Genomic DNA, 72089 nt, shown 5'->3' on the forward strand with positions numbered 1-72089 from the left:
GTGGATCAATTCATTGGTATTCATTTCCAGTCCTCTGGCTGTTGTCTCCATCATCATTTGTCTTTGTCTTCCTCTTGCTTTCTTTCCTTCAACCTTTCCCATAATTACCATGCATTCTGACTCCTCTTTCCTAATCACATGTCCAATCAAGTTACATTGCCTTTTCATGATCTCATACATTATTTCTCTTTTTGTGTTTGCTCTGTTCATGACATCCTCATTAGATATTTGTTTCATCCATGATATTCTTTACATCCTCCTCAAAAACCGCATCTCTGCTGCTACAATTCGTTTCCTCATGTTACTAGATATTGTCCAACATTCTGATCCATATAACATAACTGGATAAACGTAACATTTCAGTACTCTGAGGCAGGTTGTCATGCCTAGTTAATTTTGGTCAGTATATTCTTCATTCTCGTAAAGGTGTCTTTTGCCATCCCTATTCTTTTGATGTCCATGTCACACCTGAGATCTGACGTCACCTAGTTTCCTAAGTAGCAAAAGTTCCGTACTTGTTTTATGCCTTCCCCATTTATTCTCAGCCTGCAGATAGGATTCTCCTTCTTTTTGGATATCACCAGACATTCTGTTTTTTGCAATTGATAGTTAGACCTATTTTTGCACTTTCTTCAACAACTATATCAATTAATTTTGTAGTTCTTCCTCCATACTTGCAATTTACACAGTGTTATCTGCATATCTGAAATTATTGATGATTTCACCGCCAACTTTGATTCCCAAGATGTCTCTAAAAAGTGTGTGTGAGCAAGGAGGCCTACAAACCTGACTCTGTTACACCAGTTTTGTCTGGAGGAATGGAACAAAATTCCAGCAGCTTACTGTGAGAAGCTTGTGGAAGGCTACCCAAAATGTTTGACCCAAGTTAAACAATTTAAGGGCAATGCTACCAAATACTAACAAAGTGTATGTCAACTTCTGACCCACTGGGAAAGTGAAGAAAGAAATAAAAGCTGAAATAAATCATTCTCTCCACTATTATTCTGACATTTCACATTCTTAAAATGAAGTAGTAATCCTAACTGACCTAAGACAGGGAATGTTTCCTAGGATTAAATGTCAGGAATTGTGAAAAACTGAGTTTAAATGTATTTGGCTAAGGTGTATGTAAACACCTGACTTCAACCATGCATGCCAGTGACATTAAACCTGATTCTGATTCATCTTTTATTCTGGCATTACATATTACTTCATACTTCTTTGTATAAAATTTGATCTGCATGTTGCCTACTCCTTTCTGACACCCTCTTTTGGCTATTATTTTCCTCTGTACTCTGTTTCACTTTGATTTTGTGCTATCTATCAGTATGGAATTTCCTTCCAGCAAAGGGTAAAACACAAAGAGTTAATGTGATGGGATAAAGATATAGGAGGATTTTTCTCAGAAGTTTAATTCAGGGTTGTTATCAAAGATGATGCTGGAAATACTCAGACAGGCTTTTGAATAGTAACAAAATAGACACAAGAGAAAACGTGTAGGGCCAAGGAAGAAGAATTGGCAACAGAAATGAAAGGATTGTTTTACAAAGGGTCAGTATAGTGTAGGCTACCCATGGTTTACAAATGCCTGATTTATGAACATCTCTACTTTAAAACAAGCTCCCATACCTAAGTTTTCTTCTACAAATGGCAGAGTTAGTTTTCTGTCTCTCTCTATTTTTAAGAATTGTTCATTCTTGTCAGCTGTATGTGGTTTTGATGTCTTTCATTACCATGCTGTGGAAGTATGCTTACCATACTGATTGACCTCTATGTAATTTCTGACTGACAGACAACATTAACTTAAGAAGGGCTAGCTATTAACAAAAACTATATGTAATTAATGTGCCAATAAAGGAGACAAATGACTTCTGGTAAAGGTGGCGCCTACGTACAATGCTCCTGTCGACATCTTCTGGATAGATCATGAAACCATATATTTCACTTCCTTTACGTCCGTTGCATTTTTTTTCATCTTAAATGTGATTCTGGAACTGGTGGAGCCTGTGATTTACAGTTTGGGGACCGTTTGGGTGTTTCAGCACACTGCAGTCTCTGAGAGGCAGAGGCAGCTTGTGTGAACCTGCTTTTTGATTGCTGGATGATCACCCTGCTTCCGGAGAGGAAAAGCCCTGCTGCTGTGCCTGGAGAATGTTACCCAGATCTTCTGCATTTTGGATATGGATTTGGACTATGGACTTCTTTCAGTATTATAGTTGCTTTTCTACAGCAACGTTTCATGTCGAAGTGCTCAGTGGTTGAATTCTAGTAAAGGCTCATGATGTACTGGACTAACTCCATCACTTTTTGTAAGATTTTCCACTCAAAAGCATTGGTGTTCCCATACCAGGTCGTTATGCAGCCAGTGAGCACACACTCCACCACACAGCTATAGAAGAGGAAACATGGCAAAATCACTGTAACACACAGTCCATATATCCAAACTCAGACTAAGATTGATAAGTGATTATAATGTTCCCTCTAAGCTGACGAAGGGTCTCGGCCCGAAACGTCGACTGTACCTCTTCCTAGAGATGATGCCTGGACTGCGGCATTCACCAGCAACTTTGATGTGTGTTGCTTGTTCTTTTCTGTCTTGGTTTTGTGGCTACCCGGAGAAGAAGGATTTCGTAGTTGTATACTTTGATAATAAATGAACCTTTGAACCATTGAAATTACCTCCTTCTGTACTGCAATAATTTTGAGCCTGATTCTGTGTTTCATTCTTGACGGTATATGGGATCTGGGGTTGAGAGGGTAAATAGCTTCAAGTTCCTCGGCATCCATATCACCAAGGACCTCATGTGGTCTGTACACACCAGCTGTGCGGTGAAAAAGGCACAACAGCGCCTCTTTCACCTCAGACAGTTGAGGAAGTTTGGTTTGGACCTCCAAATCCTAAGAACTTTCTACAGGGACACAATTGAGAGCATCCTGACTGGCTGCATCATTGCCTGGTATGGGAACTGTACCTCCCTTAATCACAGGACTCTGCAGAGAGTGGTGCAGACAGCCCAGTGCATCTGTAGTTGTGAACTTCCCATGATTCAGAACACTTGCAAGGACCGGTGTGTAAAAAGGGCCCATAGGATCATTGGGGACCCAAGCCATCCCAACCACAATCTATTCTAGCTGCTACCATCCGGGAAGCAGTACCACAGCATAAAAGCCAGGACCAACAGGCTCCGGGACAGCTTCTTCCACCAGGCCATCAGACTGATGAAATCACGCTGACTTGAGTGTACTCTATATTACATTGACTGTTCTATTTATTATAAATTATTATAAATTACTATGATTGCACATTGCACATTTAGATGGAGACATAATGTAAAGATTTTTACTCTTCATGTATGTGAAGGATGTAAGAAATAAAGTCAATTCAATTAAGTTCAATTCAATATAGTCCATGTTGACCTAGGAAATGAAACAGAAATTAGACATTGGGTTCCTCATGCTTGCTCTGCCATTTAACAAGATCATGTCAAATGTCTTGCTATTTTCTGCACTATCCCATGCCCCTTGATTCCTGTTATGTCCAATTATCTGTCAAATTCCAGGTAAACCAGCTGGCATCTTAGAACCTCTACAATGATATTAGTCTGCAAAATCAAAAATTTTCAAGTTGCCTTTGTATTGATTTCCTCGCTCAGGCCTGTCCCAGCACTTAAATACCTCATATTACTGGCCCTCATCTGTATTTCCAACTTTGGCGCTACCTAATTTAGATGAATACATTTACTGCCTTTCTAGAATGTTGGTTAAAAACTGGAAAATATAGATTCAGCCATTATTGCTGATAGACATAAGCAGGTACAATTCTGGTATGTCAAAGGGAATACTTAAATATGCATCTAATAAGGATTATTAGATTGAATAAAAGGAGCTCCCTGTATTTTCTGGAAAAAAAATATTTAAGCATTACGTTCATCAGAGGCAGCACGGTAGTATAGTGGTTAGCCTAATGCTATTGCAGTGCCAGTGACCTGGGTTCTATTCTGCCGATGTCTGTAAGGAGTTTGTGTTTTCTCCCTGTAACCATGTGGGTTTCCAATGTTCCTTCCATATTCCAAAGACATTTGTGTCAGTAGTTTAATTGGTTTCATGGGTTTAATTAGGCAGTGTAGACTCGTTCTGCCAGAAGGGCCTATGAACATGTTGTATCTTTAAAATAAAAAACAGAATTTTAAACAAATATGCACACTAACAGAGACTTAAAAGGTAAATCTGCTGCTGCTGCATGGTTTATACGTATCCTTCTGTTATTGTTAATGATGGTGAAGAATACAATTTCTTGATTTTGCACTCACAGTCAAACATTACCAAATATATTAACCTTAATTGTTTGGAGATAGAAAGATAATGATATGTTGGGGGAGGTACAATATCACAAAAGTACAAGAAATAGGATTAGAAGTAGTCATATGGCCCAACAAACTGACTCCAGTATTACATAGAACATAGAAGTCTACAGCATATTACAGGTCCTTCACCCCACAAAGTTGTGCCAACCATTCCCCTAGTGCATAGCCCTCTATTCCGATAATTGCAATTGATTTCCTATGTAATGAAGGGTCATTGATCTGATATTTTAACCTTATATACAATATGTTTTCCTCTCTACAGATGCTGCCTATCCAGCTGAGTTTATTCAACGTTTTCTGCTTTTACTTTACCTCAGGTGTTTAGCATCTGCAGCTTTATATCCTTTCAATGTCTTATCCTTTACCTCATCAACGTCAAAGTTCAAGGTAAATTTATTTTCAATGTATGTATATGCTACGATATGCTACCTTGAGACTAATTTTCTTGCAGACATTTACAGGGAAAAAAGAGATACAAAAGAATTTTATGAAAAAGTATGCATAAACAGACAAAGACTGACAAACACCAATATGCAAAAGAAGACAAGCTGTGCAAATAAAAATAATACTGAGAAGATGAGTTGTCACGAGTCCTTGGATGTGAGTCTGCAGGTCCTGACTTTTCCATACAATATGATTTGCATATAGTTCAGTCACATATTAATAATATCTGTGAATATATACAAGAACTTTAACATACATCTTCCTCAGATGTGGAGAATTTCAAAGATTGATCTCATTTGAAGGAAATCTCATTTTAGAACATGTGAAGAGATGAATAAAAAGTGGGAATCTGATTCTCAAAATAATGGTGAAGCTATTTGAACTAATTTTTCATAATATCCAAGCAAAAAAAAGCTACATCCTATTACTGCCTTACCAGAAATATTATCTTCAGATGCATAGGACTTATAAAAATAATTTTATAAAATTACCTGTGGAGCATATTTAATTTAAAATAAAATTATTGTATTTGTCTTTAAATATTCTTAGAACAAACATGATTAGTCCCTCTCAGTTATCCTGATAGGTGTGACTGAAATCTTAATCTTTGAAAAACACCTCCCACTGTGTAAAAAAAGACTTTCCTATTCCCTATACTGTCTTCTTATGACTTTTCAGTCAAATTGCCCAATTAATGCCAGCTGTGTTAGATTCAAGGGCAGTATGTTAATGCTGTGGTTTCACATCCGCTGGGAACTATTGAAGATTACCAGACTCATTTCACTCATGACTCTTAATTGTCACTAAACAAAGAACTTGTTCATCCAATCTACACTTACTGGTTTTAAAGCAAATCCCAGTAGTGAAATAATTATTTTTAAATACACTGTGACCCCAGTACTTCTCAAATAAAGCTGGAAGAATTGAGCATAACTTTTTGGAAAATATTTATTTCTTTCATTTTGGATGCATAAATCCTTTAATTAGTATCTCAGTAATTGAATAGATGCTCTATATGGCCATCTTTCTACAAGCAAATTGAAGGTTACATATTCAATATATTTGGGAGTGGCTGGCTCTGATATTCAGAGGCTTGTAGGGAGAAGCTAATATTTCATGATAAACTCAAAGATGATTCCAGTGTGTCTGTGTGGGATACTTCAAAAGATGCATCTGGTTAACATTTTAACGCAAACAACAGGAATTCTGCAGATGCTGGAAATTCAAGCAACACACATCAAAGTTGCTGGTGAATGCAGCAGGCCAGGCAGCATCTCTAGGAAGAGGTGCAGTCGACGTTTCAGGCCGAGACCCTTCGTCAGGACTAACTGAAGGAAGAGTGAGTAAGGGATTTGAAAGTTGGAGGAGGAGGGGGAGATCCAAAATGATAGGAGAAGACAGGAGGGGGAGGGATGGAGCCAAGAGCTGGACAGGTGATAGTCAAAAGGGGATATGAGAGGATCATGGGACAGGAGGTTCGGGAAGAAAGACAGGGGCGGGGGGACCCAGAGGATGGGCAAGAGGTATATTCAGAGGGACAGAGGGAGAAAAAGGAGAGTGAGGGAAAGAATGTGTGCATAAAAATAAGTAACAGGTGGGGTACGAGGGAGAAGTGGGCCTAGCGGAAGTTAGAGAAGTCGATGTTCATGCCATCAGGTTGGAGGCTACCCAGACAGAATATAAGGTGTTGTTCCTCCAACCTGAGTGTGGCTTCATCTTTACAGTAGAGGAGGCCGTGGATAGACATGTCAGAATGGGAATGGGATGTGGAATTAAAATGTGTGGCCACTGGGAGATCCTGCTTTCTCTGGCGGACAGAGCGTAGATGTTCAGCAAAGCGGTCTCCCAGTCTGCGTCGGGTCTCGGCAATATATAAAAGGCCACACCGGGAGCACCGGACGCAGTATATCACCCCAGTCGACTCACAGATGAAGTGTTGCCTCACCTGGAAGGACTGTTTGGGGCCCTGAATGGTGGTAAGGGAGGAAGTGTAAGGGCATGTGTAGCACTTGTTCCGCTTACACGGATAAGTGCCAGGAGGGAGATCAGTGGGGAGGGATGGGGGGGACGAATGGACAAGGGAGTTGTGTAGGGAGCGATCCCTGCGGAATGCAGAGAGAGGGGGGGAGGGAAAGATGTGCTTAGTGGTGGGATCCCGTTGGAGGTGGCGGAAGTTACGGAGAATAATATGTTGGATCCGGAGGCTGGTGGGGTGGTAGGTGAGGACCAGGGGAAGCTTATCCACTGATGTCTGCTATAAACCTACTGACTCTCACAGCTATCTGGACTATTCCTCTTCTCACCCTGTCTCTTGCAAAAACGCCATCCCCTTCTCGCAATTCCTCCGTCTCCGCCGCATCTGCTCTCAGGATGAGGCTTTTCATTCTAGGACAAGGGCGATGTCTTCATTTTTTAAAGAAAGGGGCTTCCCTTCCTCCACTATCAACTGTGCTCTTAAACGCATCCCCCTCATTTCACGTACATCTGCTCTCACTCCATCCTCCCGCCACCCCACTAGGAATAGGGTTCCCCTGGTCCTCACCTACCACCCCACCAGCCTCCGGGTCCAACATATTATTCTCCGTAACTTCCGCCACCTCCAACGGGATCCCACCACTAAGCACATCTTTCCCTCCCCCCCCTCTCTCTGCATTCCGCAGAGATCGCTCCCTACACAGCTCCCTTGTCCATTCGTTCCTCCCCATCCCTCCCCACTGATCTCCCTCCTGGCACTTATCCGTGTAAGCGGAACAAGTGCTACACATGCCCTTACACTTCCTCCCTTACCACCATTCAGGGCCCCAAACAGTCCTTCCAGGTGAGGCAACACTTCACCTGTGAGTCGACTGGGGTGATATACTGCGTCCGGTGCTCTGGATGTGGCCTTTTATATATTGGCGAGACCCGACGCAGACTGGGAGACCGCTTTGCTGAACATCTATGCTCTGTCCACCAGAGAAAGCTGGATCTCCCAGTGGCCACACATTTTAATTCCACATCCCATTCCCATTCTGACATGTCTATCCACGGCCTCCTGTACTGTAAAGATGAAGCCACACTCAGGTTGGAGGAACAACACCTTATATTCCGTCTGGGTAGCCTCCAACCTGATGGCATGAACATCGACTTCGCTAACTTCTGCTAGGCCCCACCTCCCCCTTGTACCCCATCTGTTACTTATTTTTATGCACACATTCTTTCTCTCACTCTCCTTTTTCTCCCTCTGTCCCTCTGAATATACCTCTTGCCCATCCTCTGGGTCCCCCCCCCCTTGTCTTTCTTCCCGGACCTCCTGTCCCATGATCCTCTCGTATCCCCTTTTGCCTATCACCTGTCCAGCTCTTGGCTCCATCCCTCCCCCTCCTGTCTTCTGCTATCATTTTGGATCTCCCCCTCCCCCTCCAACTTTCAAATCCCTTACTCACTCTTCCTTCAGTTAGTCCTGACGAAGGGTCTTGGCCTGAAACGTCGACCGTTCCTCTTCCTAGAGATGCTGCCTGGCCTGCTGCGTTCACCAGCAACTTTGATGTGTGTTGGTTAACATTTTACTTCATTTTGTCAGTATCAATGATGTAATAATGAGCGTGATGCAGTCCCACAGAGGATTTTGGAGGTTTTCCAAGTTGAAAACAAATTGATGAACTTTGACAACAATTTTAGTTAAGCAAATGCTGTGTCCACCATAATGAAGCTCTCTGGTGTACTGTTGGGAGCCGCGAGAAGCTGAAGAAAAATAAAACTGATAACCAGTGATTTTTTCATGCATTATACAACTGTTCTTTTTCCCTCAAAGAGAAGCACAAGATCAACTTGTTCTTGTCATTTTGTGTTATCTCAGTTGATCTGGTATTCAGTATATGTATACACATTTGATGAGACCATGCATCTCTGGGAAACTACGGAAAGACTCATTCATCCTAGATGGTGTCAAAGTAGGGATTAACATAGTTATTATGCCTAGTAGCATTCTTCAGTCACTTTTGGTCTATATTTGTGAATCTCTGACCGAAAGAGCCTAGAAATAGCAGGAGTAGTATCCTGGGAGGATCAGGAGAAAAAAAAGTCAAACTCATTCATAACTTTGAGATATGGTGATAACAAATGAGCACCTGAATCAGGATTGTGCAACTTGTTTTCTAAAAGCCTTCAAGCCATTTACTGACAGAACATCCTGAGATTCTAGAAGCATGCCTATTCTTCCCAGACACTCTACATTGTGCATGCCACTTCATGCAAATTCCTGCCGATAATTGGTCAGCTCCATGTAATCTAACTTTCGATCTATCAAAGGAAATGATTGCTAGCACTACTGCCCGCTTTGATGCTCATACAGGTGTGTCAAATTAGAAGCATATTACTGATGGTCCTGTGGACGTTATTGCCCATCTGTGCTTCAATCTAAAGCAACCAAGGCTTCACACATCCTGATCTGATGGTGAAAGCTTCTAAAATGCAGAAAGTAGGTTATCAATAAACCATTTATTATTTTTTTTATATGAATGCTGTTGTGATACCTGGTACTTGTTGGGATACTTGCATTTCCATGGAATAGCAATCATATTCTCTTTATGTTGCCTTGGATTCAATGGTGAGTTTCAGGATTATGCCATTAAATGCTGACATAATGTTGAGTGTTCCTCCAACTGGGCACTTATTGTAGTTCCAGCACATGTTCAGCTGAACTTGGCTATGTTCCCAAAAGAAGTCAATGTTTTTGAGCCACCATACAGAGGCTTCTGCATTTTCCTGTTTTTCTTCCCCATTTACGCCAAATCAAATGTGCTGCCCTTGTTAAACTACCCCCCTTTTGGTATTGAAGAAAGTGAGGTGTAAAGCTGTAGAAATAAGGTGGATTTGAAGGGGGAGAAATAAGCTGACTACTTTCATCCAAATGGCATTGAACCTGGCCTGATTTGAATTAAAAATCTATCAAATCTAAAATAGAGAAGTGTTTAATGTCAACTAAAATGATTTGCCTTATTGGCAAAAATCGACAAATCTGAGGTGAAAATGTTTTAGGTTCTAGAATTGTCCAAAAATTAATGACCATAAGAGATGCTGGAAATCTTGAGCAACACACATGCAAAATGCTGGAGGAACTGCTGAAGACAGGCAGCATCTATGGAACAAAATGAACAATTGACGTTTCAAGCTGAGATTTTTCTTCCATTTCAGACATCTTGGGCAACATCTTTTTTCAGTTCCTGTCATCTTGGCCCGAAAAGTGGACTGTTCATTTCCCTCCATAGATGCTGCCTAACTTCCTGAGTTCCTCCATGTGTTTTGCATGTGTTGTCCAAAAAATGTGTGTTTACTACATTTATTTTCCTCTTTCATGGTTTTCTGTAACTATCCTTGGGAGTATACAAAACTTTCAGCTGAGTATACAAAGACGACTTGGTCATTTTTGCTATTTCCTATGGAAGATTATATGTTTTCGGCATCTAATTGTTACATATCTCAAATTACTTCTATGAAACAGGTAATTTTTCCCAAATCACCTGTGGAGAGACCATTTCTTTAATTTCAAATGGAGCTGAAAATATGTACTCATTGTGGTTTTATATTATTATTTGTGTAAGGAAATGGCTGAGGTTGAGTGATGTTCTGCTCTGTTTAAAGAGCTGGCAAAAGCATGAGATGATGAATAGACTTCAATTCTATTTCTCAGGCATTTTTCAGTTTCCACTGATTTTAGAAGTAAAAGATATACCTCAATTTGTTCACCAATTAAACTCCATTCTAACAGTAAATGCCAACCATGCATAATATATATATTCATCCATTTTGCTTTCAGAATGCCACTCCTGTTTTTTTTAAAGTGTACATATAAGCTAATACCACTTGTTCAGGGATGTTAACAGGAAGCAATATGATGGTAGTGTAAAAGCATGGAAGAGTAAAAGAGCAAAAAAAGGAGTGCATTATTGTATGACAGAAAATTAAGATTTAGTCAAATAAATAATTAAGACCAGCCAACAACAGGAATTCTGCAGATGCTGGAAATTCAAGCAACATACATCAAAGTTGCTGGTGAACGCAGCAGGCCAGGCAGCATCTCTAGGAAGAGGTACAGTCGACATATCAGGCCAAGACCCTTCATCAGGACCCTGAAGGGTCTCGGCCTGAAACCTTGACTGTACCTCTTCCTAGAGATGCTGCCTGGCCTGCTGCATTCACCAGTAACTTTGATGTGTGTTGCTTGAATTAATTAAGACCAGCACCAGTTTTCAAGAGTTATTTTTACTGACATTGATTTAGTCAATAAAAAGTGATTTTTATTCATAACCAAAGATGCTAGATTTGATGAAGCACAAAACTCAAAGAAAACACTTCTAAACAGAGAGAAAAAAATAAACTAAAATGCTGTAATATTTGGTCTACCTGTATTATTCTATTTCAGTGGTTAAACTGGCAACTGAGTATTTCCTTCCACAATTTAATCTTGCTAGTCAACTAAATGAATCCATCTGGAGCTTTGTTCCATGCTGCAAATGCTGGGAGGAAGAGATTGCATATTTCCTTGCTGAGCCTGTACGGTGGAGCAGCATGGCTTCTGTAAGCGTGTCAAAAATGTTGGGAATTTGCCTTTGCCAGCAGCTACACTCTTTTTTTCAATCATAGACCAAAGTCAAGATATCTTCCTTCTCCTGTCTCTGTCAAGAGAAAAATAAGGATTTTTTAATGAACATTTTCCTTCAGTACTTAATATGGTGTGTGTGTAGTTCCCCAAATTGCTCCCCATGATGCAACTAGCTGGAATTTAGACACCAAAATCAGTACTCATATTCAATTTGAAATTGCATTCAATTTACTATGTGTTATCACTATTGCAGAAGTCCTGACGAAGGGTCTCGGCCTGAAACGTCGACTGCACCTCTTCCTACAGATGCTGCCTGGCCTGCTGCATTCACCAGCAACTTTGATGTGTGTTGCTTGAATTTCCAGCATCTGCAGAATTCCTGTTGTTTACTATGTGTTATGGAGGCTTTCTGTCAGAAGCTGATGGACAAATGGGGCCTGTAAGTGATGTAATGCTTTTTTTGCCCCCTACCTTACTGCTTACACAACCTGAAGGTAAAAATTGTTACTTGTGAATGTTCTAACTTTTGTTCTTTCAACTCAATTCAATTGTGTATTTAATTAGGATCATGTAATGGCTGCTTCAGAAATGAGTTACTAACATATTTAAATCATCCTTTGTCATTATAGAACCATAGAACACTACAGCACAGAAAACAGGCCACTCGGCCCTTCTAGTCTGTGCTGAAACTTTATTCCAATAGTCCCATTGACCTGCACCCAGTCCATAATGCACCAGACCTCTCCCATCCATGTATCTATCCAATTTATTCTTAAAACTTAAGAGTGAGCCCGCATTTACCACGTCAGGTGGCAGCTCGTTCCACACTCCCACCGCTCTCTGAGTGAAGAAGTTCCCCCTAATGTTCCCCCTGAACCTTTCCCCTTTCACCCTAAAGCCATGTCCTCTCGCATTTATCTCTCCTAATCTAAGTGGAAAGAACCTACTCTCATTTGCTCTGTCTATAACCATATAACATATATAACCATATAACAATTACAGCACGGAAACAGGCCATCTCAGCCCTTCTTGTTTGTGCCAAATGCTTACTCTCACCTAGTCCCACCGACCTGCACTCAGCCCATAACCGTCCATTCCTTTCCTGTCCATATAGCTATCCAATTTTACTTTAAATCACAGTATCGAACCTGCCTCAACCACTTCTGCTGGAAGCTCGTTCCACACAGCTACCACTCTCTGAGTAAAGAAGTTCCCCCTCATGTTACCTCTAAACTTTTGCCCCCCAACTCTCAACTCATGTCCTCTTGTTTGAATCTCCCCTACTCTCAATGGAAAAAGCCTATCCACGTCAACTATATCTATCCCCCTCTGAATTTTAAACACCTCTATCTAGTCCCCCCTCAACCTTCTACGCTCCAAAGAATAAAGACCAAACTTGTTCAACCTGTCTCTGTAACCTAGGTGCTGAAACCCAGGTAACATTCTAGTAAATCTCCTCTGTACTCTCTCTATTTTGTTGACATCTTTCCTATAATTCGGTGACCAGAACTGTACACAATGCTCCAAATTTGCTCTTACAATGCCTTGTACAATTTTAACATTACATCTCAACTCCTATACTCAATGCTCTGATTTATAAAGGCTAGCATACCAAAAGGTTTCTTCACCACCCTATCCACATGAGATTCCACCTTCAGGGAACTATGCACCATTATTCCTAGATCCCTCTGTTCTACTACATTCTTCAATGCCCTACCATTTACCATGTATGTCCTATTTTGATTAGTCCTACCAAAATGTAGCACCTCACACTTATCAGCATTAAACTCCATCTGCCATCTTTCAGCCCACTCTTCTAACTGGCCTAAATCTCTCTGCAAGCTTTGAAAGCCTAATTCATTATCCACAATGCCACCTATCTTATATCATCTGCATACTTACTAATCCAATTTACCACCCCATCATCCGGATCATTAATGTATATGACAAACAACATTGGACCCAGTGCAGATCCCTGAGGCACACCACTAGTCACCAGCCTCCAATCTGACAAACAGTTATCCGCCACTACTCTCTGGCATCTCCCATCCAGCCACTGCTGAATCCATTTTATTACTTCAATATTAATACCTAACGATTGAACCTTCCTAACTATCCTTTCATGTAGAACCTTGTCAAAGGCCTTACTGAAGTCCATCTAGACAACATCCACCACTTTACCCTTGTCAACTTTCCCAGTAACCTCTGCAAAAAATTCAATAAGATTTGTCAAATATGACTTTCCACGCACAAATCCATATTGACTGTTCCTAATCAGACCCTGTCTATCCAGATAATTGTATATACTATCTCTAAGAATAATTTCCATTAATTTACGCACCACTGACGTCAAACTTACAGGCCGATAATTGCTAGGTTTCCTCTTAGAACCCTTTTTAAACAATGGAACAACATGAGCAATATGCCAATCTTCTGGCACCATCCCCAGTTCTAATGACATTTGAAATATTTCTATCAGAGCCCCTGTTATTTCTACGCTAACTTCCCTCAAGGTACTAGGGAATATTCTGTCAGGACCCGGAGACTTACCCACTTTTATATTCCTTAAGAGTGCCAATACTTCCTCTTCTTTAATCATCATAGTTTCCATCACTTCCCTACCTGTTTCCCTTACCTTACACAATTCAATATCCTTCTCCTTAGAGAATACCGAAGAAAAGAAATTGTTCAAAATCTCCCCCATCTCTTTTGGTTCCACACATAGCTGTCCACTCTGATTCTCTAAGGGACCAATTTTATCCCTCACTATCCTTTTGCTATTAATATAACTGTAGAGACCCTTTGGATTTATTTTCACCTTACTTGCCAAAGCAACCTTGTATCTTCTTTTAGTTTTTGTAATATCTTTTTTAAGATTCTTCTTACATTCTTTATATTCCTCGAGTGCCTCATTTACTCCATGCTGCCTATATTTATTGTAGATATCTCTCTTTTTCCGAACCAAGTTTCCAATATCCCTTGAAAACCATGGCTCTCTCAAACTTTTAACCTTTCCTTTCAGCCTAACGGGAACATAAAGGCTCTGTACTCTCAAAATTTCACCCTTAAATGACCTCTACTTCTCTATTACATCCTTCCCATAAAACAAGTTGTCCCAATCTACTCCTTCTAAATCCTTTCACATCTCCTCAAAGTTAGTCTTTCTCCAATCGAAAATCTCAACCCTGGGTCCAGACATATCCTTCTCCATAATTATATTGAAACTAATGGCATTGTGATCACTGGACCCGAAGTGCTCCCCAACACATACCTCCGTCACCTGACCTATCTCATTCCCTAACAGGAGATTCAACACTGCCCCTTCTCTAGTTGGTACGTCTATGTATTGCTGCAAAAAACTACCCTGCACACATTTTACAAACTGCAAACCATCTAGCCCTTTTACAGTATGGGCTTCCCAGTCTATGTGTGGAAAATTAAAATCTCCCACAATCACAACCTTGTGCTTAGTACAAATATCTGCTATCTCTTTACAAATTTGCTCCTCCAATTCTCGCTCCCCATTAGGTGGTCTATAATACACCCCTATAAGTATTACTATAACTTTCCTCTTCCTCAATTCCACCCAAATAGCCTCCCTAGATGAGCCCCTTAATCTATCCTTCCAAAGCACAGCTGTAATATTTTCTCTGACAAGCAATGCAACACCTCCCCCTCTTGTCCCTCTGATTCTATCACACCTGAAGCAGCGAAACCCAGAAATACTTAGTTGCCAATCATACCCCTCCTGCAACCATGTTTCACAAATAGCTACAACATCATACTTACAGGTATCAATCCATGCTCTAAGCTCATCCACCTTTCTTACAATGCTCCTAGCATTAAAATAAATGCATTTAAGAAATTTTCCACCTCTTACTCTGTTTATCACCAACGGTGCAAGCAACTTTACTATCTCCTTTTTCTTCCTTCTCCCCTACATCTGTTCCTACACTCTGTTTCCCCTCCCCCCTTGTATTTGTTTAAATCCACTGGAGCCTCTCTATCAAACCTACCTGCAAGGATATTTGACCCCTGCAGTTCAGATGTAAACCATCCCCCCAGAACAGGTCCCACCTTCCCTGGAAAACTGCCCAATTATCCATAAATCTGAAGCCCTCCCTCCTGCACCATGTTTTCAGCTACGTGTTGATCTGAGCCATCTTATTATTTCTAAACCCACCTGCACGCAGCATTGGTAGCAATCCTAAGATTGCTATCTTGTAAGTCCTGTCCTTTAACTTGGTGCCCAACACCCTAAACTCACCTTTCAGGACCTCCTCACTCTTCCTACCCACGTTATTGGTCCCTACATGGACCACGACATCTGGCTGCTCACCCTCCCTCTTGAGAAGACCAAGAAATCGATCCGAGATATCACGGACCTTGGCACTAGGGAGGCAACACACCTTCTGGGATTCTCGATCTCTTACACAGAACCTCTTATCTGTCCCCCTAACTATCGAATCCCCTATCACTACTGCTCTCCTCTTTTCCCTCCTTCCCTTCTGAGCTGAGGGTCCCATCTCGGTGCCAGAGAACAACCACTGCAACTTGTCCCTGGTAGGTTGTCTCCATCAAAAGTATCCAAAATGATGTACTTATTATTGGTGGGAATGGCCACAGGGGTGCTCTGCTCATTCTGTTTATTCCCCTTCCCTCTCCTGACAGTCACCCAGCTGTCTCCTGACTCTTAGGGGTGACTATCTCCCTGTAATTCCTGTTTATTTCTGCCTCTGCCTCCCAAATGATCCGAAGTTCATCCAGTTCCAGCTCCATTTCCTTAACTCAGTTTGTCAGGAGCTGCAGCTGGATGCACCTTTTACAGGTGTAGTCATCAGGGACAATTGTACTCTCCAGGACTTCCCACATACTGCAAACGGAGCACTCAACTGCCCTAACTGTTGCCTCCATTGCCAACTCTTAAGTTAATTAAATTAATTAAGGGAACATACCCGGCTTTACCTCACTTGGAGTGAAGCTCGTCCTCAGCCTCTGCTCGCCAAAGCCTTCCTACTCTGTCTCCCACTACACCGTTGCCCGCTCCGTTAATCTGCTTGCTCATACCCCTCATAATTTTGTAAACCTCTATCAAATCTCCCCTCATTCTTCTATGCTCCAAGGAATATAGCCCTAACCTGTTCAATCTTTCCCTGTAACTCAATTCCTGAAGAGCCGGCAACATCCTAGTAAATCTTCTCTGCACTCTTTCAATCTTACTGATATCTTTCCTATAGTTAGGTGAGAAGAACTGCACACAATACTCCAAATTTGGCGTCACCAATGTCTTATACAACCTCACCATAACATCCCAACTCCTATACTCAATACTTTGATTTATGAATGCCAGGATGCCAAAAGCCTTCTTTACAACCTTGTCGACCTGTGACGCCACTTTCAGGGAATTATGTATCTGAACTCCCAGATCCCTTTGTTCCTCCGCATCCCTCAGTGCCCTACCATTTACTGTGTATATCCCACCTTGATTTGTCCTTTCAAAATGCAACACCTCACACTTGTCTGCATTGAATTCCATCTGCCATTTTCTGACCCATTTTTCCAGTTGGTCCCGATCCCCCTGCAAGCTTTGAAAGCCTTCCTCACTGTCCACAATGCCTCCAATCTTAGTATCATCAGCAAGCTTGCTGATCCAATTTACCACATTATCATCTAGATCATTGATATAGACAACAAACAACAATGGTCCCAGCGCAGATCCCTGAGGCACACCACTAGTCACAGGCCTCCAGTCTGATAAGCGATCATCCACTACCACTCTCTGTCTTCTCCCACACAGCCAATTTCGAATCCAGTTTACAACCTTTCCATGGATACCTAGTGTCTGAACCTTCTGAACTAACCTCCCATGTGGGACCTTGTCAAAGGCCTTACTAAAGTCCATGTAGACAACATCCACAGCCTTTCCTTCATCTATTTTCTTGGTAACCTCCTTGAAAAACTCTGCAAGATTCATTAAACACGATCTACCATTCACAAAGCCATGCTGACTATCCTTAATCAGCCCTTGGCTGTCCAAATACTTGTATGTCCGATCTCTCGAATACCTTCCAATAATTTACCTACTACTGATGTCAGGCTCACTGGTCTGTAATTACCTGGTTTACTTTTGGAGCCTTTTTTAAACAACAGAACAACATGAGCTACCCTCCAATCCTCCGGCACAGCACCTGTGGCTAAGGACATTTTAAATATTTCTGCCAGGGTCCCTGCAATTTCTACACTAGTTTCTCTCAAGGTCGGAGGAAATATCATGTCAGGCCCGAGGGATTTATCTACCTTTATTCACTGTAAGGCAGCAAGCGCCTCCTCCTCTTTAATCTCTATATGTTCCATGACACTGCTGCTTGTTTCTCTTCCTTCCATATACACTATGCCAGTTTCCCGAGTAAATACTGATGCAGAAAAACTGATTATGATCTCCTCCATCTCGTGAGGCTCCACACATTCTGATCTTCTAGGGGACCAATTTTGTCCCTTACTATCCTTTTCCTCTTAATATATTTGTAGAAACCCTTCAGTGTTACCTTTACATTATCTGCCAAAGCAACCTCATGTCTTTTTTCTGCCTTCCCGATTTCCCTCTTTAGTATTTTCTTACATTTTCTATACTTTTCAAGTACCTCATTTGTTCTTTGTTGCCTATACCTGCTTTACACCTCTCTCTTTTTCTTAACCAGATCGCCAATATCCCTTGAAAACCAAGGTTCCCTATGCCTGTAACTTTGCCTTTAATCCTGGTAGGAACATGCAAACTCTGCACTCTCAAAATTTTTCCTTAGAAGGCCTTCCACTTACTGAACACATCCTTGCCAGAAAACAACTCATCCCAATCCACTCTTCCTAGATCCTTTCTCATTTCCACAAAATTGGCCCTTCTCCAATTTAGAACCTCAACTCGAGGACGAGACGTATCGTTATCTATAATTAACTGGAAACTAATGATATTATGGTCACTGGACCCAAATGTTCGCCTACACATACTTCTGTCACCTGACCTGTCAGGTTCCCTTATAGGAGATCAAGTATTGCATCCTCTCTCATAGGTACCCCTATATATTGATTTCAAAAACTTTCCTGAACACATTTGACAAACTCCAAGCCATCTAGCACTTTCACAGTGTGGGAGTCCCAGTCAATATGTGGAAAGTTCAAATCCCCTACTATTACAACTTTCTGTTTCTTACATCGGTCTGCTATCTCTCTACAGATTTGCTCCTCCAATTCTCCCTGACTACTGGGCAGTCTATAATACAACCCTATTAGTGTGGTCACATCTTTCCCATTCCTCAGCTCCACCCATATGGCCTCTGTGGACAAGCCCTCCGGGCTGTCCTGTCTTCGCATAGCTGTGATATTTTCCCTGACTAGTAATCCCACTCCTCTCCCTTTCATCCATCCCCCTCTATCATGTCTGAAACAATGGAACCCCGGAACATTAAGCTGCCAATCCTGTCCCTCCTGCAACCAAGTTTCACTAATAGCAATAATGCCGTAATCCCACATGCCAATCCACACCCTAAACTCATCTGCTTTACCTACAATACTCCTTGCATTGAAATAGATGCACCTGAGAACACTTCTATCAAATACAAACCTTTGATTTCTGTCTATACATGCAGTCCTCGCATGACCTTTATCCTCCTCCACCTCACTATCTGCTCGAACACTCTGGTTCCCCTCCCCAGCAAATCTAGTTTAAACCCCCCGGAGCAGCACTAGCAAATCTACCTGCAAGGATGTTAGTCCCCCTCCAGTTCAGGTGCAAACCGTCCCTTCGCTCCACCTCCTGCTGCGATGGTCCCACGATCACACTGTCCCAAGTCCCTGTTCCACACTCCTTTTAAAGCACACTCACCTCTGCTCCTCAGCTGCTTTCCAGCACTTAGCGCTGTCCCGCGTTCCTCGCTCATCCTCCTGCTGTGATGGTCCCGTGATCACACTGATCGCCCCTCACGATCCTCCTGTCGCGATGGTCTCACGATCTGATATATATTTTGCTTTGCAGCAAAAAAAAAGTTAGTGTGAAAAGGGTTATCATTTATTAGTGATTAGTAAGTATTAGTTAAGTTCTTTTGCTCAGCTAAAATACTTCTACTACGAAATAAAGATATGTTTCATTTTTCACAAATTAGTTTACTATAACTATCTTGCTTGGCCCGATCTTTAAATTTTACCCATTACTTCCTGAAATATTTTTAATAGAAAAGTGAGCATGATTCCTGTAATTATTCAAATATTTGGCTATTTACTCATTGTAACTCCCTGCACTGATATTAAGCAACTTTATGTTAAAAGGATTTGAAGGAAAATCAACAAGGGAGAGGAGTTCAAATTTTAATTAATTGAGCACAAATTCATTCACAGGTTCTCATGAATGTCGACCTGTGAAAATCAAACTAAACTCACTCATATTTCAATTCGGACATTGAAAGACTGGATAGATTTTGAAGTTGGACTTAGATTTGCCCGTTAGAGATCGCGGTGACTTTTCTGTAATTATCAGGTTTATATATTGACCAATTCTATGCTGCCTGGCCTGCTGCGTTCACCAGCAACTTTGAGGTGTGTTGATACAAGATACCATTTTTGTTTTGTAAAAAATCTTATTAAAGGAAAAAGTGAGGAAAGCCTGAAGATTTTTATAGCAAGTTTCTTCATGCATTCTCTTTTAAAAAGTCCTTTCTTCCTCATGAATCAAACTAGTTCACTTTTATGTCATTCTCAAACAAGAAATAGAATTTTCCAAGGGGAAGCCTTTTGATTAGTAATTTTACAGATAACACAAAAATTGGTATGTTATTGAAAGTAAGAAGGATAGATATAGCCTTCCAAATGATATTGATAAGCAGTCAAATTGGATGAAGCAATGGGAAACAGAATTTAATTCTGATAAGTGCAAGCTGATGCATTTTGGGAGATTTAGTATGTGTACTCACAGTGAATGGTCAGACCCCGGAGATTACTGAGGAATAGAGGCACCTTGGTGTACCTTTCCATAGATTCCTGCTGATCAAATTTGTAGATGACACAACAATAAGACAAACACCAGAGGAGAAGTCAACGCCCTGACACAGTGGTGCCAAGAAAACAACCTCTCCCTCAATGTTGAAAAAATGAAGGAGTTGATTGTGGTTTACAGGAGGAATGGAGATAGGCTAACAACTAGTGACACCAATGGGACTGTAGTTCGAAGGGGTGAGTAGTTTCAAGTTCCTCGGCGTACACATCACAGAGCATTCTACTTGGATTGTACATACTGACTATGTGATGAGAAAAACACAACAGCGCTATTTCACCTCAGACGGCTGAAAAAGTTTGGCATGAGTCCCCAGGTCCTCAGGACTTTTTACAGGGGCACCACTGAGAGCATCCTGGTTGGCTGTGTCATCGCCTGGTACAGAAACTGCTCTACCCTCAATCGCAGGGCACTGCAAAGAGTGGTGCGGACAGCCCAGTACATCTGTGGACATTTACAGCAGCAGGTGTGTAAGAAGGGCCTGGAGGATCAACAGGGACTCCAGCCTCCCCTAAAGCACAAACTATTTCAGCTGCTTCTGTCTGGCAAACAGTACTGCAACATTAAGGCCGGGACCAGCAGGCTCCGGGACAGCATCTTTCACCAGGCCATTAGACTGAGCTGATTGCATGTCTGACTGTACATACATGTGTATAAAGCAATTATGTATACAATCTTAGTGTTTCAGCAATATCCTCTCACATTTCTCTTCCTTATTGCTTGTACATAGTGACAGAGATGCAACATACAGAATTTTACTTCCTCATATTGTGGGATGGATGCAAGAAACAACAATTCTAATCTAATCTAACGGCAGCAGAGCAGGAAAATAAAAAAGGCAAAGAAGATACATGGGATGCTTGCCTTCATCAGGTTCAATATTAAATAAAAATGCTTTATCGTCATGGAACTCATTGCAAAGCTTTGGTTTCAACCACAGTTGGAAAATTGTCTGCAGTTCTGGCACCATGATACAGGAAGCACCTGGTTGTACTGGAGACGCTATTGAAGAACTATACCAGGTTTATGGCTGGATGAAATATTTCAGTGATGTGGAGAGAGTGGATAGCCGGGATTTATTTTCTATGGAGATTCGGAAACTGAGGGGTGACCTGACAGAGCAATGAAAAAGTCATGAAGGAGATAGATAAGGTAGGAAGATTGTAAAGTCAAAAGGCATAGATCTAGGTTAAGAAGTAAGAGATTTGAAGGTGATCTGAAGAAGATACCTTTTTTCACTGAGAGGGAGGTCGGAATTTGGGAAACACAGCTTCGGTAGATATTATGTAAACATTTTTGGAGTATTTGGATGAGCACTTGAACCACCATGTCACAGAAAGCCACCGGCCAACAGTGGGTGCTGTGTTTCACTAATGCAGAGCTAAGTGTCCTAGCAGAAAAGGTAGATACCACAGGAAGATCCTTCACTAGTTTGGAGGAGCAAAGTGACCAGTTAGCTCAGTGACTTGATTAATGATCTAAGTTTCAGTGCCATAAAAATTAAGCCACCTAGGTTCACTTCTTTCTCTGCTTGTTCCAACTTGCACCTACCTTGTGAGGTTGCACGAATCCTTTGGTCCTCAGAGTTTCCATGAAGCCCCACCCATTGCAGATCCAGATAGTCTCTAAAATATCATAAGAATTTTTAAAAATATCTGATACTCAGTAATATTTAAAAGAATAAAACTCATTCTAAGCAATTAAAATACATTTATTTGTTTAAAAAACAGGAAGTAATAACATTAATATTTTATTGAAATATGTAAATAAATCCAAATGTATAGATAAATAACTAACTTTATCTTCTTTCTCACCTTCTAATCTCTTGGCTGGGACACCACTTTCAGATGAATTGTGACCCCAGTCCAATGGAAATATCTTGCACCATTGTGAAATTCATTGATGGAATTCAAAGGCATTTGTCATCCAGCTCTTCTCAGGATTATAATACAGCATTGTAAGTCTGCAATGTATTTAGTTAACCTGGTAGTGTATTTTGGAGCCATTGGCTACAGTTAACTTAGATCTCACACATCCGTGCAAAGTCAGTGCAACAGCAATAATTCCGAAAATATTACATTAGTACATTGAGATATTTAAAATTGGTTTGGTTATTTCACACACTTCTCCATCAACATCTTTGGGCTGGTGAATATTGGAAGCCATTGCATAAACAACCTTGCAACATACTTGCCAACAATCAGAAAATATCCGAGAAGTACAGATTGGAGCAGAAGATAGTAAGGGGCTCATTTCATGCCCAGTACAGAAGAGTATGCTGTCAAACATGCTGATTTACCAGAAAGAACTTTCATTGGTAGATCAAAAATTCAGTCTCTAATTGCGCATCACATCTTCCCATTACTCTACAGTCTTTTCTTCCTTTACTATAATCATTGGAGTACTGTGTCCAGTTCTAGTGGAAACATTGGAAAGGGTACAGAGGAGATTTACCAGGGTGTTGCCTGGTTTAGAGAGTATGCATTATGATCAGAGATTAAAGGAGCTAGGGCTTTACTCATTGGAGAGAAGGAAGATGAGAGGAGACATGATAGAGGTGTAAAAGATGATAAGAGGAATAGATAGAGTGGATAGCCAGCGCCTCTTCCCCAGGACACCACTGCTCAATACAAGAGGACATGGCTTTAAGGTAAGGGGTGGGAAGTTCAAGGGGGATATTAGAGGAAGGTTTTTCACTCAGAGAGTGGTTGGTGCGTGGAATGCACTGCCTGAGTCAGTGGTGGAGGCAGATACACTAGTGAAGTTTAAGAGACTACTAGACAGGTATATGGAGGAATTTAAGGTGGGGAGTTATATGGGAGGCAGGGTTTGAGGGTTGGCACATCATTGTGGGCCGAAGGGCCTGTAATGTGCTGTACTATTCTATGTTCTATGTTCTATGTTCATACCTTTATGCCTTTTTCATTTCAGATATATGAAGGAGAACACTTACACTGATCAAATGCTAACAAGATTTAGAGAAGGAAAAGGCAGAAATATTGCTCTGTGCAAGTAACCTACAGTTCAAGTTTATCGTCATTCAACTGAACACATGTATACAGCAAAAAGAAACAACATTCTCTGGGACCAAAGTGCAAAACACAGTATATATATCACATACAATAATATTACCAGATTATAAAACAAATTCTGTTGATGTACATGTTGACATAAAGTGTATGTATATACAGTATGACACATAGTTAAATATACAGCTGTATAATGCTACAGGCACTGTCATAAATAATGTGTACTGGGTGGTAGCAGCATGATCAGAAGTCTCACAGCCTGGAGGAAGAAGCTGTTACCCAGCCTAATAGACTGTGGTACCGTCTACTTGATGGTAGGAAGTCAGTTAGACTAAGGAGAACATATAACCAGCTTCCAAAAGCGGTTGTATACCAGACCTAACAATGGAGGTTCTGAATCTTGCAGGGACAAATATGGACAAAAGCAGATGAGAATGCTCATGCATGGGTTCAGAGCACTGAAGTTCACTTGTAAACCAGATGGCTTTTAATGGCAATTTGTGGCTTGTATGGTCACCGTTATTAAGATTAATTTCAATTCTAAATGCATTTAATTAATTTAAATTAATTACCCCATCTGCCACGGTGAATACATCTTCAGATCCTGAGGCTGAATTTACTGGTTTGCTCACCTAGTAATGTTAATACCGTGCAACCACGACATACTATAGTCAGCAAAACAAGTCACAAATCAGTGCATGAATAAGTAAAGAAATGGAGATAAAAGCTTCAAATTTTGAACGGGTGTGCTGAACAGTTGAAGTTTGTCTGAAAGTGACTCATAGATTGGCCATAATCTCACTTGATGAAAGTAGATGTAGGACCAAACAAATTGGTCAAATTAATCATAATCCTCAAATGCAGAAGTTACACAAAAGTTCAGTATATATCTGAGAAAATGAACATGCGTTAGAAATTGGAATTAAGCCTCAGCCTACTCTATCATTTAATAAGACTATGGCTAAATTAATTATTACTTCAATCTGTAGTTCCATTGATCTGCAGTAACCTATGACTTCCTGTCTCCTTTTGCATTAAAAACATAAATTCAATTCAAATCAAAGACTGTGTTCCTATCACCCTTTGAACAATAGAGATCCAAAGACTGAAACAACTAAAGCCCTTAAGCTACTTGGTGTTAGATGCAGTTGCTTTGGGACATGTTGCTGACAACATCAAGGTAAATAACTGGAGTGTATTTTGTAAGTGGTACAAGCTGCACTGTAGTTCCAGTAGTGCTGGAAACAATGCTTAGGTTAGTGGATATGGTACCAATTAAGATGTTGCTTTGGCTCAGGTGCTTCCAATTTTGAATTGGTGATGTTGAACTTATCCTGGTAATTTTAAAAGGTGGAGAAACAGGTTTTTTTTTACAGTTGATAGTCATAGGCTACCTAACCACTTTCCCAGTCTTGCAGCCACAGCATTTTTATTGGTTCAGTTGATTTCCTGGCTAGAAGTACTCCCGTGATGCTGGTTTTAAAGATTAGCTTTATTTGTCACATGTATATCCCAATACACAGCACAATCAAATCAGAACGGATTGTACCGGGCAGCCCACAAGTGTTGCCATGCTTACAGTGCCAACATAACAATCCCACAACCCACTAACGCTAACCATACGTCTTTGAAAATTGACAGGAAACTGGACCACACAGTGGAAACTCACACGGTCACGGGGAGAACGTATAAATCCTTAAAGGCAGTGGCAGGAATTGAACTTGGATTGATAATTGCTAAATGCTGCACAACCATTTGACCCTTTGCTGTATGGAGATATTGACATGTTTATTTGAGAAAGGTAATATCGTTGTGGGCAGGGCTGCTACAGGTTTGTGGGAGAGGTTAAGCTAGGCTGGCAGGAGGATGGGGACCAGACAGAACAGCCAGAGGATGGAGCAGTTGGTGTATTGGTAGATGAAATGTGCATAGAGACTGTGAAGAAGGATATGCATCGAATAGGGCACAACTGCGGTCTGTTGGATGAGTTTAAATGTGTATATTTCAATGTGTGAATTACCAGGAACAAGGTGATGAATGTAGAGCATGGATCAATACATGGAACTATGATTTTGTGACCATTATAGAGACTTGACCGCATTAAACCATAAGACAGGAGCAGAATCAGGCCATGCAGCCTGACGAGTCTGCTCTGCCATTCCATGATAGCTGATTTATTATCCCTCAAAATCCCACTTCCTGCCTTCTCCCGTAGCCTTAGTGCCTTGACTAATCAAAAATCTGTCAACCTCTGTTTCAAATATGTCCAATGACTTGGCCTCTAGAGATGTCTGTGGCAATGAATTCAACAGATTCAGCACCGTCTGACTAAAGAAATTCCTCCTCATCTCTGTTCTAAATGGATGGACCTCTATTCTGAGGCTGTGCCCTTGATCCTAGACTCTCCCAACCATAGGAAATATCCGCTCCACGTTCATTCTGTCTAGGCCTTTCAATACTTAATAGGTTTCTCTTTTTTTTTAAATTTTATTTTTATTTGGATAAGGAATTCACAAATATCATGTACTTTTTTCACACATATAACCTTTTCCATTTTTTTATATGTATAAAACTATAATTATTTATACATTCTTAAGTACACATTGAGATGATATAAAAGGAAATTAGACACTTAAATAGATAATTATGTACTGCGGTAATTCTAATCTATTAGGCTAAGTAATGGTATTAGTTGTTAAGAAAAATAGTAATGATAGTTTTCATATAACTCTTCTGGACCATTTCCACTGGTCCAAAATGTTGTATGTAAGCCTATGTAACAACCATTGTAGGTGTTTATATCCTAATTTGTTCATGCTTGCTCCTGCCCGCAGACATAATTATCCAATCCCTATGTACTTAATTACTTAATTTTTTCATTTTTTATCCCTTTCCCAAATATTTCCCTTTACTTGTGTTAATTCTCTATTTTCCAAAAGAAAACAAAAAAAAAGACATTTAGACTAGGAACACACATCAAAGTTGCTGGTGAACGCAGCAGGCCAAGCAGCATCTGTAGGAAGAGGTACAGTCGACGTTTCAGGCCGAGACACTTCATCAGGAAATATGAAAATGATTTGCTTCCTTGGAGCCGCACCTTCTCCAACACGTCACATTTGTATCTTTATATTTTTCCTGATATGGGGTCTTGAAATATCTTATAATGTTTTTCCAACAATGTTCTCTCCAAGTCAAAGAACTGGTCGAGGATCATTGAAAGCTGCAGATTTTCCCCCAAGCCTCCTCTGAAAGTACCAACCCCGCTTCTTTCTCCCATTTCTCTTTAATATACAGTGTATTTACATTTTTAGCATGGGAGAGTGCATTATATAATCGAGAAACTGATTTACTAGGTATTGAATCAATACTTAATAGGTTTCAATGAGACCCGCTCGTTCTTCTGAACTCCAGTGAGTACAAGGCTAGAGCCATCAAACCTTCATCAGATGTTAACCCTTTCATTCCCAGAATCTTTCTCGTGAATCTCTGTATCCTCTTCAATGCCAGCAGGTTGTTCCAGGGTTTACATGTTTCAAAGGACATAAAAGAGGTGGAGGAGTACTATTGCTAATTAGGGATAGTATCACAGCTGCGGAAAGGAGGACATCATGGAGAGATTGTGTACCGTGCCAGTATGTGTGTAAGTCAGAAATAGGAGAATTTGGAGAATTCTACATACACCCCAATATGGATTCTGGAAAGGTATAAAAACAATAGTTGTTGTTATGTGTGACTTCAACTTCCCTAATACTGATTGGCATCTGTTTAATGCAAAAGGTTTAGATGGGGCAGAGTTTATTAGGTGTGTCCAGGAAGAATTCCTACCATAATATGTAGACAGGCTGACTAGAGGAGAGGCCAGACTGGATCTAGCACTACACAATGAACTGGTCAGATTATGGATCTCTTAATGGGTGAGCAGCTCGGAGACGGTAACTACAACTACCTGATCTGTACCATAGCCTTTGACCAGACCATATGGAAAACAATTTAATTGGGAGAGGGCAAACTATGAAGCATTAGGCAAGAATTTTGGAGAGTAACGTGTTAACAGATGTATTCAGGGAAATGCAATTTTTGTTTTAATCTATTGAGATAAAAAAACAGAATAGGCTCTTCCAGCACTTCAAGCACAGGACCAATTTTCAATTTGCCTATTGCCCCAATAGGCCAATGGCAGATGCAACCTCAATGGCTCTTCTCATGTCCTTAGGCCACCTGGACAACAGAAACACCTATGTCAGGATGCTGTTCATCGACTATAGCTCAGCATTTAATACCATCATTCCCACAATCCTGATTGAGAAGTTACAGAACCTGGGCCTCTGTACCTCCCTTTGCAATTGGATCCTTGACTTCCTAACTGGAAGACAACAACCTGTGTGGATTGGTGATAACATCTCCTCCGTGCTGACGATCAAAACTGGTACACCACAGGGGTGTGTCCTTAGCCCACTGCTCTACTCTCTATATACCCATGACTGATACCATCTATAAATTTGCTGATGATACAGCCATTGTTGGTAGAATCTCAGGTGGTGACGAGAGGGCGTACAGGAGTAAGATATGCCAACTAGTGGAGTGGTGTCGCAGCAACAATCTGGCGCTCTGTGTCAGTAAGAAAAAGTGCTGATTGTGGACTTCAGGAAGGGTAAGACGAACGAACACGTACCAACACTCACAGAGGAATCAGAAGTGGAGAGAGTGAGCAGTTTAAAGTTCCTGGGTGTCAAGATCTCTGAGGATCCCACATATTGATACAGTTATAAAGAAGGCAAGACAGCGGCTATACTTTATTACGAGTTTGTAGAGATTTGGTATGTCAACAAATACACTCAAAAACTTCTATAGATGTACTGTGGAGGGAATTCTGACAGCCTGCATCACTGTCTGGAACGAGTGAGCTACTACACAGGATTGAAAGAAGCTGCAGAGGTTTGGTAAATTTAAGTTGGCTCCACCTTGGGTACAGTACTAGCCTACAAAGTATCCAGGACATCTTCAGGGAGTGGTGTCTCAGAAAGACAGCGTTCATTATTAAGGATGTCCAGCACCTAGGGTACGCTTTTTTCTCACTGTTACCATCGGGTAGGAGTTACAGAAGCCCGAAGGCACACACTCAGTGATTCAGCAACAGCATCTTCCCCTCTGCCATCCGATTGTTAAATGGACATTGAACCCTTGGACACTACCTCACTTTTTAATATATAGTTTTTCTGTTTTTTGCACAATTTCTAATCTATTCAATATATGTATACTGTTATCTATTTATTTATTTATTTATTTATTGATTATTATTATTATTTTGTTTTTGCCTTCTGTATTATGTATTGCATTGAACTGCTACTGCTATGTTAAGAAATTTCATGACAAATGCCGGTGATAATAAACCTGATTCTGATTCAAGCCACACTGCCCAGCAGCAATTCCCCAATTTAACCCTAGCCTAATCATGGGGCAACGTACAATGACCAATTAACCTACCAACTGGTGCGCCTTTGGACTGCAGGAGGAAACTGGAGCACATGGAGAAAACCCAAGCGGTCACTGGGGTTTCAATCTCCTTACCTGGAGCAGTGGGAATTGAACCTGGGTCACCTGTACTGTAAAGCATTGGTTGTGTTATCATGCCAATGGTACAGATGCCCAGATTTTGAAGATTTTTTCTTATTATTACTGAGTTGCTTCTAGCCATGACCAATCTCTTAAAGTACTTCATCACATTAAATATGAGTGGCACTGGGTGATAGTCATTGAGGCATCTCATCCTGCTTTGCTTGAGCACTGGTATGATTGTTACCCCTTCCAAGCAGGTGACTATCTCTGACTGCAGCAGTGAGAGGCTGAAGATGTCCTTGACAACTCCCACCAGTTTGTTGCTGACACAGGTTTTCATTGCCCTACCAGGTAGTCCTTCAGAGCCAGTTGCCTTGTGAGGGTTCACCCTTTTGAAAGATGATCTGATGTCAAGTCAAGTCATTTCAAGTACACAAGTGTAGAGGAGAACTAAGTAATTGTTACTCTAGATACAGTGTAGCATATAAAAACACACTAAGGTAAAGAACAGAATAGTAGAAACAACATAAATATAAATGTACTGTACAGAGCTTGAGTATGCATCAATATCTGCATCATAGATTGATGTACAGTACATCAAGTAAGTGTCTATACATAAGGTGACTTTGACAGGAAATGATTAAATAGTGGTCATAGGAGTGTAGAGGGATGCATTAGCGGGTAGAAGTGTTGATTAGCCTTACTGCTTGGAGAAAGTTACTGTTTTTAAGTCTGGTTGTCCTGACATTCTACATGACTTTCTCCCTGATGGAAGAGGGACAATCAGTCCATGAACAGGGTGGATAGAATATTTTTTGATGTTACTGGCCCAGTTCTGGTAGGTAGACTGATGCCGGGTGATGCATTGGGCAGTTTTGATTACCTGTTATAAAGTGTTCCTGAGTGCCACAGTGCAGTGTCCATACCATGCAGTGATCCAGCATGTTACTGTGCACTTGTAAAAGGATGTGAGTATAGTTGTGCGTAATGCAGCTCTCTTCAGCCTCCTCAGAAAGTAGGGGCATTAGTGAGCTTTCTTGATTGTGCGAGATGTGCACCCCCAGGAGTTTGAAACAGCTTGTAGTTTCCACTCCTGTGCCACCAAGGTAAAGAGGGATGGTGAGTAGTGTGAGTTCTTCTGAAATTGATAACCATCTCCTTTGTCTTATTGACATTGAACTAATTTGCTTGGCACCAAGCCTCAAGCTCTTCCACCACTTCCACTACCATTGTGTTATCTTAAGAAACAGAATTTACGAGCATTTGGAGAAGTATAGTCTAATTAGGGATAGTCAGCATGGCTTTATCTGGGGCAGCTTATGCCTCATTGACATGATTGACTTCTTTGAGGATGTGAACTCCAACTGATGAAGGAAGAACAGTGTATAATATCTGTGTAGTGCTTGTCTTATCTCATGTGACTGGTCGTCCCACTCTTTATGAGAAAATCTAATTACATAGTACTACACTAGGTGCTAGTGGGCCATCAGAAGCTCTAGGTATCAGTTGGAGGCAGTGAACGGAAAGCACACACTTCTGGAGTTAAGTATTCTTTATATATAAAAATAGCAATATATGCAAAATATTTACATGAGTAAGAACAATTCAAAATTCTAACATTCTGTTTAGGTTCCAAATCCCAGATGTCAAACAAAAACCAAATTCCTTTTTAGTTAAAATCAGTGAGATTCATTAGAATAACCTTTATTACTTCAATTTCTCTAACTAATTAGATCAAGCATTACTCCCTATTTAAAGATTTACAGACTAACATTTGCTTTTTTATTTATCCCTAGTTAGTTAGGAAACTAATTGAATTCCTATTTTTAAGTATTACGGTTAACTTCAATTTCAGTTTCAGGTCAGTATGTTTACAACTTCAAATTCAATCCCCAAAAAAGTACATATATACAGCTTAACTCCTTTCATGACAATTTTTCCAAAACCACAACTTTTAAACAAATTAAATCTCATTCGATAACTTATCAAAGTCTTTATAAAAATAATCAGTTCTTCCAGAAAATCAAATTCAGAATCTTTAGATGAAAAATAAACTTATACATCTAACCATACTAAATCCTCTACAGTTCCCGCACTGGTTCTTCGATCTTGGGCGGCTCGCCATCTTGCTTCTTGGTTCATTGGTTGAAATAGTGGGTCATCCATGGAAAGCCGATTCACAGAATTTATACAAAGAAACCTGACCTGTATACAACAGGATTACAATCTGAAAGTTCTTATACACATTCTATTTTCTATTTCAAGATAAGTCAATATCACATGATTTTCAAATATTTCTCAGCTACAACACTACTGAACATATTTCACACACAAATTATACACTTGGAACAGTAGAAGTGTTTTAACTCACCAAATCCCTTGGTGTGGTTTAATTTTAACAGAACTAATTTCTGATTACACGGTAGGGATCTTGGGCACTACTCTCTGCCGATATTGTCTCACTATTGCTGGTGCTTGTTACAGCTGTAGCTTCAATAAATCTTTTATTGATATTGTCTCCCTTCAGGCTTTCACCCTGAGGATTTCCAGTAAGTAGGGTAGAGATACTAACTACTAATTCCACTTTTAACCGTTTTTAACTTCAGTTAGTTTCTATAGTTTGCTGCGTTTCTGTTGTTTGTCCACGCCTCATCAGCCATACCTCGTTTTTTGCATATCTTTTTTCAAGTTCTCTGTTTTTCTTTTAAATTCATTAAAACTTGTTTTCATCCCTCCACATGTGGAGCTTTCTAATATTACAGCTTTGGGTTTAATTAACCTGAGTTACAAGTGGATATAGATTTTAGTAAGACATTTGATGTTTCCTCAGGGAAGGCTCATTCAGAAGGTCAGAAGGCATGAGATCCAGGGAAACCTGGATGCATGGATTCAGAATTGGTTTGCCAATAGAAAGCAGAGGGGAGTAGTAGATGAAGCTTGTTCTACCTGCGGGTCAATAATCAGTGTTGTTTTAACAGGGATTTTACTCTTGGATCCCTGTTCTTTGTGCTTTTTATAAATGACTTGGATGAGGAAGTGGCAGAGTGAATCAGTAAATTTGCAGATGATATAAATGTTGCTGGTGTTGTGGAATGTATGGAAGGTTGTCGTGGGTTTCAATGGGACTTTGATAGGATAAAGAGCCTGGCTGAGAAGTGGCAGATGAAGTTCAATCTGGAAAAATGTAAAGTGTATGGGATTAATGGCAGGGTTCTTAGTTATGTGGAGGAACAGAAGGATCGTGGGGTCCACATTCATTTGATATCTCAAAGTTGCTGCAAAAGTTGATAGGATGTTGGCCTTCATTAGTTGGTGGATTGAGTTTAGGACTTGCGAGATAATATCTCAGATCTATATAGCTCAGCTTTGACGTCACTTGGAGTATTGTGTTTTGCTTTGGTTACCTCATTGTAGGATGGACGTGGAAGCTTTAGAGAGGATGCATAGATTTAACAATGTGCGAACTGGATTAGAGAGCATGTCTTATAAGGAGAGATTGAACAAACTAGGGTTTTTCTCTTTGGAGCGAAGGAGGACAAGAGGTCACTTGACAGAGGTGCAGAAGATGATAAGAGGCATTGATGAAGTGGATAGGCCAAAGACGTTTTCCCAATGTTGAACTGGCTAGTTCGATTAAATCGGTAAATCGGGATGTCAAAGGTAAGTTTAAGTAACACCTGTGTAGCACTGGTCTTGCATGTGACTAGTCACCGCACTCGTTTGAGAAAATCAAATTACACTAGGTGTTCATGGGCCATCAGAATGTTCTAGGTATTGGAAAGAGGCAGTGAATAGAAACCACACATTTCTGGAAATAAGGTGTTGGTTATAAGAAAGAAAACAATATGTACAAAATTTTTACATGAGCAAGAACAATTGAAAATTCAAACATTCTGTTTAGTTCCAAATCTTAGATATCAGCAAAAAAAATTCCTGTTTAGTTAGAATCAGTAATATTGATTGGAATATCCTTTGTTAATCTTATTTCTCTAACTAATTAGATCTAGTGTTATTCCCTATTAAAAAGTTTACAGACTAAACTTTCCTTTTTACTTATACCTAGTTAGTTCAAAAATCAAATATAATTCCTATTCTTAAGTGTTATACTTGACATCAGTTTCAGTTTCAGGCAGTATATCTACAAGTTTAAATTCAAATTCAAAAATTATATATACAAATTTTAACTCCTTTCTTGAAAATTTGGCAACATCACAACTTTTAAACGAAGTAAATCTTATTCAGTAACTTATCAAAGTCTTTGCAAAAATAATCAGTTCTTGCAGAAAATCAAATTCCGATTCTTCAAATAAAAATAAACTTATGCACCCAACCGTATTAAATCCTCTGCGTCATTAAACGTTTCATTCCTGCACTGCTTCTTCATCTTGGGTAACTTGCCATCTTGTTTCTTGCTTCATTGGAATGAAGTAGTTTATCATCCACAGAAAGTCAATTCAGAAACTTGTACAAAAACTTGACCAAATCGCTTGGTATGAACTAATCCCAACTACACGGTAGGGATTTTGGACACTAATCTCTACTGATATTGTCCCGTTAAAGCTGCTGCATCTTATAACTGTAACTTTAATAAATCTTTTATCATTTTTTTCTCCCCTCCAGGGGTTTCACCCTAAGGGTTTCAATTTAGTTGGGTACAGGTACTGACTACTAATTCCACTCTCAACAGTTCATGTGTTCAGCTTCTCATCATTGCTGCATTTCTCTCCTTGTCCATCCTGCATCCAGCCCGCTCTGCCCTCGCTTGGCATTTTCTTTTCAAAAATTTTTTTAATACAAATCGGTAAGCCTCGTTTCCATCGCTCTGCAGGTAGAAGTTCTAACATTACAATTTTGGGTTTAATTAACTGGGGTTACATAGGCTTTTTACACAGGGGGGTGGAATGTGCTGCCAGGAGCAGTCAGCATATACATTAGAGACACTTAAGATACATTTCTTAGATAAGCACACGAATGAAAGAAAAGCAGAGTGAGATGTGGGACAGAAGCATCATATTGTTCTTGGAGCAGGCTATAAGGCCAGCACAACACTGTGGGCCGAAGGGCCTGTCTTTGCTGTATTGCTCTATGTTCTATCTTAAAAGCACATTTCTATTATTTTTAAACATGAACCTTTTTTTTTCCCAAAGTTTTCCACAAGAGGAAATATCCTCTCCATATCTATCATGACCTGTCAGGATAAATTCACCTCATACATTTCTAATCTATGGAGGACTCAAGTCCTCCTCACCAAGACAACTTGCACATTCCAGGTGTTAGTCTTGCAAACTCTTCCTTAATTCTTTGTAGCACGTTAATGTTCTCAGTTAAATATGGGAAAGCAATATTGTATACATCAGTCCAAATTTTGCCTCAGCAATAACCTGTGTGACTGAAAAAAAATGAAAATATTCTGCTGATTTGCCTGATCACTTGCTATCTCTGCTGCTAGCTTTTCAGTGAAATGCATTAGGTCACCCAGATTCTTCTGTATCTCAGAGCTCTGGAATCATTCACTTTTAGATAAGAAGGTGCTTCCTTTTCTCCCCCTGACAAAATAGAACATTTCACGTCATTATTTCCTAGTTGCCAGATCTTTGCCCTATCTCAACCTATCTATATCCCCTCTTAGCCTCCTTATGTCCTTTTTGCAGTTTCAAGACTTAGTGAAGATGCCTGGGTGAGAATTGAAAGCTGTAAGGATAAAGGAATACATTTGGTATATGTCATAGACTCTGTAATGCTGATAGTGATTTTAACAAACAACTCCATCAGAATATTAAAAAAAATAAGTTCTGAGGGTAATATTATAATTATGGGTGACTTTAATTTCACAAATATTGAGTGGGAGAACGCAGTGACTAATGGATTACAGTAAGTGAATTCATTGAGTTCCTGAATAATTGTCTTCTGACTCAGTATATTAATGCACAAACAAGAGGGGAGGCCTGTCTAGATTTGATATTCTACAATCAGGATAGAATTTTGAGTATGGAAGTTGTTGAGCCTTTATGAACAAGGGATGAAAACATTATTATTCTCAGAGTTGTTTGGGAGAGTATATCAGTGAAAACCAAAGCTATTAAAAGGTTCAAAGGTATAAAAGGTACAGTGGAAGGATCTGCTTGATGTTGAGTCAGTTGAGGAACAATGGGATTGATTTAAAGAGGTAGTACACGCAGTACAAGAAGTGGTCATACCCAGGGGTGGGAGAAGCAATAAAAAACAATAGATCAACTACATGGATGAATAAAAACTATACATAAAAAATATTGAAGAAAAGATAGCTATATAAGGAATACAGAAAAATATTATAATGATGTTAACCATAGGGCATATGAAAATATGGAATTTATAGCCAAAAGAAAATTTGGATTGCCAAAATGCAGGTTGAGAAGGATATTGCTCATAATGCTAAGATTAATGCATAGAGTTTTTTTCAATACTTTAAAAGAAAAGTCAAGGAAGAAGTTAAGTGTATTAAGAATAATTTTAAAGGTAAAGTCTTGAGGTCCATCAGGCCAGTGCTTATGCCAGTTTCTGTGGTGAGAAGTGACTGAGAGTACGAGACTCCCCCCACCCCCCACCCCCCGGATAAGACGCCAGTCTATCGCGAGGTTAACACCCAGCATTTGCCGGTATCCATTTTCAGCTGGGTGGACTGGAGCAGTGTGTGGTTAAGTGCCTTGCTCAAAGACACAACATGCTGCCTTGGCCGAGACTCGAACCCACGACCTTTAGATTGTGAGCCCAATGTCCTAACCACTTGGCCAAACTCCGCAAATTAGGAATAATATTGGGTGTTAAATTATGCAAAGAAGGACATAGCGGACACTCTTAACTCATATTTTTCTAAAGTATTCATCTGCGAAAATGTTAGCAATAGGACAGTAAGTTTAGAGAGAAATAAGGTTGTAGTTAGTGACATAGACATCTTAGAAAGGGAGATCCTGCTTCAGCTGAAAAGAGTGAAAGTTGATAAATCTCCAGGGCCAAACAACGTATGTCCAAGAGTACTTAAAGAGGCCTGTGATTATATATACAAACCCCTAACACATATTTTTCAAAAGTAATTGAAGACTGGTGAAATCCTTAGGGACCTGAAATGGGTTAACGTTGTCCCAGTATTAGAAAAGGGTGACCACACTGACTCTGGTAACTATAGATAAGTAAGGTTAATGTGTATTGCAAGCAAAATAATGGAAACAATAATAAAGAATGAGTTGACAAAGCAGCTGATAAGAACAGTCATGTTATCAGAAAGCCAACATGGGTTCAGAAAGGGGAAAGTACATTTTACTACTATGCTGGAATTCAATAATGAGGTAACTAAAATTTATGATAACAGTAGTGTGGTTGATATAGTTTATTAGGACTTTCAGAAATATTTTGACAAAGTACCCCATGAGAAGTTAATAATCAAATTACAGGAGGTAGGGATTCAGGATAAGGTGCACAAATGGGTGCAGAATTGGCTCAAAAACAGAAAACAACAAGTTACAGTGAGAGGATCATTTTCACACCTGGAAGATGGTAAAAGTGGGTTTCCACTAGGATTGGTTTTGGGACTGCTGCTGTTTTTAATGTACGTTAATGATTTGCATAAACACATAATAAATAAACTGGTACAGTTTGCTGATGACATAAAATTAGGAGTACAGGCTGATAACATTCAGGCAGCCAGATTAATACAGTTAGATCTAAACAAAATGCAGATGTTAGCAGATAAATGGCAGATGCAATTTAATGTAAGTAAAGGTAAAGCATTACATATAGGAAGTAGTCTCATCACTACCAACATCTAGACAATACACAGAAGCGATTAGGAAGGCTAATAGAATGTTGGGCTATATAATCAGAGGATCACCACTCAGTGAAGTTCAAGTCAAGAGATGTTCTCCTTAAGATGTGAGGCCACACCTTAAATACTGTGTATAATTTTGGCCTCCATCTTGTGTGAGGGATGTGAAGGCAATGGAGAGAGTCTAGAGAAGGGCGACTAGACTCATTTCAGATCTGCAGGGCATGAGCTGTAAAGAAAGATTGAAATAATTAAATCTTTTTAGTCTAAGTAGATGTAGAATGAGAGGATGCATGAGTGAAGTGTTCGAAATCATTAAGGGTATAAGTAACTTGATGCCAGCTGCTACCTCAAAATTAATTCATCATCAAGGACACAGGGGAATAGGTAGAGACTGGTTAAGGGGAGTTTTCAGACTAACATCAGGAAGCATTTCTTTACTCCGCGAGTTGTGGACACATGGAACAAACTCACTGGTTTGCGTACAAACTACAGTTGTGAGCAGCACCTTAGAGACTTTCAAATCTAAACTTGATAGTTACTTCAACACACTATGTAAATAGGAATTTGGCAAGCCTTCTTGGGCCAAATGTCTGTTCTTGTCAAAAACTTCCGAAAGATCAAGTGTTCAAATCTTTCCCCCACCTTTGTATCGTGACAGTGAAACCTTTGATACCTTGATCTACTTAATTTAAATAAATTGTGAAAAGTTGAGGCTCAGTTCTGATCCCGTTCCATTGTGTCCAAAATATCTTCAAGGAGCGGTGCCTCCGAAAGATGGCATCTATTATTAAGGACTCCCATCACCCAGACATGCCTTCTTCTAGTTATTGCTGTCAGGGGGGTGGTATGGGAGCCTGAAGGCATACACTCCACGATTAATATGCATATATATATATATATATATATTCTTACTGTAATTGATTTACTTTTCTTTTCTATATTGTCATGTATTGTATTGTACTGCTGCCTCTAAGTTAACAAATTTCACGTCTTATGCCGGTGATGTTAAACCTGACTCTGATTGTGATACCTGTGGTACAGACTCATTGTATCTTGTGAATGAGTAAATGATCCTTTTAAGTTGCTATCGGTTTCTAGTTAGCAAGCCAATATTCTATCTATACTAACATGCTACCACTTATCTTATGAGCTTTTATTTTCTACAGCAGCACCATATGAAATGTCTTTTGGAAAAGTAAGCATTGTACATCAACCAATTCCCTTTATCCACAGCATAACATATCTTCAAAGAAATCCAGTAAAATACTTGAACATGATTTCACTTTCATAAAACCATGTAGACATTACCAGTTAGCTTGTATTTTTCCAGAATTCTTCCTATAACATTTCCTGTAATAGCTTCTACCATTTTTCCCATGACAGATATTAAGTTAACTCACCTGTAGTTTCTAGATTTCTGTCTTGAGTAAAGAGGTTTGCATTTTGTATTTGCCAATTTAGTGAAACCCTCCTGAATCCAGGGAAATCTGAAAAATTCAAACCAATAATTCAATAGGACATGAGCACTTGTCAGTCTGAGGCTCCATGAAGTTGTTCAGTACCGCTTCGCTGGTGATAGTAATTTTCCTGAGCTGCAGCCTTCCATTCAGTATCCAATTGACAGCTACATTTCTGTGATATTGTTTGCATTCTCTGTTGTTTTTATTCATATTCATTCAAGAGGTGCTGGCTTCACAGACTGAGTCAGCATTTAATAGTCCATCCTATTTTCCCTTGGGGTGGTGGTGTTGAGCTGCCCTGCACTGCTGAAGTCCCTGAAGTGTCAGAATATCAATGAAGACTGATTAAAGTCTCTGTTTAATTAATTTATTAATCTCTTTACATAGAACATTGGATGGTACAGTGCTGGATAGGCCATTAGTGTATGAGCTTGTGCCAATATTGATGACCGGGGGACTGGAAAATCATTAATCTTGACCACTGACATCCAGGCAGAATACACTTCACCTATCTTCTGTAGGCAAGCCAGTTCTCACAAGATCACAAGACAAAAGAGCAGAAGTAGGCCATTCAGCCCATCGAGTCTGCTCCGCAGCTCCCCCATGAGCTAAACTATTCACCCATCTAGTTCCAATTTCCGTTTTTTTCCCCATATCACTTGATACCCTGACTAGTTAGATACCTATCAATCTCCTCCTTAAACACAGCTGTATGTGGCAACAAATTCCACAAATCCACGATGCTTTGATGAAAAAAATTTCTCCTCATCTCTATTTTAACTGGGTATCCTCTAATTCTAAGACTATGGCCTCTTATCCTGGACTCACCCACCAAGGGAAACAACCTTTCCACATCTACTCTGTCCAACCCTTTCAACATTTGAAATGTTTCTATGAGATCATCTCTCATTATTCTATACTCTAATGAATACAGTCCAAGAGCCGACAAACGCTCCTCATATGTTAGCCCCTGCATTCCAGGAATCAACCTCGTAAATCTTCTCTGAACCCTCTCCAATATCAGTACATCCTTTCTAAGATAGGAGGCCCAAAACTGCACACAGTATTCCAAATGAGGTCTCACTAATGCCCCATAGAGCCTCATCAACACCTCCTTACTCTTATACACTATTCCTCTTGAAATGAATGCCAACATAGCATTCGCTTTCCTTACTGCCGATCCAACTTGGTGGTTAACCTTTAGGGTATCCTGCACGAGGACCCCAAGTCCCTTTGCACTTCTGATTTTTGAATTTTCTCCCCATCTAAATAATAATCTGCCCCATTATTTCTTCTTCCAAAACGTACAACCATACATATCTCAACATTGTATCTCATCTGCCATTTCTTTGCCCACTCTCCCAAACTGACTAAGTCTCTCTGCAACCTTTCCATTTCTTCAACATTTCCCGCTCCTCCACCTATCTTGGTGTCATCCGCAAACTTAGCCACAAAACCATTTAATCCATAATTCAAATCATCGATATACATTGTAAAAAGAAGTGGCCCCAACACCGACCCATGCAGAGCACCACTAGTAACCGGCAACCAATCAGATTAGGATCCTTTTATTCCCACCCTTTGCTTTCTGCCTATCAGCCAATGCTCCACCCATTTCAATATCTTTCCTATAATTCCATGGGCTCTTATCTTATTAAGCAGCCTCATATGCGGCACCTTATCGAAGGCCTTTTGAAAATCCAAATACACAACATCCACAGCATCTCCCTTGTCAATCTTATTTGCGATTACCTCAAAAAATTCCAATAGGTTGGTGAGGCAGGATCTTCCCTTAATGAAACCATGCTGGCTTCGGCCTATCTTGTCATGCACCTCGAGGTATTTCATAACCTCGGCCTTGAGAATTGACTCCAATATCTTTCCAACTACCGGCGTCAGACTAATAGGTCTATAATTTTCTTTTTGCTGCCTCCTTCCTGTTTTAAATAGCAGAACTACATTTGAGACCTTCCAGTCCTCCGGAACCATGCCAGAGTCTATTGATTCCTGGAAGATCATTTCCAATGCTTCCACAATCTCCAAAGCTACCTCCCTCAGAACCCTTGAGTGCACCTCATCCGGACCGGGAGACTTATCTATTCTTAGTCCACTTAGCTTCCCAAGCACTTTCTCTCTAGTAATCTTGACTGTACTTAATTCTATTCCATGATACCTCAAGCTATCAGGTATATTGCTCATGTCTTCCACTGTGAAGACTGATGAAAAATACTCATTCAGTTCCTCCGCCATCTCTTTGTTATCCATTATAATTTCTCCAGCGTCATTTTCAATCGGTCCCGTATCTACCCTTGTCACTCTGACTCTTCATATATTTAAAAAAACTCTTAGTATCCTTTTTTATGTTAATCGCCAACTTCCTTTCATAATTCATCTTTTCTTTCCTAATGACTTTCTTAGTTTCCTTCTGTAAGTTTTTAAAAGTCTTCCAGTCCTCATTTTTCCCACTAATTTTTGCTTCCTTGTACGTCATTTCTTTTGCTTTTATTTTTGCCTTAACCTCTCTCGTTAGCCACATTTATGCCATTTTTCCATTCATGATTTTCTTTTTTCTTGGAATATAATTTTCCTGCATTTTTCTTATTTCTTGTAGGAATTTCATCCAATTCTGCTCTGCCATCCGTCCATTTAGCTTACTTTTCCAATCGACTTGGGCCAGTTCCTCTCTCATACCACTGTAATTTCCCCTGTTCCATTGAAATATCGATACACCTGATACCAGCTTCTCCTTTTCAAATTTGAAACTGAACTCAATCATATTATGATCACTATTTCCAAGCGGTTCCTTTACCTCCAGCTCCCTAATCGCCTCAGGTTCGTTACACAGCACCCAATCCAAAACAGCCAGTCCCCTGGTGGGCTTATGGACAAGCTGCTCCAAAAAGCCATCCTGTAGGCATTCTACAAACTCCCTCTCCTGAGATCCATTACCTTCCTGACTTTCCCAATCCACTTTCATATTAAAATCCCCCATAATTATCTTGACATTTTCCTTCTAACACGCTTTTTCTACTTCCAGCTGCAACTTGTAGTCCACATCCCGGCTGCTGTTTGGAGGCCTGTATATAACTGCTAATGGTGTCTTTTTACCCTTGCCATTTCTTAATTCTACCCGTAAGGATTCTACCCCTTCTGATCCTATGTCCCTTCTTTCTATTGATTTGATATCGTTACTTATCATCAGGGCAACGCCACCCCCTTTACCTATCTTCCTATTTTTCCTATACACTGTGTATCCTTGGATATTCAGCTCCCAATCCCATCCATAATTTAGCCATGACCTGGTGATGGCCACAATGTCATATCTTTTAACCTGCAGCTGTGCAGCAAGGTCATCCACTTTATTTCTAATGCTGCGTGCATTTAAGTACAGTACATTTAGATCAGTATCTGTTGCCGATTTTGCTGTATTTCTATTTTGCAGCAAATTATCCTGTATATTCACTGGCCTGACCTTCTTGCCATCTTTGCTGCACAGTATTTTTGATTTATTTCTACTTTTCTCTTCCTCGACCCTAACACCTTGGTTTCCTTACCCTTGCCAACTTTGTTTAAACCCTCCCTAACAGCTATATTAAACAATCCCGCCAGGATATTAGTACTTTTTGAGTTCAGGTGTAATCCATCTTTTTTGTATAAGTCATACCTTCCCCAAAATAGATCCTAATGATTCAAGAATTTGAAGCCCTGCCCCCTGCACCAGTTACTTAGCCACACATTCATCTGCTTAATTCTGCTATTCTTACCATCAATAGCATGCAGCTCAGGCAGCAATCCTGATATTATTACTCTGGAGGTCTGGCTTTTCAATTTTCTTCCTAGCTCCCAGTAATCTTTCTTCAGGACCTCCTTTCTTTTTCTTTTTATGTCATTGGTACCAACATGTACCAAGACTTCCGGCTGCTCGCCCTCTCTCCTCAGAATACTCTGGACTCGATCTGAGACATCCCGTACCTTGGCACCAGGGAGGCAACACACCATCCGAGTATCTTTGTCTGGCTCGCAGAATCTCTTGTCCATCCCCCTTACGATGGAATCCCCTATAACTACCGCATTTCTTCTTGCTCTCTTGATTTCGGCACTGGGCAGAATGCCAGAGTCTTGTTCACTGTGGTCCTCCTCTGTCAGGTCTGCCTCTTCAATAGTATCCAAAACGATATATCGATTTCTGAGGGGGACTGTCACAGGGGTGCTATCCATTACCTCTCTATAGGTAGTATCTATCACCTCCTCACTTTCCCTAATTAGCCAAAGGTCATCAATTTCCATCTCCAGCTCCTTAACATGGTCCTTCAGGATCCATACACCCATCTGAATCCATACACCCATACCTCCTGACTTTCTAAATGAGCCTACCAGCGGAATTTGTCCAAATATGACAAGAAGTTTAATTCTGACAAGTACTTGTCAGAATTAAACTCTATCTGGCAGTTCTCTGTGTGGTTATGTGGTCAGCAAAAAGAAGGATATGGCCTGTCCTGGAACCCAAATCTAAGTAGACATCTTTTTAGTTCTTCAGATGATCATACAATCTGTCTTTGGGACATTAGTGCAGCTCCAAAAGAAGGAAAGATAGTTGATGCTAGAACGATATTTACAGGTCACACTGCAGTTGTAGGAGATGTATCCTGGTATTTACTGCATGGATCCTCATTTGGATGAGTGGCTGATGACAAGAAACTCATGATCTGGGATATGAGGTCAAATAATACTTCAAAGCCAAGCTACTCTGTGGATGTGTGTACAGCTGAAGTCAACTCCTTGTGTTTCAACCCATACAATGAATTTATCCTGGCAACTGGCTCCACTGACAAGATGGTGACATTATAGGATCTTCAAAATCTTAAATTAATACATCATTCCTTTGAATTACACAAGGATGAGATCTTCCAGGTCCAGTGGTCCCCACATAATGAAACTATTTTTGCTTCCAGCAGTACAGATAATCATCTCAATGTGTGGCGTTTAAGCAAAATTGGTGAGGAGCAATCAGCAGAAGATGCAGAAGGTGGACCTATAGAACTACTATTTATTCATGGAAGCCACACTGCAAAAATCTCTAATCCTGGAATCCAAATGAACCATAGGTGATTTGTTTGGTTTCAGAAGAATAAAATAAAATTAAGTCTTGGGTGTAACAAAACAAATTGGTGAAGGTAGAGCAGTGGATGTAGTGTATGTGGATTTCAGTAAGGCATTTGACAAGGTTCCCCATGCAAGGCTGATTCAGAAAGTATTGAGGCATGGGATCCAAGGAGACCTTGCTTTGAAGGTCCTGAATTGGCTTGCCCACAGAAGGCAAAGGGTGGCTGTAGATGGTTCATATTCTGCATGGAGGACAGTGACCGGTGGTGTTCTGCAGGGATCTGTTCTGTGACCCCTCCTTTTTGTGATGTTTATAAATGACCTGGATGAGGAAGTAGAAGAGTGGGTTAGTAAGTTTGTTGATGACACAAAAGTCAGGGGTGTTGTGGATAGTCTGGAGGGTTGTCAGAGGTTACAGCGCAACATTAATAGGATGCAGAACTGGGCTGAGATGTGGCAGATGGAGGTCAGCCTAGATAACTGTGAAATGGTTCATTTCAGTAGGTCAAATTTGAATACAGAATATAATATTAATGGTAAGACTCTTGGCAGTGTGAAGGATCAGCGAGATCTTGGGGTCTGTGTCCATAGGACAGTTGAAGCTGCTGTGCAGGTTGGCAGTGTTGTTAAGAAGGTATTTGGTGTGTTGGCCTTCATCAACTGTGGGAGGTAACGTTACCTCACATCAAGAGCTGTGAGGTAATGTTACAGCTTGGTCAGACCCCACTTGGAGTACTGTGTTCAGTTTTGGTCACCTCACTACAGGAAGAATGTGGATACTATAGAAAGAGTGCAGAGGAGATTTACAAGGATGTTAAGTGGATTGGGGAGCAAGCCTTATGAGAACAGGTTGAGTGAACTTGTCCTTTACTCCTTGGAGCAATGGAGGATGAGAGGTAACCTGATAGATGTATAAGATGATGAGAGTCATTGATTGTGTGGATAGCCAGAAGCTTTTTCCAGGGCTGAAATAGCTAACACAAGGGGTCATAGTTTTAAGGTGCTTGGATGCAGGTACAAGGCGGGTGTCAGAGGTAAGTTTTTCACCTTGAATCTCATGTATCATTATCCTTGGAAACAACCTACCATTGGGGACCTTATCAAGTGCCTTACCAAAATCATGTAAATAACACCCATTGTCTTGGCCTTATCAAGAACCTTTTTCACCTTCATCAAAACATCAGTCAAGTTTGTAAGGCATAACCTACCCCACACAAAGCCATGCTGACTTCAAGCAGGCCATGCTTTTCAAGATCTGGATAAAACCTACCCCTTAGTATCCTCTTCAATAGCTTCCCCACCAATGATGTGAGACTCACTGGCCTATCATTACCGGGATTATCCCTATTTCATATCTTGAACAAAGGCTCACCATTTGTGACTCTCCACTCCCCTGGGACCTAAGATGTTGCTAATAAGGGCACAACATATCTTTGTCAAAACCTCAGCAATCTCCCCAGTTGCTTTTTTCAATATCCTGGGATATATACCATAATGCTACAGGGTCTTATGCACCTTAATGCTTTTCAGAAGATGCATGGCCTCCTCTTTAATCTCAAATTCCCCAGCAGATCAGCATGTCTCTACACTGTTTTCAATATCTTCCAATTCCTTCACCTTGGTAAATACTGATGCAATGACCAAATTTAGTACTTAAGCCACTTACTCTGACGCCAAGCACAAATTCCCTCTTTTATTCTTGAATAGATCTAACTTTTCCTGTTATCTTCATTTTCTTAATATACCTTGGGATTTGCCTTGATCTTGTTTGTCAAGGACTTTTTTCTTGGCCACTTTTGGCCTTCCTAATCGCCTGCTTGAATAGTATCCTGCTATCTTTACATTGCACAATCCAAACCTTGTAAGGTAAGGAAAATGTTGGCTCATCCAATGTTTCCTTACATTACATTCATTGCCATACTCCTTACTGGAACATGTCAATGCTGAGCACTGATCTGTTGATCATCAACTGTCTCTCAGAAGTCAGACATGGACTTGTCCAACATCAGCTGTTCCCAGGCAACACCCTTAGAACCTGTCTTATCTTGTCATAATTTGCCCTCCCCAATTTATTTACTTCTTGCAGAGATCTAATTATATCCTTCCTTATAAACCTTACAAACTTAAAAGTTTGGTCACTAGTCCTAAAATGTTCACCCACTATTAGGTCTGTAATCTTGCTTACCTTATTTTCCAAAACATAGGTCTAATATGCTCTCTCTTGTAATTGTACTCTCCATATGCTTTTTCAAGAACCCTCTTGTAAGCACTGAAGAAATCACACCCATCAAAGCCTCTTGCGTAATTCCCCTACATATATTTTCCTCCACCTTCTGGTGGTTATTGTAGGACCTATACTATAATTCCATCAGTGTAATTGCACCTTTCTTACTTCTGAACCTCACTCAAGTTGTCTCTGTGGATGAGCCTGTCAGCCCTGCATAGGCAAGCACCTCCCAGTCTTCACCCTGCTAACTGGAGTCACTTGCCATTCATCTCCAACTCATCACCTGCAGCCTATTTAAACCCAGGTCTCATCCATAGACTTTTGTTCATGCAACGAGCCAGCCAGCCTCGACTAGTTACTTTGTTGTATTAAAGATCTGTTCTCTCTTGCTTTATAGCATCCCTTGTGGCTATTATTTTGCAGTTTATTAGTAAAATATTGTTTCCTGCTCAATTGTCTCAGCTGCTCTGCTTTTGGGTCAAGCCTCCTCTGCATTTCCTGCCAGGATGGGTGAACCAATGATTGACCTAGCTGCGTATGTTTGCCTGAAAGAAGTTGTCTGTTGAAAGAAGCATGCGATCCAGCAGCTACAGGAAACCATTGACCATATCCTCGCCACTCTCAATATCAATACAGCAACCCTACACCAGGCAACCTTCTGTCTCTCAGAGCCTCAAATTCTGGTGCCCAAGTACTCCAAAGGATCCCCAGCCCAATGCAGCAACTCCCTGTTCCAATGTCTCTTAGACATCAAGCTCCAGCTATCTCTGTATTCTAATGACCGAGCCAAAATTGCCTTCATTATCTCTCTCCTGACTGGGTGGGGTCTGGCCTGGGTCGACCATAACTGGGAACAATAAAACTAACATTTGCAATGAGTATGAGGAATTCACTACCGAGATGTGCCGGGTTGTCGACTATCAAGGAAGTAGAAGGGGTCAGCGGATCAGATACTTCACCTGCGTCCAATCTCACACTCGGTGCGGGAATACACCGTGGAATTCAGGACTGTCATGGCGGAGTATGGCTGGAATGTGCAAGTGCTGTTGGCCCATTACCATCATGACCTCTTAGAGCACTTGAAGGATGAGCTCTCTACCCTGGAAATGCCCATCAACCTCAAGCCTCTTCAATCTATCCATCCAAATTGACAAATGTCTTCTGGAATGTGCCTCCAGACCCCCAGCCAGAAACCCAGTTCCATTCCCAGAAATATCAGGCTGCAGGATCATCATCGTCAGTGCCTTCAAAACCCATGCAGTTAAGGAGAATTCCCTTAAGACTTCTCCTCTCGCCCCACCAAGAGCATAAGCATTGGTGAGAAACTACTTGTATGCTTACTGCAGAGCCATTAATCACCCATGCATCAAATGCCTACTGCATCTGGGAAAATGGCACCACCAGGTAGAGATAAGGGGTCTTCTATCTGGTATGCTCTACACCACCCCCTCAGCTCCTATTCCAGCTGCATAGCCCAATTCACTCTCTCTGACCTGCTCCAAAACCTGATGTTTCCACATGCACAGGAGACTCTGGTGGATTCTAGTGCAGTAGGATAGGTGAACGCATAGAGCCCAATCTAGAAAATTGCCAGTTGATGGACTTATGTCGTCGTAGATAGGGTGTGCAGTACCTAGTTGATTCAGAAGAGTATGTCCTGGAGGAGCGGTCTTGGGTGCCATCCAGTTGCATCTTGGAACATTTTGGGCCATTGGGAGTCAGTCATAGGAGGGAGGATCCTGTCAGGCTTGCATAGCCAGGCACCTCCTAGTCTCCAACCAGCTCACATTAGTCACCTGCCACTTGCTTCCAACTCATCACCTGCAGCCTATTTAAACCCAGCTCTCATCACAGTTCTTTGTTCACCTATTGAACCAGCCAGCCTCAATCAATCGCTCCTACTGTTCGGTTATATTATTATCTTGTTGTGTTAAGTATCTGTTCTCTCTTGTTTTGAGGCACCTCATGGCTGATATTTTGCAGTTTATTAGTAAAATATTGTTTACTGCTAAATTGTCTCCACTGCTCTGTTTTTGGATCAAGCCACCTCTATATTACCTGACAGAGCCTTGCTATATGTCCTCTGTGACACATTCATACGTCAGTAGTACAACACCGCCACCTCTTTTTAGCCTCCATTCTATTATATCCAAACCAATGAAAACCAGGAACATTGAGCTGTCAGTTCTATACCTCACACAACCATGTATCTGTAAAGGCAACAACATGGTAATTCCTTATACTGATTAAGACTGAAAGCTCAAACTCCTTCCATATAATACTAATAGTGTTGAAATATACACATTTCAGCAGATCAGTCCCACCATGTTTATGAGCCTGTGCAGAGCTGTTTTTTCCTTTGTACCTGACTTGTTATACCATCTTTCTTGACTTGAAACTTTGCATCCATTTACCTAATGCTGTGGTTCTCATCACCCTGCTCTCTAAACCTTCCCGAGAAGCACTAGGAAACCTTGCGAACAGAGATCAAACACATCTCTTTTTTCACCAGTCTTGATGAAGGTTCTCGGCCCCAAAATGACGACTGTACTCTTTTCCATAGATGCTGCCTGGCCTGATGAGTTCCTGCAGCATTGTCGGTGTGTAACCTTGTGACCAGGCTGTTATTCCGCCCTCCCTTGTGTTCTGTTCATATTTCCACAGGTTTGATTTCCATGTGTCTATTTTGTCAACCTTTTTTTAAAAAAAATATGCACCGAAACCCTACCGGCTGTTTTTAAACTCCTAGCTAGCTTTACTTCAAACTCCATTTTTCTTCCTTATTAATCTTTAAGTCCTTTTAAATTCTATTTAATCTTCTGATCCGCTACCTGTCTTTGCTCTAATGTGTATTCTTTTATCAATTTGATATAATCCTTAATTTTTTAAGCTAACCGTGGATATCAGATCCTTCCATTGGAACCTTTCTTGGAACTGTGTATATTCTGAAAGATTTCCTTAAATATTTATGACTGCATCTTAATTGTCAGATATTTTTAGCTTAATTTCTCTGTTCACTTTAGCTACGTCTGCTTTCAGTTGTCCTTATTTAAATTTTAAAAACTGATTTTTTTTGACCCATTCTTTTCTTCTTTGAGCTTAATGTAAAATCCAGCCATTTAATTGCTGCTAACTAAGAATGCCTTCATGATGAAGTCATTAATTAATCCTATCTCACAGCACAATAGCAGGTTTACCACAATGAATCCTTTGGTTTACTCTGGGATGTGCCATTGTGGAAAGTTGTCTGAAAGCTCTATGAATTCCTCATCCTGAACTCCATCCTACAGCTGATTTTTCCAATCAATATATAAATTAAAATCCCAATGGTTACTACCCTCTGTTTCTGACAAGGTCCTATTGTTTCTTCCCTTAATTCTGTCACTATTATTTACTGTAATTAACTGTACTCCACAGTGGAGCCTGTACTCCACTGCAAAAGTGAATCCTTGCCTTTTTATTTCTTATCTACATCCAACACCGCTCTTGCATTTTAAAAGCAGAGAGAGTAAATCAATATCTTCATTTCTTTTTCATTTTAACTCCAGATGCTCTGAATGCCAATAAACTATTGGAAGGTATTTTTAAGAGTTCCCTGGCAGAAATAGTTTACCTTAGTTTGTAAAGCTTGTAAAGAAATGAAGAAAAACCATGGATGGAGAACTCAAAGTTTGCACCCTGCCTATATCAACGAAGAGCACAAATCATTAGCAATTTGAAATGTTTATTGGCATTGATTGTTCCACCGTGTGTTTCATGGAGCTGTAGCAAACAGCAGGTGGTGACAACAGCTAACAGAGATCAAAAAGCCAGATTAAACCAGTTACTCATAAAGCCACTCAGTAACCATCAAGGGCAGCTGTTGAAACAGACTATTAACATTGTTCCGTGAGATTCCCAAGACACAGAGAAAGAGCCAAGATCTCTTTTCCTATCGAGCACTATATTACTTACCCAATTTTCCCCTCAAGTCCTGTTTGTCAGTTTGTCAGTGCTAGTGTGGGCCCAAGCAAGTAGTAGAATTATTGTCCTGTTGCCAACTTCTTTTATGCTGCACTGGTGGACTCTCCAAGGGTTCCAAAGGCACACCACAAATCTCTGCTGGCTTGCCAGTCCTCTGGCACAAACACAACAGTATCATTGAAATGAATGTGAGATGTCAGCTGCAAGGAGAAAGATAAATAGGGCAATATATTATTTTTCTTTATGTTAGTTCCAATGTTTTCAAGTGATTTTAGTGGGATTTAAAATGCTTTTGCATGGATTTTTTTTTCTACATGGTTACAAGTGTTATAATATACTTATGATTTCCAATGGCTATTCAGTGGTTATTTAATTTATAAAATGCCAGAGATTTAGTGAATTAATAAAAGTAACAGTTTAAAAAGGTTGTGAGCCTGGTCGGGTTACTTCTGACTGTTGGTGCTGTTCCAAGTGTACAGCAGTCTGGCAGTCCTAAGTCAGTTCTGCCACAGTCTTAGTGGAGGAGACATATTCAAAGTGTTGTAGATAACTTAGTGCTGGGACTCTCAGGTGAGATGGCCCCTATACAGATACATCCCCTCTAATGAGATATTCTCTACACTGAGGAAGCCACAACACTGAGACAACCCCAATACTCAGATATGTCATCCACTGCTGAGGAACCCCTATATTGTACTCAGCCATCCTTAAGTAATCCAAGTTGTGAACATGAACTGACCAAAACTACTGCAAGATAAACAACAGGAATGGATGAATGTACAAGGTTATATAATGGCTGCCTAGCTTCAGTTCCAGTACTTAAGGATTCCAGATGTTTCTTAGAATGAAAAAAAATGTTGAAGTGTCTCTCAAGGAATGTGAGAGAGAGAAACCAGGGAACCATGGACCTAGGAGTCAAACTACTGTTGCCAGGACTTACCTCTAAAGAAATGCCAACATGGAGTGCAAAGAAAAAAATCGTAACCGGTAAACTGATTGAATCTTATGATCGAAAGAGTGTATAGGAACATGTCTTCTGATATTATATTTGGATTTTATTAAATAAAATCTTATAAGAGATCGCTGACTAAAACTGAAGCTTTAGAAGTTGAGGTAAGTTAGTGTTATGACCAGGAAATTAGACAATCATCAAGATAAAGTGGATTAGTGGGCAGGTATTCAAATAGGTAGGAGATGAGCAAAAGTCATCCACAACAAACTCGTGTTGATGTCATTACTAAATGATTTAAATGTTGAAATAGAAAGGAACATATACAAGTTTACCAATATCATAAAGATAAATGGCACAATTAGTAATATAAATAGAATCATTAAATTCTAAAGAACTATTAATAGCTTAAGTTAATGGGCAAAACTATGGAAAGTTAATTTATAAGGCAAATGAAGGTCATCCACTTTAGATCTAAAGATGATACTACATATTTGCTTAGTGACAAAAAGCTGCAGACAAGACTCAAATAGATTTAGGACTTAAATTGCATTGATTATGAAAATATCATGGAGATCAACAGAAAATAATCAGAAAAGCCAGTATAACTTTTTTTTTTGCTGAACGGGAATATAAAGAGAAGAACGCAACCTGATAATTAAATGAAGGTCTTCAGTGGAATGAACAATCCCGAGTTCCCCACCTAAGGAATGACATATTTGTGGCATGGCTGGCGTAATGCTTTACAGCACCAGCGATCATGGTTCATTTTCCGCTGCTGGCTGGATATGCTGATGGCGTACAGATTAATCAGGGTTTGTAAATTGTGGCCATGTTACATTAACACCAGAAGCATGGTAACACTTGTAGGCTGCCCCAACACATACTTGGATTATACTGGTTCTTGACACAATCAACACATTTCAAAGATGCAAAGTCAAAGTACATTTCAACGATTCAAATAGGTTCAAAGGTTGGAAGGTTCAAAGTTTCATTTTTTTGTCAAAGTATGCAGTATGAATGTACAATATAACTCTGATATTTATCTTCTTCAGATAGTCATAAAATACAGAAAACCCATGGGAGTTGATGAAAGAAAAGACGTCAACTCCCCACGCGCCACCACCACCCCCCACTGGAATGAAAAAGAGAAGAAATAAAACTTGCAGACCCCAAAATCCCTCATCCTTTCCCTGCAAGAAAAAAACAGCAACAATAGCATGAGATCCCCACCCCTCCCAGCAGAAAAAACAGCGACAATCATAATCCCCAACCCCCTCAGCTGCGGAAAAAAGCAGCTACAATAACAATCCCCAACCCTTTCACTCATAGAACAGCCCCAGTAACAATCCCTGATGCCCTCACTTGCAGAGAAGAACAGTGACAGTAGCATAAAAACCTTTACCTCCCAACACACACAAAAAAACAGATCACCCACCTGCCAATCAGCCACAAGAAAGAAAAGACCAAAGAAACTGAAGGAAACCAAGATAAGATACAGTCCAATAATCAGATAAATCTCAGTATATCAGAAACATTGTCTCATCTGCATACGGGGAGAGTGGCTGCACAAACAGTCTCCTGAAAAGAGCGACCGCTGACTCGGGTGCAAACGTGCTGATCTGGCTGCTGACCATCGTCGCACCGGTGGCCTCCATTGAGAGCAATCGCTAACCCCTCTCTACATTCACTTCAGTGCTTTAATCTTCCTCGCTGCTTTGTAATGGAATCATTCATGACCTTGCGCCTCGTCACTGTTCTTTTCCATGAGTCATCTTGTGTTCTTGGTCCTTTTCGCATCCCCCCCCCCCCCCTTCCGTTTCTAATCTCTACAAGGCAGGACACAGCACAGCACTGGATCCTTCAGTCGAGTTCTGAACTGTACGTCACAGACTTCAACAGTTTACATAACACAAACAAGACATAAAGAACAAGAAGGAGGCGTAGGAAAAGTGAAATAATTGGAGAGATTTGCTATCTGGAAGATGTCCCCTGAGGAATTGTTGTTCGCTGACACTACCTTGACTGGAAAGAAAGTACAAATGATCAAAGAATGTATAAATGATACAGCCTTGAGGTTTGTCTGCTTATAGGCATTCATAAGGGAAGAAACCTGGAAGAAACCTAATTAAAAAGAAGATCAACTGCCATTGCGCAGAGGAAGAGAAAACAAAAACAGAAATCACGAAAGCAATAGAAGCGAGCAATGGCATTCTGAACCAAATTGAGTCCTTAGATCTGAATCCCCAGAGCACCCCGGAGCAGGCCCAAAGCCTCGGTATCAATTTATCTTATAAGTGAGGCAAATCGTCATGAAGCTCGCAGACATAAATTACAGCAGCCTCAACTACTTGGAGAGAGGTGACTATCACAGGAGAGTAAGTGAAATCAGCTTGATTCTCACCTCTGATACCGACACGCTACCTTTCCTGTCTTTCTGGACCGGCTTTTAAGTTGTCCAAACAGCAGATCGTACCTTGCATTAGGACCTGGTCCCCAGCGTAGCACCAGGCCTAGACCACATCAACCACCACTCTGGGTCTAGATTTTTCTACCCAGGCCAAAGCCTTTCTAGACCTCTGCAAATCGGCTTGGCGCATTGATCTGAACTCGTACCCGGGTTCGTTGAACAGGCATCGAAACTCCTCTGCCTCGATCTCTCCCCTCTGAATCACTCACTCCATCTGCATCGACTTTGGAATGCACCAGCATGGGTCATCCCTCAAATTCGCTTCATCTTTGCTCACCTCTTCATTGTTTGAGGTGATAGTTTACCACAATGTACTTCAGAAAGGTATTATTAGTAATGTTTTCAGTCAAATTTCTTCATTTTTGAACTACCAATACACAGCTCACAAAATATTTTGATGTACTGTACATGTCACAACCAAAGCTAATCCAATCCTGACATTGGAAGTACAGATTTTACCACAATGATATCTGGATCCCAGAGATTATGAAACTAAGATTATATTATGTAAAATTTAATCAAAGCTTTCAGGACATTCATGGGGTAGATATTAAGAAATTATTCCCACTGCTAGGGAGGCTAAGACCAGGAGGCATGGTTTAAGATTAAGGATTTGTGGATATAAGTTTGGATACATTTCTTCTTGAGGGAGAAATCAATATTGATGCCATCAGGTTGGAGGCTAACCAGACGGAATACAAGGTGTTGCTCCTCCACCCTGAGGGTGGCCTCATTGTGGCACAAGAGGAGGCCATAGATAGACCTGTCGGAATGGGAATAGGAATTGGAATTAAAAGGTTTGGCCACCAGGAAGTTCCACTTTTAGCAGATGAAGCGGAGGTACTCAACAAAGTTGTTCTCCAATTTACGACAGGCTATACCAATATAGAGGAGGCTGCACCAGGCACAATAGATAACCCCAGCAGATTCACAGGTGAAACGTTGCCTCACCTGGAAGGACTGTTTGGGGCCCTGAACACAGGTGAGTGAGGAGACGAATGGGCAGGTGTAGAACTTTGGCCGCTTGCAGGGATAAGTATCGGGAGTGAGATTAGTGGGGAGAGATGAATGGATAAGGGAATCACGGAGGGAGTGATCCCTGTGGAAAGCAGAGAGAGTGGGGGAGGTAAAGATGTGTTTGGTGGAAGCGTCCCTTTGGAGATGGTGGCAGCTGAGGAGAATAATGCGTTGGATGTGGAGATTGGTAAGGACAAGAGGAACTCTTATCACTTAAGGCAATGGAAAAATGGGGTGAGTGTAGATGTTCTGGAAATGGAGGAGATGCAGGTGAGAGCACCATTAATGATGGAGGAAGGGAAACCCTGTTCTTTGGAGCTACTAGTTTATGACTAGTGCTATATCTCTATTATTCCATCACTGTTTAACTTCCCACCCTTCTCCATCCAGAACCATTTTTCCCTGTTAGGGCATTGAGCTTGCATCTCTCAAATAGCTTGTGTGTTTGTCCGTTGTACAGTGTACAGCACCATTTCCATAATTCCAGTCATTGGGTTCACTGCCAATGTTCTTTGTACTTCTTTTACTTCTTTTATTTTTCTTACTTCGTTTGCCCTTCCCCTGCTACCCTTTCTGCAGTTTCATCTGTAAATGCATTTCCATGGGTTCCCATTGCAGTTATTTTGGAATGGTTTTTACATTTTAATACAGCAACTTCTGATGGCAATTGTATGACTTTCATGAGTTCTTGCACTGTTTGGCCATTCTTGCTTGGGGTTCCTGCACTGCAAGAAATCCTCTTTGTATCCATAAGTTTCCAAAAGCTTGAACAACTTCAAAGACATCAAGAATCTGTGTAAATATTAGGTGATCTTCCTTTTGCCAAGTTACAGGCATCAATCAAAGCTTTTAGTTCTGCCTGTTGTACAGAGGTGCCGGGAGGTATGCTTCCTGATGCTAGCACTTCAGTTCCTGAAAAAATGGCCCACTTAGCCATTCGAATTCCTCTCTCAATTGTTGAGGAGTCATCAACGTACAGGATCAGATCTGGGCTGCATAAAGGCCAATGTTTGTAATAACAAATTGTCATGTGACCAATTAGCCTGTACATCTTTGGAACGTGGGAGCAAACCAGTGCTCCTGTAGGAAGTCCATGTGGTTGCATGGAGAACATACAAGCTCTTCACAGAATTCACAGTCAATACTACTGCAGTACTATAAAACTGGTGCATTGGTTCCATATATTTAGTGATGGAGGAATTACACTGCCACGTTCTTTTGATTGACTGGTAATGAACAAAATCAGCACAGATAAATAAAACTGCCATCACAGCACAGTATAGATAAAAAAAAACTGCCATCATACAATTTTGAACAATTGCATCTCCAAGTCTTCATTTCCATTGTAACATTCAAGATTATTCTCAATACCTCAAATTCTTCATAGCTTGTAATCTGTTTAAGTAGTGAAATTGTTTCATTTTTACTCCCAGCCATTTCTGGCATCTTGAAGCCTCAATGCCTGAAACTGCAGTGAACTAAGCAGTTCTGAATTGTCTTACTGCTTAGTTCATGCCAACTATCAGTGACAAAAATTGCTGCTTTTTGAACACAGTTTATTGACTCGATTTAAAAAGTATGCTCTAAGCATCATGTGGTGTCTACCAGCCAGAAAATGCGAGTTAGAAACTATTCCGCAACAAACTCCAAATTTACGAAGGGAATCCCGGCTACTTTCTTGAGTAGTTTTTGTTCTTTAAGGGTTGTCTGAGCTCAGCAGCTGCCCAATTAACCAAATGTACTATAGTAAACATTAATGGGAAAGTAGAAGATTGAGAAGCTTTTAAAGAACTACAGGAGTCAACTAAAAAGAAAATAAGAAGTGAAAAGATGAAATATAAAGGTAAGCTCTCCAATAATATAAAAGAGGATACCAAAGATTTTCAGACGTATATTAAGAGTGGGAGAGAGGTGAAGGTGGATATTGGACGAGTGGAAAATGATACTGGAGAGGTAGTAATGGGGAGACAAAGAAATGGTGGATAAATTCAATCACAAGGAAATCTGCAGATGCTGGAATTTCAAGCAACACACATAAAGGTTGCTGGTGAACACAGCAGGCCAGGCAGCATGTGTAGGAAGAACGACAGGTCTTCTAAGGAAGAGGTACCTCTTCCTAGAGATTCTGCCTGGCCTGCTGCATTCACCGGCAACTTCTACGTGTGTTGGATAAATTCAATCAGTACTTTTCATCAGGCTTCACTGTGGAAGACACCTGAAATATGCCAGCAATTAAGAGTGGCAGGAGGCAGGAGACAGTGTAGTTGCCATCACTAAGGAGAAGGTGCTTGGAAAGCTGAAAAGTCTGAAGGTAGGTAAGTCACCTGTACAAGATGGTCTACATTCCAGGATTCTGAAAGAGGTAGCTGAAGAGATTGTAGAGGTATTAGCTGTGATCTTTCAGAAATCATTATATTCCAGAAGACTGGAAAATTGCAAATGTTATTCCACTCTTTAAGAAGGAAGGGAGGCAAAAAACATGAAATTATAGGCCAGTTTGCCTGATTTCAGTGATTGTTAAGAAGTTGGAGTCCATTATTAAGGATGAGGTTTTGGGGCACTTGGACGCACATGATAAAACAGGCCAAAATCAGAATGATTTTCTGAATGAGAAATCTTGCTTGGCAAATCTGTTGGAATTCTTTAAGAAAGTAACAGGCAGATTGGACAAAAGAGAGCCAATGGATGTTGCTTACTTGGATTTTCAGAAGTGCTTTGGCAAGGTGCCACTCATGAGGCTGCTTAGCAAAATAAGAGTCCATGTGATTTCAGGAAAGATATTAACATGATTGGAAGATCGGCAGACTAGAAGGAGGCAAAGTGTGGGAATAAAGCAGGCCTTTTCTGGTTGGCTGAATGTGACTGATGATACTCTGCAGGAATTGTTGTCGAGACAGCTTCTTTTCACATTATACGTCAATGATTTGGATGATGAAAATGATGGCTTTCCGGCCAAATTTATGGACAGTATGAAGCTAGGTGGAGGGGCAGGTAATGTTGAAGAAGCAGGGAGCCTGCAGAAGGACTTAGACAAATTAGGAGAATGAGTAAAAAAGTGGCAGATGGAATATAATATGTGGAAATGTATGGCCACGCACATTAGTAGAAGGAAAAAAGGCAGATACTATTTTCTAAACTGGTAGCAAATTCAAAAATCAGAGGTGCAAAGTGACTTGGGACTCATTATACAGGATTCTTTAAAATTTAACTTGGAAGTTGAGTGAGTGGTAAGAAAGGCAAGTGCCTTGTTAGCATTCATTTCGTGAGCAGTATTATATGAGAGCAAGGATATAATACTGAGGATTTATAAAACATTGGTCATATCACACAGGGTATTTTTAGCAGTTTTGGGCCCCTTATCTAGGAAAGGATATGATGGCATTGGAGAAGGTCCAGAGGAGTTTCATGAGAATGATCCTGGGAATGAAAGGGTTAACGTATGAGGAGCATTTGATGGCTTGGGTTTGTACTCATTGAAGTTTGGAAGAATAATGAGGGATCTCATTGAAACCTATTGAATATTGTAAGATCCAGATAGAATAGACGTGGAGAGGATGTTTCCTATCGTGGAGGAGACTTGTATCAGAGGGTACAGCCTCAGAATACAAGAGTATCCCTTTAGAACAGAGATGAGAGGGATTTATTTAGCCAATTAATGATGAATCTGTGAAATTCTTTGCCACAAAAGGCTGTAAAGGCTAAGCCATTGGGTATATTTAAAGCGAAGGTTGATAGGTTCTTGGTTAATAAGGGCATCAAATTTACAAAGAGAAGGTAGGGAAATGAGGTTGAGAGGGATAATAAATCAGCTGGATGGAATGGTGGAGCAGGCTCAATTGGCTGAACAGCCTAACTCTGCTCCCTTGTCTTATAGTTTTATGGTCATCTGTAATCGCAATTCTGTAGTTGATTGAGTTTTGTAACTGCATATACTGAGGGACTTGTGGAGTAGATAGAATTGTCTCATAGGTTATTTAGATTATTTAATGAAAGTAGAGACATAATGAATGGATAATTTATATCTATTTCTATGTTCCTGTTACTTTAACAAAGCAAAGATAGATATTGCCAATCGTAATTTATGCTTGCATGCTAATCAGTGTTGTAAAAACAGCAAGAAGTGAAAAAGAACCTATTGGAGATTAAGTTAGAATTATTAGTCAAGACCTGTAGATTATCGCACAGTAACTTTACAACCTTACTTCATCTTTGGAGTACTAAAAATTTACAAGCACACACTGAATTATGCATTTCCATTCCAGGCAAACAGGGATCACAAAACAGCTTTTAAATTTCAGTTTGATTTATTGACATTTAAATGTTTACTGAAGAACTATTTTAAGTGGGTAAGTGGATGAAACTAATGTTTAGTTTGTTTGATGGGAAATATTAAATTGACTCCATGATACCTTAATGAGTATGCTCGTTTGTTGACACTTTTGTTTTTAAAAGTCCTACATTAAGCTCAAGAGAGGTTTCTAACATAAAATAAAGTCTGATTTAAGTACATTACTTCCCAAGATCCAAGTAAAGCTAAATAGTTGCATCACGGGCATCTGTAAAATATTATGACATCTGTCAAAAAGGAGAATATTCTAGCTGCTTCGTTAATTGAAGAAATTAAGCAGTGTAAATGCAGCAGTAGCCAACATGGAAAATAACAGACAAAGTTATTTTTTATTCATCTTTTCCTACGTAATTATAACTTTTTATGCACTGGACACACAAGACTTTTGAACAACTTGGAAAACTGTAAAAGAATACTATAACGTAACAAGGTTAGGAGTGGGTCTTGGCCTGAAGTTTTGACTGTACTCTTTCCATAGATGCTGCCTGGCTTGCTGAGTTACTCCAGCATATTGTGTGTGTTGCTTGTAATTCCAGCATCTGCAGATTTTCTCTTGTTTGTGACCAAACAAGGGAGATATTGCTGGGTAATTCTACTCCGTAGTCTAGCTGATCAAAACTGGAAGATTACCATCATGCTGATCATGTTTGTAATGACAGCTGTTATTATTTTTGTCACAGGCAGGCACAGTTCCATCTTAGTTAAAATAATTCAGCAAATAATTTTATAGTATTTGAGCTAATTCCATTTCTATTTTCCACTTTTCATTATCTAACCTGTAGGTTATCAACATGTGCAAATAAATAATAATTTATAAAATATAAAAACGTAACATATAAAATTAGTGTCTTATGTAGTTTTGGCTGCACATAACTTAAGATTGTAGTGTATGTCATTATATTATCTCAGAGTTTCCTCTGAATGTCAAGCTCCTCACCTAGCCTGCCCTCTTCTTAAGTAGATCCTGGTGTTTTTAGTGAAGCTGGTTTTATACCATACTAGATGCATAGTGCTTTCAGATTGTATGCCACAACAGTACAGATTATTTCATTACATTCAGCTTTATTTATCCCATATACATCAAAGCATACAGTAAAATATGTAATTTGTGTTGACAACCAAGACAACAAGGGATGTGCTGAGGGTAAATTGCAACTTTCACCAACATAGTGTGCCCACAATGTTCAGCAGGGCAAAACAGAACACAATAAGCAATAAAACAACAACAGCAAATCGAGCCCGTTCCTCCCTCCCACCCACCCACACACAAGGGCAGTTGTGCAACCTGAAGACAGGACTCCCGTCTCTGGTCTCCAAGCTTCAACCATCAGACCTCAGCTTCCAGACTTCCTATTGACCTTTGGGTATCAGTCTTCGATATTTATCCCCTGAATATCCGATGACGGGACTCCATACTTTAGGCTCGAACTAGCCTTTATCTGTGGAATGGAGCCCTAAACTACGAATGCGCTTTGACCCATAACCACATCATTAGCCTCCGAGCCAGAAACGAGGCTTAGACTGCTGATGGTCTTCATCTACATCCACATTGCTGGCCTTCAAGTGCAGAGTGGAGGCCCAGACCGTGGATGTCCTTTATCCCCCGTCTATGTTGTTGGCCTTTGAATGCAGAGCGCAGAGTGGAGGCCTTGACTCTAGCCTGACCACAACCTCTTCCACATCCCTGTTCCTCAACCCTAATATGACTTCTGATTCCTTAACATTACCATTCCAAAATGATACCCTCTGTCGCCAAAACACTGGTAGCCAATAAAATATCATCCACAGGACTGAACCAGCTGGAAAAAGTGGTGAAACAGCTTGAATTTCTGTGAACATTCAAAAATACTAAAAAAGCTGTTAGAAATTGAACATCATGTTTTAAAACATCAAAATAAGACACTGGAAAACATTTCATATAATGAAATATATTCAAATGCACACGGTTAATTCAAACACCTAAAATTTACCTTTGCCTCTCTCAAACATTCCTCTTCATTGAAAGAAAATAAAGTCCACATGTTGCAGGTTTTGTGATGGATTTCCTAGAGTTATGGCAGGAAACTCCAGGAAGTTTGTACTTCACTGTTAGGTCCGAAAAGAGTCCAAACACAGAGTCCATCTGGAGTCGTTACAATGTTAAGCTGTGAGACAATAAGGAATTCAATGCTTTCTCTGGAATTTTAACATTCTTCTGAGGTAAACGTTCATATTTCAGATCATAACAAACCTTTTTTAGAAAGATGGTGCCATTATTTTGGAATTTATTAAGAATTATCCTAAAGCATGACAGGGTGAAGGGCATATGACAAAACATCAAAATTAATGGTGGTGTAAGGGGAAAGGAGATGATAATGGGATAAAGAGCTGTTAATTACTGAGCAGAATAACAGAGTGGGAAGAAGACATTATATGTACTTTTCACATGCTCTTTATTCCATTATTGATCTTCTCCTGATTTTGTACTTTCTCAAAATTTGTAGATTACTTCCATTTCTCATGGATGGAAATTTACCTGAAAAATTGAAACAGTTTATTTCTCTGAACTTTCAGTCTAAACTGCTGAATGCTTCCAGCCTCTACTTTTAAATTCTAATTTAAATATCTAACATCTGTAGTATTTTCCTTTCCATGTGACTTTCTAGCAGATTCCTTGTAATCTATATTTCGATAAAAGAAATTAGATGTAAGTCACAGAAATAGTTCTATATTGTAATCCACTGCAGAAATTTGTTACACTACAGCAGTGTTTTGGACTAAGTGTTCAACGTGCAGCTGCAACCATAAGGCACAGTAAATGCAAGCAGCTGATAATGAATTTCTACCTCAGTGCCCTTCCTCAATATGTTGAGTAATTAAAAAGCTTTTAGAACTTAATGAAAAGAGATCATTGGGCTCGAAATTTTTTTGTGCTTAAAGATTCATGGTAAAGCTGAACTTAGCAGGTGACCCATGCCAATTTAGTTCAAGACTGTGGGGGGAGCAATAATGTATTGCCTAGATATGCTACATGGCAAAATTGCGAATCCCAGATCTATGGAATGTAATCATACATAAATCAGGTATTGATAGAATCTTTGCTGCCCCTTTCTTCATGATGACAGAAGCTCTTGAAGTGCTTCTTTGGGTGAACTTCCCTTTGATTAGTAAGGTTCAGAGGGGTTGGATATTGCTGCAGTGATGTAGCAAGTAGGACATCACACTGTAAGACAGACCAATGAGGGCAGGGACAATGATGATTCGGTTTCCTCAGCTAAACTAACGAATGAAGTGAACTCAAGGTGGATGGTTGTGGAAGAATTTTATTTGATTGAAGTTGCCCAGTTCCAGCTCACTTATTTCACTGCTATTAAGCTTTTATATCTTTTTGAAAAGCATTCCCTTATTAAAATGACAAATTTAGAAGGGTATACAAATGAAAATAGATCTGTTAATCTGTTAGGCCTCAGGAATTATAGAAACTGTGATTGTAATTATTAAATCATCTGTGTCAAGGCTGGACCCTCCAGACAGAACTATGTTGCACAAGAAAAACTTTCCATTCAGTACATACATTATTTATCATGTGTCAAATCACATGGTGCATATTAAGTATGAAGCGGTGAATAGCTCAATATAATGATCGTCTTCAGAAGTTAATATCAGTTACCCATAATGCCTGATCACAATACCACAGAATAATTTTAGTCTGTTATTCTACCTTGGCATGTCATTTGTTGCTTTGTACATTCATTCAGGTCTCAAATGCCCTGTTTCCATGTTACAACATTTTTAGTATGCAGTTCCAGCAATTTGCTACTGAGAAAATGGGAAAAAGCTGAATGCTGTGACTTCATCTCACTGGCGGTTGCCATTTCATCAGCTCCTGCATCAATATTTAGGCCCTTGCAATGTTTTCACATTTAAATATGCCTTTAAGTTTTATATAATAGAAAATAGTGCTCCAAATGTTTTATTGAAATGTGATGTGATGACTGTCAGAAGGATTTGACTTGCCAAGGCTATTCTGAAATTGATTATTTATAACGGTGTAAAACTTTCTTTTGGGGAAGAACCTGGCCTGGCATTTGCCACACACACACTTTGGCAAGTCTGATCACCGGGCTGTATTTCTACACCTGGTATACAGTGTGACGAGAATACACATAAATTAAGATGTTTGCTGGCCTGGGCTAGCACCAGTGGCATCAGCAGTTGGTCTGCCACCTGTCCTCAGGAGAAGGAGAGATAAGGAACACAATGAAGCAGCATTTGGAGATGTTAATGAAGGAGCCATCAGTCTGGGTATTGTCAAGATCGGCTCCCCCTTTGAACCCTGAACTGTTTGAAGTGTGATGGACAGGCGATACCCCAACAGGGGGATAAAAAGGGACAGGTTCGCTAAGGCAAGACACACACGACACCACGAGGTAACGAGACCCTGGAAGCGGTGCCCCCCCGCAAGTCGTCGGGAGTCGTTTTGGAAGGCTGGTTGCAGAACCAAGCCATAGACGCACAGGGTGGAAAGGTACGATCAGCGGGAACCCGGTGTGTGTCCACCTTTGCTTGGGTGCCAGGTTCACTGCAGAGGATCGACCGCATCTGGAGGAGGAGTCACAGTCGGTGACCTCAGGTGACATCACAAAGGACTCGCCCGAAAGCTGCTTGTGAGCAATATCGCAGGTCTGTGTGTGGAAGCCGTTTTGAATGATCATTCGTTCTTGTTCTCTCTCTCCTTCCCCCCACATTGTCCATCGCCATGGCAACGATTACTGCGAACTGAACTAAATTGAACTGGACTTTGTGTCATTTTGAAATTGGTCATTTACCCCTAGACAACGATAGAGCTTGATTGATCCAGTTATCTTAATTCTGTGCACATGTGTGTTTATCATTGCTGAACTGTTGCATTTATTATCCTTTCGATTACTGTGTTGCTTGTTTCTTTAATAAAACTTTCTTAGATCTAGTAATCCAGACTCCAACTGAGTGATCCATTTCTGCTGGTTTGGCAACCCAGTTACGGGGTACGTAACAACAGGCAGAAGCTGAAGACTGTGCACCAGGAAGACTGCTTTGAAATAGAAGAAATGACTTTTATTCTTTGTTATAGATGCTACATGACCTGCTGAGTCCCCCTAGCATTTTGATTTCTAGCAATTGCAGAATGTTTGAAGCAGTGGATTGGGCCATATTCAGGATTCTTCTTTGCATCTGAATGCATATGCCACAGTCATCACCAAGGTCATCATGGCCTGCATGAATGTGTGTATGTTTGAGAATCGATTGGATATGCACAAGCTTGAAGCAATGGATACTGTGGATGAACAGGAGATTTGCAGTCAGCTGAGGGCTAGAACTGTGGCATCCAAGACCAGTGATCTAGAACCCCCCAAGGAATCCAGGTTTGACCTACAAAGGCCATTGTAAGAGCAAAAATGCAATTCTGAATGAAGTTAGAGTTGGGATTAGATGCACATTAGCAGTGGCAGCGTTTGCAGGCCATTACTTCCTACAAGGAGAAGCCTAACAGCATAATTGACAGTGGTGCTTCACTCTCCAGTAAGTTCAACACCTTTTATGCACACTTTGAAAAGCAGAGTAAAACTACAGTTGTGTGAATCCTCACTGCATCTGGCAGCCCTGTGATATTCAGCCCTGGACTCGCAGACTCACAGACATTGGGTCTCCAATTTCTGGTCTCTGTCCCAGACTCACAGACTCGACCAATGGCATTCTACCTCCAGACTTGCTGACTTTGGTTTTCGACCTTTGGTCTTTCTACACCTGGACTCACTAGGTTCTGGACTTTGATTTTCGGCTTTGCCTCCAGGACTTCGCTGACGCTTGGTTATCAAACCCAGGACTTGCTGATCCACTAGTTTGACCTTCACGCCTTGATCCCAGAACTCACTGATGATTCCTGCCCATACAGCCTTATGATTGGGAACTACCTAATGTGGGGGTCACTGGGCTCCTCAGCATCTGCCGACCCGACCTCCAGGATCACTGACCTTCGACTGCAGATGCTTCAGGTTTCAACTTCCTGACACAAACGGACCTCCAACCCCAGTGACCTGAGGAGTCACTGGCCCTCATATCTGCTACCCAGATGAACCTCTGACTCAGGACCTTCCAACCTGGGGGTTGCTGGTCTCTGCAGCTACTATCGACAGAACCTCTAGGATCACTGTCCTTCAACTGCGGAATACTCCAATCTGAACTCTGAACCCTGGCTCCCGTCCCTGAATCTTCATTCTCCCTTTTCCCTGTGCCTAAATCATAACCTGACCCCTATATCCCCACACTGTCCCCATAACCGTTCCTACAGTCACAGTGTGCGCTCATAGGACTAAGCCCAATTACAGAGGAATGGCAGGCTTTGACTCATCCCAAGAGCGGCAGATGGCAGGCTCACGACTCAATCCATGAGCGAGGAATGGAGGATTCCCCATGAAGGGACAAGAGGTTACACATAGGAGTAGAAACACTGCCTTGGAGGAACGATTGAACCACACCATGAGACAAATCATCCTCTCCAACACAATAACTCTGTTAGGTCTCTAAATGAGAATCCTTTTTAAACAGCCATTGAATGCGGGAAACCCATGCCAGTCACAATTAACTGATCAGGTTAATCGGAAAGCAAAGAGTTTACCGACTCTTGTTAAGAAAACAATAAGTAAATACAGGTGCTTGAGAAACCTAGAAACCCTACACTCTGCGACAATCCTCAAAGAGCTGCAGCCTCATGATACTTAAAAACTATTACATAGATTTTTCCATTTAGTGTCCTTTGAACTTGTGTCTGAATCATAAGAATTCAAAATGAGACTCATATTTTGTAGTTTATCTTCAAGTGAATGTACATATTTCATTTTGAAATATAGGAATACCAATATGCTGAATAGATCCTATGCTTATTTAGTACACAAGTAGAAAACATAATGCACTACACTGCCACAGATAAATCAAAATATTTCATATCACTTTTATAATTACCCATCAGATAATAAATAATTGTTTGTAAATAATACAAAATATTTAATCACAGATTATATTAAGAAAAATTGAGTGTATACAGTATATCTAATACTTTAGTTTTGTCTCTTTGGAATGGATAATGAAACTGATGATGAATGCTGTCTAACTGCTTTTGCCACATTCCTCATCTCTGTAAGTTGCATTTTCACTCAGTCATTTAAAATACATTAATTTATCTCTCTCGTCTTTGACAGGCTTTTCTTCATAAAAAGTGTACATAAAGATTGTAAGCCATTCCTCTTGAATACCATTCAAAAGTTGCATCAGAAATAGAGGCTAATTAATATTTTCTATATTTGTGGAAATTATTTTTAAGATATTGTAGTTTATCAGCAAAAGGTATTCAGCAATTTATATCTATGTTTTTTGATATGTAGTAAATGCCACCTGCAGCTTCTACCTGTCTACTTTCACTTGCGTTGGATGTAGAAACCCAAGAAATGTATGCAACACACCTGGAAAGCATGTGGCGAAGTGTAATCTGACCCTGCTGGTAACAAGGTCTCAAACAGCCTACTGCTGAGGCCCCTTGAATGTCCTGATTGCCCTTGACAGGAAATAAGACCAGGTGCAGACTCTCATCCTGTGTCAAAGTTGCCAAGGCTTTGTAACTGTATAAAATGTCTATGATGTCATTTAAAAGGTGTTAAGAATAAGTTTTTAAAAAATTTTTAATTATAGAAAGATAGAACACCTACAGCAAAATACAGGCCCTTCGGCCCACAGAGTTGTGCCGAACATGTCCCTACCTTAGAAATTACTAGACTTACCTATAGCCCCCTATTTTACTAAGCTCCATGTACCTATCTAAAAGTCTCTTAAAAGACCCTATCGTATCCACCTCCACCACTGTTGCCGGCAGCCTATTCCATGCACTCATCACTCTCTGAGTAAAAAACTTACCCCTGACATCTCCTCTGTACCTACTCCCTAGCACCATAAACCTGTATCCTCTTGTGGTAACCATTTCAGCCCTGGGAAAAAGCCTCTGACCATCCACACGATCAATGCCTGTCATCATCTTATACACCTCTATCAGGTCACCTCTCATCCTCCGTCACTCCAAGGAGAAAAGACCGAGTTCTCTGAACCTATTCTCATAAGGCAGGCTCCCAATCCAGGCAATATGCTTGTAAATCTCCTCTGCACCCTTTCTATGGCTTCCATATCCTTCCTGTAGTGAGGCAACCAGAACTGAGCACAGTACTCCAAGTGTGGTCCTATATAGCTGCAATATTACCTCTCGGCTCCTAAGTTCAATTCCACGATTGATGAAGGCCAATACACCGTACGCCTTCTTAACCACAGAGTCAACCTGTGCAGCTGCTTTGAGTGTCCTATGGACTCGAACCCCAAGATCCCTCTGATCCTCCACATTTCCAAGGGTCTTACCATTAATACTATATTCTGCCATCATATTTGACCTACCAAAATGAACTACTTCACACTTATCTGGGTTGAACTTCATCTGCCACTTCTCAGCCCAGTTTTTCATCCTATCATTGTCCTGCTGTAATTTCTGACAGCCCTCCACACAATCCACAACACCTCCAACCTTTGTGTCATCAGCAAACTTACTAACCCATCACTTCACTTCCTCATCCAGGTTATTTATAAAAAGCACGAAGAGCAAGGGTCCCAGAACAGATCCCCGAGGCACTCCACTGGTGGCCAACCTCCAATATGACCCAGCTACAACCACTCTTCGCCTTCTGTGGGCAAGCCAGTTCTGGATCCACAAAGCAATGTCTCCTTGGATCCCATGCCTCCTTACTTTCTCAATAAGCCTTGCATGGGGTACCTTATCAAATGCCTTGCTGAAATCCATATACACTACATCTACTGCTCTTCCTTCATCGATGTGTTTTGTCACATCCACAAAAAATTTAGTCAGGCATGTAGGGCATGACCTGCCCTTGACAAAGCCATGCTAACTACTACTAATCATGTTATGCCTCTCCAAATGTTCATAAATCCTGCCTCTCAGGATCTTCTCCATCAACTTACCAACCACTGAGGTAAGACTCACTGGTCTATAATTTCCTGGGCTATCTCTACTGCCTTTCTTGAATAAAGGAACAACATCCGCAATCCTCCAATCCTCTGGAACCTCCTCCATCCCCATTGATGATGCAAGGATCATCACCAGAGGCTCAGCAATCTCCTTCCTCTCCTCCCACAGCAGCCTTGGGTACATCTCATCCGGTCCCAGTAACTTATCCAACTTTATGCTTTCCAAAAGCTCCAGCTCATCCTTTTTCTTAATATCTACATGCTCAAGCTTTTCAATCTGCTGCAAGTCATCACTACGATCACCAAGATCCTTTTCCATAGTGAATACTGAAGTAAAGTATTCATTTAGTACCTCTGCTATTTCCTTCAGTTCCATACATACTTTCCCACTGTCACACTTACGTTTATGTTTTAAAAATGTTACTGATAAAGATAAAACCATACCAAAACAGCAAGAAAGGTCAAAGATGATACAAATAAGTTAAAATTAATCAATAAATAGTATTTTCCGATCTGTTGCCCTTTAATTCCTGATTCTATGCCAACTATGGTGCAGAATGACAGATACATTGGTGTCTATCACTCAGCACATCCAGAACTCTGAATACTACTTATCTGGGAATGACTGAAAAATATTTTTCCCATTGAAACTGCAAAGCACTGTTCATCTGGCTTGGACACCCCTAAAACTTAATGACCAGGGAATGTTAGATTAAGGGAACCTGTGAGCAATGATGATTCTAATTTAAATATCACTAAATTGCCCTTATCTCTTGGTCATATGTGAATTAATATATTGGAACCCTTAAACCTTGCCTCTGGTAAAGTGATTTTTCCTGTCCACTTAAACATTCATTCTGGCCATGTTGCAGATGAAATGAACATAGACAGATGGGAAGGCAAAGAAATGATCAATAACATCTAAACAAAACTGAACGATTCCAACCCAGATGTTGAAGGTAAACTTATAGAGGAATCCTATGACGTGGATCCCTCTACACTTGAAGAGAAGTATAGATACTGTTTAGCCGTTGAATGTCCCACTCATCAGAACATGACATTAAAACTGTTAGACTGGAGCAGTGTGAAAAACCGTATTTTTAATAAAGACTTCTACATTAGACAGATATCTTATTTCATTTTTCCTTTATGGACAACAAGTATATGAATATACATACTTAAAAGATGTTAGATGTTTGTATTTCTCCATTTATGGCTACTATTCCACTCTATTGTTAAATATCACAGTAACATGACATTTTTCTGCATTTCTTGATTATATTCTAAATGGTTCAGTGAAGCTTTGATCCAGGATTTTGCATGGGAAGATAAGCTGGAAAGATGCACTGAAGCAGAAGTTAAGATAAAACAAAAATGTTTTCCTCCTTGGTCAACTGGAACTAATAAATCCAATAAGCATTTCAGAGATTTAGGTCCCAAAGACTATTGTGTCTACTCAGATTTCATATTTGCCCTTAATTAAACGGTCGTGAATAATTTGTGCTGTGGGGTGAATAATACCTGACAACAAAAATTAGTTCAGAGTTATTGGTGTCCTTACGAATTGAATTATGTTTCTGATAGACTTGAAAAATGGGGAAATCAGCCTATGACAAGTTTTACTGTTGGAGACCAATTGATAATGTAAAATTTAGGGCTTACACAGATAACTACTTTCCAACAATGTTACATACACAAACAAGCCTGGATAATTGCTGTGTATTTATTTGCATGGTGTTATCATCACAGGCAGAGAGAAGTAAACACAATTCAACCCTAAATAATTTTCATTAGTTTAAAAAACAATATTAGCCTAAAACTGCCTGCACAACCGTGCCTTGTCGGTACTCACTCTCATAATAGCACTGATATGATTCTTTGGTTCACTCAGAGGGTGGAAATCTCTGATGACAAAAGCTGTTCAGTTACACTGCAATCAGAGGATTATTCACTTTTCAAGCCTTAAAGGAAATGACGCTTGGAGTAATTTAATGATTTGATCTATGTTGCGTGCCTGAAGGCAGAAACACAACTCCAGGTTTAAGGAATGATTTATGATAGATGCAGTGAAGAATGTTCCAGAAGGACTCAAAAATGGTTAGAAGAAACTCAGGCAAATTAAAAGAATTGTAATACATTAAAACATGACTCTATACATTACAAAAACAATTGAATTGACACAATCAGATGAGCAAGGCACCTCCCTTCACAAGTTTCCTTTTCATACCTAGATTAAGCCCCTGACCGGCTTAATGCTTTGCCAAAACAATAGGAAAGACCTTTCTAGTTTGGACATGTTTAGCTTCTGTAGAAACTTTACATTGGGTTACAGATTTTTTTTTCTTTTGTAGTTTTTCAATGGACAATTCCCTAGGCCGTTGGAATTATTGTCTTTGTAGTGCTCTTATTGTTGAGATGTTGAAGCCTGCAAGGATGGAAGTTTGATGACTTCTGCTTTTTGTATAAAGTCTCCACTCCTAAGACTCTGCTAACTTCCATACCTGACCTGCACAACCATCGATAATTTCTCATATGACTGCATTGCTATACATTGCCTCATACCTGCCTCTTTACCTATTCCATAAGACCATTCCTCTGGTTTGTCCTCAACTCTGAAAGAGTTGACTGCCCTGGACTGCCTTGATCATGTTATCCTTGCTCCTCTCCTTTTCCTAGACCTGGTCACTAATGTTGCATACAGGTATGTGTGTTTATCGCCTATCATGTTATGTTAGACAATGGTGGAAGAATTAAGCTATACCCTGATAACCTTTTTACCTGTTTTGTTGTAATTTCTTTGGAAGCATGATGTAATCATCAGGCCTCCAAAGTTTCCAAGCATTATATTGTTACAAGATAGAACTATTTGAATGTGTCTTACTTACTATTTAGCTGTAAGCATACATTGCATATGTGGTACTCCAACAATACAACAAGTAGGACCACAAGGGCTATTAATACTGCTATTCCTGTTAAACTTAATGTTATAGGAATAATTTGTATACTTGGCTGATAAAATCCCATGGATTATCAAAACAGACTGAGTAGCCTTACTCAGTTAAAGTTTTCTGGGAAAACACAAAACTAGGGAGGATGTATCAATTCTTCTCAGTTAGGCCCCATCCTTAACAAAGTAAAGGGGGAAGACCTGAACAAGTATACCCAGAGTCTACAAAACCATAAAATGGGACAAAACCTATGCAGATGCATGGTTGGAGTCAGAATGTTAGGTTACAGCATGCCAATGGCTGTTCACTCCCATGGGAGGGACGTAGCCAACTGTTATGACACCTTTTTCTAGGAACCTAGAATTAAAGGTACAGACAGAATACTCAACAGGACAACTGTACTCTTCTTACTTTTCAAACTATTTCACCTCCTATGTATGTTATTATATTGTGAAATCATGTTGATGATGGATATAATTTTCTGTAATGAAAATGTGAGATTACTGATCTTTAGGCAAAAGAAGACAACAATACACAATGAGTAACTTGTTTACAAGATCCGGTATCAGGAAACCTGAGGAAGGTCATGCAGCACATTGAAAGCATTGTGAACATCCCTGTGAAAGAGATGAACTATCTTCAGCTTAGTGAGAAACATTGCCAGCTGACCTGATGAGCTAGCAGCAATACCGATGGTGATTTGAACTTGTATCAAGGAACTGGCAAGAACGGTTTGTGGGGAGAAAGATTTTAATGATGGACTAATATGGATATTAGTGTGTTATTGATGCATGTTTATGCAAAACTATAATAGTGACAATGCTTTGAGGTTTAGAAAATGTGTGCAGCCGAGACTGAGGAAGTGTATGCTCTAATGCGAATATCACAGGAATTCCTACACTGGGGAGTACTCAATGAGTTATTTGAGCATCAGATTGAAGAGAACCTTTCTAGCGCTGACAACCTACTGGAACAGTTGGAGGAGTGATAGTTTGTTCCCAAGAAGAGTCTTGGCAGGAGACTTAATCTTGAAGCTGTAATCTGTAGGAGGAAGTTGGGTTCAAAATCTTCGCTTAGTCTGAGGGGATTGTGATGGATTTTCGCTTTCTTGTGCCAGGGTCCCTTTTGCTCATATTTTGCTAAGCTTGCTTTTAAAACACAGCACTGCTGCTTGTAATATCAAACCAATAAGTAAACTTCTAACTAATATCATTGATTAGTTTCTAGTCATAGTCAGGAATCAGTCTTCTGTTCTTAAAATGTAAACCAGCAAGCAGTAGTCAGTTTGAAGTTAAAACAAGCTTTGTGTATAGCAGACATTCTGACTGTAGAAAACAGATACTTGCTCACTGCACCTGTTTTTATGTTGTTCAAGAGTGGAGTACAAGTCAAAGGGTTTTTTTAAAAATATGGCTTGCTTCAAAATAGACAAGCTGACTGGATTGCTTAGTTTAAGGAAGCTTGCAGACCAGATGGATAATATCATTTAGCTTATCAGTAACTGATCCATTAATGTTGGGAGTTTTGTATACACACGGAAGATAGCTTTACAGGACTACTTGTCGGTGTCTCCAAAAAGCTTTTAGACCTTTTGTATAATAAGGATATCTGAGGAAATATCACATGTGTGTGAAGTCACCCAAGTGACAGAGAAGTGCATAAATGTAGAGAACAGCTCAGGCTTATTAGGAATGGGGTAAGGAACATCCAAAAACATGGGAGAAATGGGGGATGAATTAAAGTCCATACCTCTG

General features: G+C 40.2%; 1 pseudogene; it reads left to right on the forward strand.

Moving 5' to 3' along the window:
- The first annotated feature begins 32664 nt into the window (after window positions 1-32664).
- On the forward strand, window positions 32665-43406 carry LOC140198689 (histone-binding protein RBBP4 pseudogene; annotated as a pseudogene).
- Window positions 43407-72089: the final 28683 nt, after the last annotated feature.

The sequence above is a fragment of the Mobula birostris genome, chromosome 6, assembly GCF_030028105.1.
Source record: "Mobula birostris isolate sMobBir1 chromosome 6, sMobBir1.hap1, whole genome shotgun sequence".
Lineage (NCBI taxonomy): Eukaryota > Metazoa > Chordata > Chondrichthyes > Myliobatiformes > Myliobatidae > Mobula > Mobula birostris.